Source organism: Primulina eburnea, chromosome 17 (genome assembly GCF_022965805.1).
Source record: "Primulina eburnea isolate SZY01 chromosome 17, ASM2296580v1, whole genome shotgun sequence".
Lineage (NCBI taxonomy): Eukaryota > Viridiplantae > Streptophyta > Magnoliopsida > Lamiales > Gesneriaceae > Primulina > Primulina eburnea.
This window is the reverse complement of record NC_133117.1, coordinates 3,835,816-3,904,523: the sequence shown is the minus strand read 5'-3', so window position 1 is coordinate 3,904,523 and position 68,708 is coordinate 3,835,816. Positions and strand designations below refer to the sequence as shown.

At 35.4% G+C, this 68,708-nt stretch overlaps 10 protein-coding genes and 2 long non-coding RNA genes across 22 annotated transcripts; 4 read left to right on the top strand and 8 right to left on the bottom strand.

The window, feature by feature from the left end:
- Positions 1–2,082: 2,082 nt before the first annotated feature.
- Positions 2,083–7,527, bottom strand: LOC140818151 (potassium channel AKT1-like). Of its 3 annotated transcripts, XM_073178018.1 has the most exons (12): positions 7,144–7,527; positions 6,277–6,385; positions 6,020–6,180; positions 5,875–5,932; positions 5,462–5,788; positions 5,131–5,376; positions 4,953–5,051; positions 4,759–4,791; positions 4,502–4,687; positions 4,198–4,392; positions 4,048–4,123; positions 2,083–3,084 (listed from the first exon to the last, which is right to left on the bottom strand). In XM_073178018.1, exons 1-12 carry the CDS (start codon positions 7,362–7,364, stop codon positions 2,210–2,212), a joined length of 2,586 nt encoding a protein of 861 aa, XP_073034119.1. In that variant the 5' UTR covers positions 7,365–7,527; the 3' UTR covers positions 2,083–2,209. The 3 variants fall into 3 exon arrangements, with proteins under 3 accessions (XP_073034119.1, XP_073034117.1, XP_073034120.1); XM_073178016.1 differs by having other exon boundaries at positions 2,084–3,084; positions 6,020–6,385; positions 7,144–7,526; XM_073178019.1 differs by lacking the exon at positions 6,277–6,385 and having other exon boundaries at positions 2,086–3,084; positions 7,144–7,281.
- An 11,697-nt stretch (positions 7,528–19,224) lies between these two features.
- Positions 19,225–20,565, bottom strand: LOC140818590 (cytidine deaminase 1-like). Its single transcript, XM_073178600.1, has one exon. The coding sequence runs from the start codon at positions 20,410–20,412 to the stop codon at positions 19,423–19,425; it is 990 nt and encodes a 329-aa protein (XP_073034701.1). The 5' UTR covers positions 20,413–20,565; the 3' UTR covers positions 19,225–19,422.
- Positions 20,566–33,840: 13,275 nt separating this feature from the next.
- LOC140818277 (uncharacterized) lies at positions 33,841–36,309 on the top strand. 3 transcript variants are annotated; one of them, XM_073178200.1, is made up of 9 exons: positions 33,841–33,918; positions 34,200–34,274; positions 34,506–34,573; positions 34,700–34,847; positions 34,930–35,010; positions 35,159–35,245; positions 35,545–35,630; positions 35,835–35,955; positions 36,138–36,309. In XM_073178200.1, the coding sequence occupies exons 1-9, from the start codon at positions 33,883–33,885 to the stop codon at positions 36,213–36,215; spliced, it is 780 nt and encodes a 259-aa protein (XP_073034301.1). In that variant the 5' UTR covers positions 33,841–33,882; the 3' UTR covers positions 36,216–36,309. The 3 variants fall into 3 exon arrangements, with proteins under 3 accessions (XP_073034301.1, XP_073034299.1, XP_073034300.1); XM_073178198.1 differs by lacking the exon at positions 33,841–33,918 and having other exon boundaries at positions 33,925–34,274; XM_073178199.1 differs by lacking the exons at positions 33,841–33,918; positions 35,159–35,245 and having other exon boundaries at positions 33,925–34,274.
- A 16-nt stretch (positions 36,310–36,325) lies between these two features.
- Positions 36,326–38,007, bottom strand: LOC140818279 (tetraspanin-2-like). Its single transcript, XM_073178201.1, has 2 exons — positions 37,373–38,007; positions 36,326–36,860 (listed from the first exon to the last, which is right to left on the bottom strand). Exons 1-2 carry the CDS (start codon positions 37,868–37,870, stop codon positions 36,549–36,551), a joined length of 810 nt encoding a protein of 269 aa, XP_073034302.1. The 5' UTR covers positions 37,871–38,007; the 3' UTR covers positions 36,326–36,548.
- Positions 38,008–39,647: 1,640 nt separating this feature from the next.
- On the top strand, positions 39,648–42,217 carry LOC140818058 (uncharacterized). 2 transcript variants are annotated; one of them, XR_012114898.1, is made up of 2 exons: positions 39,648–39,828; positions 41,562–42,217. It is a non-coding gene; the product is annotated as an uncharacterized lncRNA (long non-coding RNA). The 2 variants fall into 2 exon arrangements; XR_012114899.1 differs by having other exon boundaries at positions 41,557–42,217.
- On the top strand, positions 39,839–42,217 carry LOC140818114 (uncharacterized). The gene is given in 6 exon segments (XM_073177968.1): positions 39,839–40,286; positions 40,346–40,427; positions 40,546–40,783; positions 40,786–40,880; positions 40,882–40,947; positions 40,949–42,217. Coding segments are annotated over 6 exon segments (1,020 nt in total). The 5' UTR covers positions 39,839–39,951; the 3' UTR covers positions 41,153–42,217.
- LOC140818056 (1-aminocyclopropane-1-carboxylate oxidase 1-like) lies at positions 42,112–43,479 on the bottom strand. Its single transcript, XM_073177875.1, has 3 exons — positions 43,333–43,479; positions 43,030–43,253; positions 42,112–42,896 (listed from the first exon to the last, which is right to left on the bottom strand). Exons 1-3 carry the CDS (start codon positions 43,432–43,434, stop codon positions 42,293–42,295), a joined length of 930 nt encoding a protein of 309 aa, XP_073033976.1. The 5' UTR covers positions 43,435–43,479; the 3' UTR covers positions 42,112–42,292.
- Positions 42,399–44,250, top strand: LOC140818057 (uncharacterized). Of its 2 annotated transcripts, none has more exons than XR_012114897.1 (5): positions 42,399–42,523; positions 42,607–42,742; positions 42,824–43,095; positions 43,197–43,259; positions 43,818–44,250. It is a non-coding gene; the product is annotated as an uncharacterized lncRNA (long non-coding RNA). The 2 variants fall into 2 exon arrangements; XR_012114896.1 differs by having other exon boundaries at positions 43,787–44,250.
- A 110-nt stretch (positions 44,251–44,360) lies between these two features.
- LOC140818725 (uncharacterized) lies at positions 44,361–45,241 on the bottom strand. Its single transcript, XM_073178768.1, has 3 exons — positions 45,210–45,241; positions 45,008–45,128; positions 44,361–44,929 (listed from the first exon to the last, which is right to left on the bottom strand). Exons 1-3 carry the CDS (start codon positions 45,239–45,241, stop codon positions 44,417–44,419), a joined length of 666 nt encoding a protein of 221 aa, XP_073034869.1. The 3' UTR covers positions 44,361–44,416.
- A 202-nt stretch (positions 45,242–45,443) lies between these two features.
- Positions 45,444–47,046, bottom strand: LOC140818724 (replication protein A 70 kDa DNA-binding subunit B-like). The gene is made up of 6 exons (XM_073178767.1): positions 46,897–47,046; positions 46,366–46,633; positions 46,182–46,281; positions 45,987–46,111; positions 45,833–45,914; positions 45,444–45,603 (listed from the first exon to the last, which is right to left on the bottom strand). Exons 1-6 carry the CDS (start codon positions 47,044–47,046, stop codon positions 45,444–45,446), a joined length of 885 nt encoding a protein of 294 aa, XP_073034868.1.
- On the bottom strand, positions 47,045–56,229 carry LOC140818055 (uncharacterized). Of its 3 annotated transcripts, none has more exons than XM_073177874.1 (10): positions 56,219–56,229; positions 55,918–55,997; positions 54,595–54,656; positions 54,381–54,448; positions 54,096–54,290; positions 53,104–53,991; positions 49,482–52,799; positions 49,269–49,326; positions 48,036–48,178; positions 47,045–47,365 (listed from the first exon to the last, which is right to left on the bottom strand). In XM_073177874.1, exons 3-8 carry the CDS (start codon positions 54,627–54,629, stop codon positions 49,289–49,291), a joined length of 4,542 nt encoding a protein of 1,513 aa, XP_073033975.1. In that variant the 5' UTR covers positions 54,630–54,656; positions 55,918–55,997; positions 56,219–56,229; the 3' UTR covers positions 47,045–47,365; positions 48,036–48,178; positions 49,269–49,288. The 3 variants fall into 3 exon arrangements, with proteins under 3 accessions (XP_073033975.1, XP_073033973.1, XP_073033974.1); XM_073177872.1 differs by having other exon boundaries at positions 48,040–48,178; XM_073177873.1 differs by having other exon boundaries at positions 48,040–48,116.
- Positions 56,230–64,798: 8,569 nt separating this feature from the next.
- On the bottom strand, positions 64,799–66,050 carry LOC140818619 (transcription factor MYBS3-like). Of its 3 annotated transcripts, XM_073178646.1 has the most exons (4): positions 65,614–66,050; positions 65,326–65,522; positions 65,039–65,214; positions 64,799–64,972 (listed from the first exon to the last, which is right to left on the bottom strand). In XM_073178646.1, the coding sequence occupies exons 1-3, from the start codon at positions 65,921–65,923 to the stop codon at positions 65,071–65,073; spliced, it is 651 nt and encodes a 216-aa protein (XP_073034747.1). In that variant the 5' UTR covers positions 65,924–66,050; the 3' UTR covers positions 64,799–64,972; positions 65,039–65,070. The 3 variants fall into 3 exon arrangements, with proteins under 3 accessions (XP_073034747.1, XP_073034748.1, XP_073034746.1); XM_073178647.1 differs by having other exon boundaries at positions 64,799–65,230; XM_073178645.1 differs by having other exon boundaries at positions 64,799–65,214.
- Positions 66,051–68,708: the final 2,658 nt, after the last annotated feature.

The window sequence follows — 68,708 nt, the reverse complement described above, 5'->3', positions numbered from 1 at the left end:
CTTCACATCAGTAATTTCTAACGATTTACAGCCATCGATATCCAAATGGGTAAATTATAATCGACATATTCGAAACTAGATTCAGATTTAATGGCTTCCTGATCTAGATGGTGGGCAACTTCGCTTATCGTTCTCCGCAATATGAAGTAACAATAGAAACTCCGGACTTTGCAACATGCATGGTCTGGATTTCAGTTATAAGATTTTTCTTCCAAACGAAAATCCTCCACCGGTTGATTTATCGTACCTAAATAATTTTGAAATACTAAAACAGTAGGGAGGCGAAAGGAAACCATTTTTAAAAAAGAGTGTGTGTGTATCTTTTAAAATTACATCTCGTATAAGACGGTCTTATAAGTCTGTATCAACAGAATAATTGACCTGATACATACTTAAACTAAAAGATAATATTTTTGACATAAAAAAGTCGTGAGACGGTCCTAGAAGTTGTGCATAAGATTTTAGTGAACTTTTAATAGCAAATCAGTTGGGTAATGTAGTGGCTAAACCCATCATTCCAATTAGTGCCAACAAGTCTCTTTACTTTTTCAAGAAACGACGAAACCTAAATGAATTTGGGCCTCATGAGGTTGTTGGGCTTCACGAGAAAATTGTAAATCCAATATTATTTACAATTTGTAAAGCGGAAATGACATTATTCTTCGTATAATTAAAAAAAAAAAATCTTTTATGTTGTATTCAGATGGAAGAATTTGGAATTTGTGAGAGGATTTTAAATTAAAGATGAATTTCAAATGATTAAGTTGGAGAATGAATTTGAAATTGAAACAAAAATATATATTTGAGCAGTGTAATTTCAAATCCTTCGTCATAATGTTGATGGATATGAGATATTCTTCGATTCAAACACAACTTTGTAATTGATTCGCGCAATATCATAAATTTAAATTATACAAACTTATCAAGGAGGTTCGTTTTTCAACAAACTTTGGCTAGTCCACAAATACATCAGGTTATTCCCTAGATTTATGTATTTATGTGAATTACTCTATTGTAATTTTTCATCGAGCTCATGTCAGGATTTCGACTTATAAAATTCATTATAGACACAAACATAACATTTAGACCGCTCCTCTCAATAAAATCAGTTATTGTGGTAAGTTTAATGTGTGTTTATATTGAATGCAATCTTTTATGAGTTTAAATCTAAATGCCTTGTGATCACACAGCATGCATGCTCATATTTTATAAAATGATGTTACATGTACGTCAATATTTGTATATTAAATCTCACATCACGAAAAAAACAATAAAAAAATTTAATTTGTTATAATCTCATGACATATTGAATATATTTCTCATAATAATTATAACAAAATATCACGATATAATTATATAATATCGATGTAGGATATATATGATGTATGTTTGGCGTTATCCTATTTTATATTTGGGGGAGGGAAATGATGTATTTTATTATTGAAATTGTAATTTTTGAAATTATTTTTGGAAACAAGAACAAGAACGAGACTTTTGGATTCATAGAAAGACTTCAGAAAATAAATATATAATGAGTATGAGACGGTCTCACGAATCTTTATCTGTGAAACGAGTCAACCTTACCGATATTCACAATAAAAAGTAATACTCTTAGTATAAAAAGTAATACTTTTTCATGGATGACCCAAATAAGATATATCTCACAAAATACAACTCGTAAGACCGTCTCACACAAGTTTTTCAGTTTTTGTCAAATATAATTAACAATTGACATTGTTTTGGGGATATATATTAATTTTAATCTGCAAATTCTATTGAATTGCCCCATGCCAAACAATGAGGACAATTTTAATTATGCCAAACACTTATGTGAGACGATTTTACGGGTCGTATTTTGTGAGACAAATATCTTATTTGAGTCATTCATAAAAAAAAATTACTTTTTATCCTAAAGGTATTACTTTTTATTATGAATATCGGTAGGATTGACACGTCTCACATATAAAGATTCGTGAGACTGTCTCACAATAGACCTACTATTTAATTTTCGTGGATCCAAAGATTCGGACTCGATAATTATTATTATAGATTTGAAATATCTAACTTCAAATTCATTTATCCAAATAGAACCGAAAGATCAAATGCTAAACAGTGGCATTGAATTTATACACTGCCAGTTAAAAGAACTTTACGTAGAAAAGGCTACAAAATCTAACACTGTAAGTGACCCCTTTGGAGTCATTATTCATTACTCTGGCACATGATCCAATTTTCCACCACTCTCGAAAACTATATGATCCCCATCTCTTATCAGCTCTATATCTTCAATCGTCGCCCCATCTTGGGTCGAAACTTTAGACGGGGAAAAACCATACTTTTTCATGCAAATTTCGAGTAGTTCTTTGAAGCTCTGTGGTAGCAGCACGAGCTTACCCGAAAAATCTCCTTTTTCGGGGCAACTGATAGTCACTCTGGCTGAGTAGGCTACGGTAGTCACGGCATCTGCAGTATTCTCTGTAGATAAAAGCAAGTTATTCCCCCCAGCTTGTGCTGCTGACATGATCCCAAATAAAGAATTGTAGAAATTATTCATCCTTCGTCTGGGACGAGAGCTGCCCCAGGATCCATCATGTCCTGGAGACGTGCCACCATGAATTATTGGTAGAATAGTTGGCTCGCTTCTATGTCTTCCAACAAAACGAACCCCATGACGTCCTTCTGGAACCGAGGGGGTTGATTTGTCGTTGGATGATTTATAGGATTCAAAAAGTTGCTTAATATCATCATGACCTTGTTGATCAGCCAGATCCCTCGGTGACCACCCATTCTCGTCCTGTTTATCGATATCTGCACCATGTTCGAGCAGAAATTTGACTATTTCTACGTTGCCTTCACCAACAGAAACGTGGAGAGCCGTGTTTCCATTACTCCTTGGTCTAGTCACGTCCCCACCACAACGAATGATTTCCTTGATCAAGTCTAAATTATTTTGTTCGGCAGCTAAACATGAATATAGACCTATGTCACCAGATGTTAGTTTAGCACCATTATCTGAGAGTAGCTTAATAACCGGTTTGTGCATGCTGACCATGGCTTCCCATAGCGGTACAATTCCGTCGGAGTCTGCAAACGAGATATTACGACATGTCAATCTAATACCATCTCCACTGGGGGAAAAAGCACAAAATAAGTCAACTCACAAGTGAGACATGTTCAACAAATAAGTTAACACGTCCCTTTGAAGTGTGGGGTCAAATGATCTACAATTATGATACCATAGTTGTATATTTCTGCAAAGTGTCCATTTTAGGTAAAGTCGACGATAATAAAACTAATACAATTATTCGACAAAATGACAGATGATAATATTTAATCACAAAGCAGACTCCAGAAGTCAGCTTATTTGAAACCAAATGGAAAAAAATAATTGTGTTATACTATTCACTCCAACCATATATTAATGAAAAAACAAAATTATCTATGTGTATTTGTAGACGTGTGTATTAATAGAATAAGGAGGTTCATTGTCATGTATTCACCACATCAAGTCAGCTGATAATAATTCTGATCATGACATGAGGATAAGTATGGAAAGGTCAACCCAGAGATTTTAAGGAAATATAAACAAAAAAATAAAGTATGAAACTATTGGTAAGTGATTAAGTAAACTATTGCCCAATGTAGCATAATAAAAACCAAAACAGAGAAACTTTGTGGAATATGCATAAACGAAGGGGTGGTTCTTTTTAACGAAATACTAAAGTATCCGAATGATGTTCCTCGGAAAGGGTCAACCACGTGATTGATCACGTCTAAAAGTTATGAAATTTAGTTCGATGTTAAATGAACAAACAAATAATTGTGCACTAATGGTGGGGTAATTCGTAAAAGATCAGTAAGCCAAATGAATTTGATATAACAGGATTGACAATGATTTACTTCTAATTGTTGCAGTAGAAGGTGGCCTCAAATTAGCTATACCTGATGCTCAAGAACGAAAAGCCCCACATATGCTTGTATTGATTTATCTTGTAAGAGTAAGAAATTAAAGCTTGTTGTAATCATTAAAAAAACTTCGACAATTACCTCGGCAATTGGGATCGGCCCCAAAGTCTAGCAAAAGAAGCGCACAGTTTTCATTTCCTGTCGATGCTGCTATGTGCTGAACATACATACAATGCAAATTAATTAAGCAAATGTTCCAAGAGTTCTTAAGAAATATAAACTCATACTCACAAGTGCTGTTCTTCCATTATTATCTGATTCATTCGGATCTAGACCTCTCTTTAACAAGTGATGCAGCAGCAAGTCGTCTCCTCTAAGTGCAGCGAAACATAAAGTGAGAGGTAGGTCCATTCTTCCTCGAGCGAGCATGTTCTCAGTCTCTAGCAAAACCCCCTCCATCATGGGGTCCTTAAGTTCCTTCAAATGCTGATAAAAGAGAAAAATCAAATCTCATTGTGAATTTTTAACATCAAAATTTAATTTACCTGGTTTAATCTAAGCCACGACATAAAAAAAAGTCAAATTTGTCAGAAACCTGTAGAAGATTGTTCATAATAATGGTCCCATCTCCAACATTGGCTTGAATAATGTTTAAAAATGTGGTACGATTCAACCGCAATAGCTGGCTCAATCTTTTGGTTCGCACTGTGAAGAGTTGAGGCCTATAACACAGTACACCTATCTCTCCACAAAGATCGCCATTTTTTGCCTCCCCATAAGCCTGAAATAATTTGCTTCAATTTTAATATGATTTTTTTTTAGTAAAAACATAAACATCTTAGATTAACGAACCTGTTCAACTCCGTTTTTCTGAACCATTAGATCCTGCAAAACGATAGATAGGTAATAAAAAAACGCATTAAAAGGTTGGATCAAGAAGCTAGCCCAAATGATTTTTGCTAGCCACAGCCATTCAAGTTTGATTTCAAGAAAATGTGAGAAAGGGAAAAGCAAAAGAAAAAGAAAAAAACAAAACAAAACTTTACCACTGCCCCAGTGACGAGAATATAAAAGTCGGTAGGAGCTTCATTCTGCAGGATTACGTCCTCTTTGGGAGGGAAATATTCAGCTTTCATCTCAGAGACCTTTTAGTTCAAAGAAGTATAAGGAGTGGTATTGATAACATATGAATGCAAAAAGGGAATCTGAGTTATGGAAAATCACCAGCTGGAAGATTAGATCATTGGACACTCCACGAAACAAGTATACCTTGTCTACTAAAGAGTAGAATAGGAAATGGGAAATACTCGACCGAATCGCCTTTGGGAGCGAATCGAGAGTCTCTTGCTGCTGCAGGCCCTCCGAATCAGTTCGGAACTTTAAGCACAAATGTGAAAGCATCTGATCCTGGAGGCGAACCGGCAGATGATTCCTTTGTGCGAAACTTGAGGCAGCTTGAATGGTATCTCTCTACTTAAACAAACCAAATTATTAAAGAACCATACCACATTAATCGTGTGCCTGTTAAGAAATTAGAGTAGCAAAATTTACTTACAAATTGTCGAGTCTTACTGGTCCCATGGACAACCAAATTTGTCATGTTCCCAATCAAATATGCGGTAAGTCCCAAGTTAAAAAGCATGTAGAAAATGTCGAATATCATCTCCCTCATATTTTCGGCATGCAAGTCTCCATAGCCAACAGTAGTAAGAGTCGTGATGGACCAGTATATCGAAGTGACATAACGAATCCACAGGCTTTCTTGAAGGAAATTTTCCATCGCTGCTCCGATCCATGTTTTTCTCGGATCATGGTGACGAGCGTAATTAGAGGCTAGTAGATAATAGAAACAACCAGCACAATGAACTGCAAAAAGAGTAACCTACACCGAGAAATGATAAAAGTTCAACAATACGAATCTCCATTTCGTTCACCCAAAATTTCCAAATGCATCTTGTTTGTGCTTACGCATATAAGCTTCGCGCACCGGACCCAAAAGTAGTTGAAATGTCTATCCTTCTCCAATCTGTTTAGACATGAAAATTAAATAGCTACACATAAAAAAGACACCACAGTCATTAATTCTTCACAATAGAACATAAATATTTTTTACCGTTTAAACAAGGCACCAACTCTTCTGAGACGCCATAGTCGAAGCATGTTGAATAAGCCATACGCCCGTAAAGGTTTTGGGGAGATTTTTTGTGCAAGTTCGGAAGGGATTGTAGATATGACATCGAAAACCAACCAAGAAGTCGTGTACTTCCAAGCAATCTGTTTCCGGTCATCAACCAGGAGATACGTAGATTTATCAAGGTAAGCTACAAAGAATGTAAGCACGATATCTATAGCAAAGAATCCATTAACAACGTTATCAATGATGGAGAGCGGTGCACGTGGTTTATCAAGAAAACCAAATTCAAAGGGAGAGACCCAAGCAGTGTAGACAACCAGAATAACGAGATAGGTCTCCCATGCTCTGCAAAACAATTAAAACAAAAAGGCCCGCTTTTTAGGGAAAAATGGGAGTGGAGGAATTTAATCATAAAACACATTTTGAAATGGGAATATAATACAAAAAGATTATCATAGGGCCAAACCAGAGTTGCTCCCTGTTTTACCATCATTCATTATGGCGAAAAGTCAACTAAATAAAAGAATACAATCGGTGGAATATCCGTTAATGGGTGCAGTAAAATCTTGCAAGATTCACAAAGAAGTTAAAAAAGAAAATGGCAAGATATTCAACCATAGAAAAACTTTTAGAGTTCTGTATCTGGGAGCTTACTAATTGCATCCGCATGAATTAGGTGAAAAAGCTAACTTTTAACGATGCAACACACCACCTACATCTGCCAAAACAGCCTAACTTCAAGAATATTCAACCACTGACATAAACCAAGAGAGAAAAACAAGAATGTCACGGTCCAAAACGAAGACCATTGACCAGTAAAACACACGATACTAGAATCACAAAAAAAATACACTCACACGAAGAGGGAAAAAAAAGAATTGCGTCGCATGAAAGGCCATAGTGTCAAGAAAAGGCACACAACCCGAACAACAGAACACATCCAAATTCACACAGAAAGGACCAAAGAGAAGAGATCTCCACCGCGTGAGATATCATAGTCTCAAAGAATACATCAAAATACACACTCAAACACACATGTATCTGGGTATCTCAATAAGAGTGCACGAAAACAAAGAGGGTTCTCGAAAAAGACAAAGATAAACCTGTAATGGCGATCATATGGCGAAATAATGAAAGAACGAAGCTTTACTCTACGGTTGCTTCTAGCGCCAAGAGAAGGAAGAATCCCAGTTGAGATGCTGTAGTGGCTTCCTTCTCTCGACAACTGTTCGATCTCTTGTAATTCTGCACCACCGCCGCCGCACATTGAGACCCTAAACAATCCTCCTCCGGCTTCGCCCCGGTTGCCATAGACCTCCCCCATTAACTGTGGCAGAGATTTTGGAAGCTTTCCCTTGTAACTTCGGTTCAATCTTGGTTGTATCTATATATATAGCGCAGTTTGGGTACCAAGGAGCCCAAGAAAATATTCAAAGCTACAATCTTGGCTCGTGTCCCCACACAAATTCACTCCCTACAAAAGTCTTCGTTTGACACCCACACAGCTCTTGGCATTGTATTATTATTATTATTATTAATCATTATTAGAAGTAGCATGCACCAATCTGGTTACAATAATTGGTTTAAAAATATATTTCACTTATTTAATAATTTGTTCGTCGGTCGAATCGGTTCGATTTTATAAAATTTTATTTCAATTTTTGGTTTAAAATATATAATCCGATATCTAAATCATTTACTTCATTTCGATTCAGTTTCCTATTAAAAAAGTTTGGTTCTCTCGATTAGGCTTAGACATATAATTAAAATATATTTTAAAATATAAACATGTTTTTTTGGTTAATTTTTCTGCTAAAACTTGTACACTTAGGGTGTGTTTGGTTGGATGGATTAAATAAGGATAGATTAATAGTCCAATATTTATCGTTAAAATTTTAAGATGTTTTAATAATCATTTTGACCCGGTTTAAGATCCAATTTTATTAATCAAATAGTTATCCATAAAATTAGATCTTAAACCGGGTCAAAATGATTATTAAAACAACTTAAAATTTTAACGATAAATATTGGACTATTAATCTATCCTTATTTAATCCACACAACCAAACACACCCTTAAAGTCTAAATGAAGTAAACAAATAATAATCAACTAAAATATTCTTAATTCACTAAATATTACTTTATAAATATATAATATATAATATAAATATAAATAAATTTAATAATTTAATTAAATTTCAGTTTTAACATTTTTATCCAAAATAAAAAAAATCCAATTTATTTATTTATTTCCAAATTCTTTCGTTTTAAACAAAAATTTAAGAGTAGGTCTCATGTGAGACCGTCTCACGAATCACAATCTGTGATACGGGTCAACCCTACCCATATTCACAATAAAAAGTAATACTCTTAGCATAAAAAGTAATACTTTTTCATGGATGATCCAAATAAATATCCGTCTCACAAAATACGACCCGTAAGACCGTCTCACATAAGTTTTTGCCAAAATTTAAACATCCTATTCTAAATATATATATATATATATATATATATATATATATATATACCATTAATGTTTGGATTTTTTTAGTGAAAAAAATATTCATTTTGGGAAAAACTTGTGTGAGACGGCTCACGAATCGTATTTTGTGAGATAGATATCTTATTTGAGTTATCCATGAGAAATATGATGTTTTATATTAAGAGTATTACTTTTTATTGTGAATATCGATAGGGTTGATTCGTCTCACAGATTCTCATAAGAGATCTACTCATTTATTTTTAGTTTTAAAGAAATATTATTGCTGAAGGTCAGGAGACATGTTTTCTGATTTACTGAATTTTTAAAAATATTACTTCACAAAATTATTTCGTGTTAAAAATCCTATGTTGGAAGATAATTAATTATGTCTTCTCCATAAATATAAAGAGAATCTAATCAGCATAAATTATTTATCAGTATTGTATTAGGCAAAAACTTGTGTGAGACGATCTCACAAGTCGTATTTGTGAGACAGATCTCTTATTTGGATCACCCATGAAAATTTATTATTTTTTATGCTAAGAGTATTACTTTTTATTGTGAATATGAGATCTGTGAGACGGCCTCACATGAGATCTACTAATTGTATTATTAGGTATGAGATCTCTATTTTAATTAGTTTTGATCTCCAAAACACATTACCCTTTTAAAAAAAAAACCAAACATTATTTTCGAATTTGCTATCCAACTATGTTTCTCGAATTAGTATCAAATTTTATTGTGAAAGAAAGAAGTGAATTTTTTTAAAACCTAAAAAAGATTTTAATTCTAAAAAAAGTTGATAACTGATGAAGAAAGAGTGGGTTTAATCTATTTAATGAAATTATTGATTTATTTAATAATGGAAATAATTATTTTAAAGTATTCTTGCTTAGGGAAGTCAAAAGTAAGTAAAAGTAAACAAATCATTTAATTTTGCTAATAATATCTCTTTAATTATTAATGAGATGATATAAGGCCGGTAACAATAATTTATTATTTATCTGTTAAAAAGGTCAATATTTGACTTTTAATATTTATATTGCTATAATATATTATGTTATTATTAGATAAGTGATAAAATTTAAAATTAATATAAGGTGAAGTGGTTATACTTTTATCGGACAAAAAGGCAAATGTCCTTCGGAATACTAAGTGGGTATATTATGTTTTTCCGTACAAGTCGAATATCTTCGGAAAAAGAGTAAGTTTTTTGTGAGACGGTCTCACAAATCTTTATCTGTGATATGGATCAACTCTACCGATATTCACAACAAAAGTAATACTCTTAGCATAAAAAGTAATACTTTTTAATGGATGACCCAAATAAGATATTCGACCAATGAAATTGAACTGTGAGACCGTCTCACAAGAATTTTTGTGTCTTTTGAGATAATTCTGATATTGTTGAACGCTCATTATTAAAAAAAAAAAAACAACTTATTAATTCTATGTGATTCAAATATTGAACACACATCTTTGCTAATATGTTTTGTGACCCACACATTGATTATTAAGAATCGTCGTACTTTAAATTAACGAGTGTAATTATCTGAATGCCCTGAAATACCAGTATAGAGATGTCATCGTCCTCTTAATTTGATAAATTCTTATTTCTTGGCTTGAAACCATGTGTTGAAGCACCATGATTTGCAGAAAAACCAGAAGTTGCAAGTCACGAAGCTGAGCAATTTTGACTTTATGTAAACTAGTATTTACCCGTGCGATGCACGAGATGATATTATTAAAAATTAGTGAAAAATGAGAACAATAATTGTTTCATCAATATATTGTTTACAAGCAATTTTGTGATATGACACGTGTTCGACACATTTGAATGAGAACAATAATTGTTTCATCAATATATTTATCCAAATGGGTTGTGATTTTATTTACAAAATATCTTCATAATATACAAAACAACCTATTATTTCGAAAGAAAAATGAAACATGTAATCATAAGTAAATTATGTATAAATCAGAAAAGTTATTTTATTAACATTTACTATGTGTATTCCAAAACAATGTCGATAAATTTTATAATGTATCTTCTAATAAGATGTTTACTTTCTTTAGAATTGGTTTAATCATTTCCATTACGGGACATTTTATACTATCATATATACATGAACTTTATAATATAGAAGAAAATTATCACATTAGTAATACGTAATAATTAAAATTTTGTACAAATATAAGAATAATATTTTTTACTTCTCGATCATGAAAGATATATTTCAAACTTAATATCTGTTTTCTCGTTGTTTCCATATGTAGGTAGTTCATAACAACGAACAAATCTAAATTCAAATAAGACATCCCAAAAGACAAAAATTATACATTAGATGCTTTTGACAGAATTATGCCATACATTAACTCTTTCAAATTATGAAATCTCGAATGACATGCATTGGGTGTCAAATATTTCTGATTATTGAGGGTAATATACATGTTTATTGAGAGTGGTATACATGTTTATTGAGAGTAGTTTAATGTCAAACATTTTAGACACCTGAAGAGTTGGCTAAAAGCCCTTTCTCATCATTCTGCCCATCCTGAGCAGGAACAAGAGCAAGGGCGGGAAGATCAGGAGAAATAAAGGAGGGAGGAAGAGCGAGAGTCGAGTGTTGGTTCTAAATCTCCTATTGTGGTAGAAGAGTTAGAGGAGTTGAGAAGGAAAGTAAAAGTGTTGGAAGGACAAGTCGGTTCTAAGAGCAGCACTTGAGTTGCGGTCAAGGGTTGCCCATTCTTTGATATCATCATCTGGGAGCCACTTGTCGGGCACTTCAAGTCGACGAGGATTAAGGATTATGACGGGAGTTCTGACCCTGAAGAACCTCTCGCCAGATTCGAAAATATAGTCATGCTACATTGTTATGGAGACCAGATTAAGTGTAAATTGTTTCTAACAACCCTGGTCGACTCGTTCCAGAGATAGTTCGAGGGGTTGGCACCTCGAAGCATCCAATCTTTTGAAGATTTCCAAAAGATATTCTTGCACCAGTTCAGCAGCAACAAGAAATATAAAAAGACTGTTTTTAGTTTGTTTGAAGTGAAGCAGGGCCCGGAAGAGACCTTGAGAACGTAGATCAGATTCAGAAGGTTCAACCGAGTGGCTTTGGATAGACTTGTCAAATTGGGCCAGGCCCATCGGGGCGGCCCGCCCCCCTATAAAAATTGACCAGGTGGGGTTGATAAAATAACAGTTCGTTTGGAGGTGGGCCAAATGGGCGTCCGTTTGGATTGCAGGTCAAGACGGGTCGGGTCTAATGGGGCCCGCCAGATTAGCGTAAAATTTTATATTTTTAAGTTTTAATATTAAAATTATGCTATTTATATGTTAGTTTTTTTTATGTTTTTTATATCAATTTAAATCAGTCTAGAAATTATTTATATGCTAGTTAAGTACCAGTCATGTTCCCTTTACATACACATGCATCTTTACACATGATTTATTTTTCTATAATAAAAATAAAATAATAATAATTAAATCAATATGATATATTTTTCAAGTAATTTTTTGCAAATTGCGATTGCACATTAATTTTTTAAAACATAAATAAGTTGTTTCATGAAATATAATTTAATTGTTATAATAATAATAATTATTATTAATTTAGATTTAAAAAATATTTATTAAGATGTTGTGGATATTTCAACAGAACTTACACGTTTCTTCTCATAAAGATACTTCTTTTATATATTTTAAATATAATGATATACTAAATTTATTAGCATTTTTTCTTAAAAAAAATAAGCGGGTCGGCTCACTTAACCCGCGGCCCAAGGTGGGTTGACCATTTAGAGGCCCGCTCCGCCAGCCTGTTTTGACATGTCTAGCTTTGGATGTCCCTGTCTCTGCCCCCGAGACAAAAACTACCGCCTTCACACATGGGTTGTAGGAGGAGATTTCTTTCAATCTCTAACAAAGAAGTTGCCTGGGCCCCGGAGACTTTGAAGATATCTTATCCTGAGCAGAAAAATACATCAACATGGAAGAAGCCCAAAATCAGAAGAGAGAAGCTTTGAAGAGAGCCAGGAGAGACTAGGTTGTTCGGAGCATTTTTCTCAATACACATGCATTTTTATATTTTTAAGTCGTCTCCTCTAAGTGCAGCGAAACATAGACTGAGAAAAATGCTCCGAACCGCCCTTTCTCATATCCCCTTGAGAATTGTCCGGGATCGGGAAATTCAAGAGTGTAGCTCAGACATGGCCCAACACCCAAGTTCAATGGCGCGATTGCCAAGACCAGAGAAACTGCACTCTTCATAAAGAATGCTCTCACGACATTATTGAATGTCGAACTTTGAGGAAAGAGTCCAATCGGCGTTCTATGCCAGAATCTAACACACAACGGGATATGCCAAGACAACCACCCTGGTTAGCCCGGCATCCCGGCCTAGTACCATTAGAAGACCGACAAGTGCCCCGAGTGGGAGTAAGAGGGAAGAAGGAAGCTTGCGGGAAAAAAAGAAGTAAGCAACTAGAAAAGAAAGCCTCCTCCCAGATTCGAGGAGTAATAAAGATGATTTCAGGAGGATCCACGGATGATGATTCCAACCGGACCCGGAAGACAAGGGGCAGAAGAGAGTGTCTGGAAGTTGATGGGAGGAGGAAGAACGAGCCGGTCATAAGCTTCGGTCCGGAAGATCTTAGGGGAGTCAACCTATCCCATAACGATGCTCTTGTTATTCAATTCAGGGTTGCCAATTATGATGTATTGAGAATTTTCATCGATAATGATAGCTCTGTCAATGTCATTTTCAAAGAACCTTTAGTGCAGATGGATCTGCAGGAGTACCAGCTGGAGGCAGTTGAGACAGCTTTGTTTGGCTTCGCGGGCCATGCTGTTTACCCTGAAGGAGAAATAACACTGCCATTAACTTTGGGTATTGGATATTTACGAAAGACAGTCATGACAGTCTTTACAGTAGTAGACGCCCTGTCTTCATATAACATCATCCTCGGACGACCAGCTATGAAAGAAATGAGGGTTGTGGCTTCCACTTACCATCAGAAAATCAAATTCTCATTGCGAGCTCAGGTCGGGGAAGTCAGGGGAGATCAGCCTTCTTCTCGGAAGTGTCATGGGGAAACAGTCCGAGTAGATCAGAAGAAGGCAAGGAAGGAAGACAAGGGAAAGATGGTGATCCGAGCAGAGGAGGTGTCTGAGGAAAGGGAGGTGCATTTTGTTGCCGATGAGGAGCAGGAAATGGTAAAGATTGACCCAGGGAAGCATGTTCGGGTGGCCCGAGATCTTAATATGTCACATGGGTAAGTCTCTTGGCCTGTTTAAAAGCTAGCATATGTGTTTTCGTTTGGTCTCATGAGGAACTAGTTGGGATCTCACCTCAAGTGGCTGATCATAAATTGAATATTATCCCTTGATCTTGGCATGTAAAGCAAAAGAAAGACATTTTGGCCCTGAAATAGATAAAGTCATCGATGAACATGTGCGGGAGTTGTTGTGGGCCTGCCACATTAGAGAAGTACAATTCCCAACCTGGCTTTCAAATGTGGTTCTTGTCCCGTAAACTACGGGAAAATGGAGAATGTGTGTGGACTTCCAGGATTTGTACAAAGCTTGTCCCAAGGATTGCTATCTGCTTCCCCGGATTGATCAATTGGTAGATTTAACTTCTGGTTTCGAGTTGTTGAGCTTTATGGATGCTTATCAAAGATATCACCAGAGGCCATCCACATTCAGTTGAATTTCAAGAAACAAAGACTGCCTTATCACCTCCGAAGGACAAAGAGCCGCCACCAATCTCTTTGTATAGCCCTTTCTCGATTGGTGCTGCCTGGGGGGTGTAATCAGAAACTCAAACGGGAATGTTGAGGCTTGCTTCATTATCCAGTCTCCCCTTTCCGGTAGATGAGATCCTACCTATGTGGGCACTACCATCACTTCATTTCAACTGGTAAGATCTTGTCACACATACAATTTCAAAAAAAAAAAAATGGGTCCTATATATCATGGGCAAATCTTGGCCATCCATCCTATCATGGGAGCAATACCCACATGAGTACGATGAAATAAACACCCCCTTTCCACGCTAAATGTCAGGCTTTGGAAACTGGCCTACAAGTTGCCCATGAGAAAGGATTCAAAATTTCTAGGGTGGAAACAGACGCATTGTTCCTAGGCAGCCTAAACGAAGACACCTAAAATTTAATCCCATTTTCATGGATTTGGAAGCTGGCCCTGCATTTATTTTTCTTTTTCTCTAACAACCATCCTAAAATAGTATCCTTTTTCCTCTAGAAAACCAACCATCATTTAATACCTGCGCAGGGCCCGGTGTCTCTCCCATCTCCTTCCTCAAAAAGACCGAGCATATGGAAAGCTTAACGCACCGTCATTTTGCTTCTAACTCGTAAGACTCGAGAAAATTTCAAGCAACCTGCAGCTTTGATTTTTTTAAATAATTTTCTGATGCATGCACCATTAGGGGTGCAAACGAACCGAATCGAGCCGAATAATAGTAAAAAAGTCAGGCTCGAATTCGGCTCGAAATAGGTATATTCGAGTTCGAGCTCGATTCGAAGTTCGATAATTTCAAATATTTGGGCTCGAGCTCGGCTCGAAATGAAGTTCGAGTTCGAGTTCGGCTCGAAATATTCGAATATATTCGTGAACTATTCGAATTATTGCTCGGATATTAAGGTTTGAAAGCTCGAAATGCTCTAAATATTCGAAATGTATATATATATATATATATATATATATATATATATATATATAATTATATTATATTAATAAAATATTAAGGCTCGCGAACTATTCGCGAGCTATCGAACAAAATAATTTGGGCTCGAGTTCGGCTCGAAAAAAAGTTCGAACGTGTTCGAGTTCGGCTCAAATTCGATAAGTTCGAATACGAATCGAATATTTATCGAGCCGGCTCGAAAAATTCGCGAACATGTTCGGTTCGTTTGCAGCCCTAACCATAATACATTTCACAAGTTCATGTTTTTGAATTCTTTACATATGAATAATGCACACACAGACTGACACAGGCTGGATCGAGGACTCAAAATCAAAAGGAGGAACAAGTACTCGAAATTAATATTGTGTGTACCTCTTATTCTTCATTGGTATTGGTTACTTCCCGAAGTGTTTGTTATATATGATATTTATCATGTTGGTGTAATTAGCTGCCAACCAGGTCAGATCGTCTGTTTGTTAGCAAGGAAAAAATCAAGAAAATCAGGCCGCTTAAGAAATTTATAATCCCAGTGCAACCAGCGGTTTGATTCGGTTTCCTTTTCGCTTCCTGCGAGTTTTTATACATATTTAGCCACCCATTGCAGGGATGGATCGACGAAGCTTCGAGGATAAGGGCAACGTACGGTCATGGAAGATGAACATTAGGCGCAAAAACATCGGGTGATATCTACGAGCACGTCAAGTCCAAGGAAATATAGAGTAAATAAGTACTGTATAAGATCATATCTATTTATATATTTTACGATACTGTAATTCATGAAAATTTTGGTCTTAGTTCAGAAAATGATCATACTCTTTGCATGTTTAGCTCAAATTCTCAAACGTTTTGCCGTTGTCTAGTTTCAACCACCGGATAGCAATGGAAGAACCCAAAACATTCTCTTTGCATGTTTAGCTCAAATTCTCAACCGTTTTGCTCGAGTTCTAGTAATTTTCATTGAGTGAGTCTCATGTGAGACCGTCTCACAGATTAAGTCAACCATACCCATATTCACAATAAAAAATAATACTTTTTCATGGATAATCCAAATAAGAGATTCGTCTCACAAATATGACCCGTGAGACCGTCTCATACATGTTTTTGTCATTTTCATTTTATCCCTTCTATCCTAAATATCCCCCACTAGTATCACTATGTGTATATATAAATCAAATATTGAAAAGTTAAACCTGAGTAAAACTCAAAACAAAGCAAGTTACAAGATTCAAATTATAATTTTCTCACTTGGATTAGGATCATCCACCCAACAAAAAATTCATACAAACGAACAAATGAATTTGGAATTCATAGTTTCAAATACTTCCATCCAATCATCATTTTAAAATTTCCTACTACATTGTCCCCGATGGCCTCTGGAACGAATAAGGTCTCTGATTGGTACTGAGCTTGAACTAGATCGTTCGGATCGGTTAAATTCGGTTTTAGTTTTAAAAATTTTCATTTTTTTTGGCTCGGTTAATTGAACCGTACGGAAAACTGATTTTTATTTATTTTAAAATCATTATATTTATTTATATATTTTTATTAATAAATATAAATAAAGACACTGAGAAAATAGAAATTCAGTTAAACCGCAGAGTCAAAAACTTGTTTGAGACGGTTTCACGGGTCATATTTTGTGAGACGAATCTCTTATTTAGGTCATTCATGAAAATTATTACTTTTTATTGTGAATATCGGTAGTGTTGACCCGTCTCACAGATAAATATTCGTGAGATCGTTTTTCAAGAGACCTACTCAACCGCAAATATTTTGGCTTTTAACAAAACTAAACAGCAAAATTTGGTTCTGTTTTCGGTTCAGATTTTTGGTGAAATTATTTCCAGTCCGAATTAGGAAAGGCAACTTTCCCCCTGGGTTTGGGGCTCCGCGGGGAAAACCCGAAACGGGGATGGGGATCCCCGATTTTTTCGGGTTTGGGTTCGGGGATGGAGATTTTTTTAAATTCTCCCGCCCCGGAAATAATATCAATAATAAAATAATAGTATTATTAACATTAACAATATAATAATAATATTATTTTTTAAAATATTAATAATCTTATTATTATTAATATTGATATTAATATTAATATTATCTCTAATAATTATAGATAATAATAACTTTTGGTTTGAGAAAAAATCTCCGAATTCGTCATTGTCTTGTCATATTAATATTATTGAAACGGGGATGGAGAAGGGGATGTGAAGTTGATCCCCGAAGTTTCGGGTTTGGGGATTCCCCGAACCCGAAAAAGCGGGGATGGGGGCGGGGATGGGGGCGGGGATGGGGGTGGGGATGGAATTCGGAGATGGGGATTGTAATGACAAACCCGCCCCCGTCCCGGCCCATTGTCATCCCTAGTCCGAATTAACATCCCTAGCCTCAACTTGCTTCGTACGTAGTAGTATACCAGCAACAAATGAAAAATAAATCATGCGAGCATATTATAACATGATGTCTACAAAGAATAGTAACAACAATATGAAAAGACGGTTAATGAGATGCTACTCTTAGGGGATATGATAATGTCTTAAAAATATATTCGAAAATTTCGTTTATCAATATATGTGAGGTCCACTATTTTTGAGTGAGTCTCATGTGAGACAGTGAGAGCGTCTCACATATCTTAATTTGTGAGACGGGTCTACCCTACCCATATTCGCAATGAAAAGTAAAATTTTTAGCATAAAAAATAATACTTCTTCGTGGATGACCCAAATAAGAGATCTGTCTCACAAATACAACCCGTAAGACCGTCTCACACAAGTTTTTGCCACTATTTTTTCAATAGACGCTACATGTGGAAATAAGCGTTCACGTGGTACTATCCTTAACCTAATTGATATGTAGGGCACAACTTCAAAGGCCAGACCAAACCATGAACAAGGATCAGTTCAACTATTTCCATCATACGGTGGCTTTGACAAATATTTGATGTGCACCATCAAAAGATGTTTAAAAAAATTCCACTTTGTTTGGCCAATACCGAATCTTACAAACTGCGGGAAAAGAGATCTCCAATCCACTCGAAAACGACGACTTAAACTCATATTTTCATCATGTTTATGCATAAGATCGAATCGACATTACATATATGTAGACATTTGACTTTAAAACAGGGTGGAAATCCAACTCAGAAAGCTCAATCTCCACCAACAATAACAACAATAATTGAAGAATAATTACAGACAATGATGGTAACTCCTTTTTGAAATGTATCTGTCCAATAAGAAACAGCTGGATAGTGCAAGAGAAAAAATGAGATCAAGCATCGATCAACATCGAATGAATGGAAGCACACTTACAGTAGAAGAATTAAAGGATCTTTTTTAGAAGATGGATCATTCTTCGTGTTCAAGTCCGCACTGACCTTCATGGTTCGCAAGAATGGTCTCGGCAGCCTTTGCGAGGAGCATCAATACTTCCATTTCGTTAAGTGCTAGTCTTTTTCCCCCTTTCATTATAACAAAAGGATTGAAACTAATCGAATGCATGTAAAATTGATCTTTCCATGCCGGTCAATAAGGTGGCTCTATCCACGGCCAATCCCGGCACCACATACATCCCTTTATTCGAGGTCTAACCCCCATATTTCTAGCTATGTTGATATCTTCACGGCTTACAGGGAACCTGATCCAACGGGGATACATGGGGGCAATCGGCTACACTCAAGCGAAAAAATTTTGAAACTTAGAATATTTTCTTTTCAAAACTACTAGTTTTGTTTCCTCAGATGTATTGAGCCGCCCCCTCCGATCCCCTCTGCGGCTGCTCCACCACAAATTCACACTGCAAACCATCGGCCTCAACAACTTCTCGAGATAGCCCTTCATCCCCAGAACAAACAATCATTTTCAGCATGGCTAGAAAAGTTTCACCAGAACTCTTGGTTGATAAGAACAGTAGAATAAATGCACAATTGTAGAAAAAAAAAACTGGTACACAGATAGATACAAGTTGCAAAAGAAAAGTAAAGAAAACATGGATTCAAATAGGAGAAGTGTAATTATTCATTCATGAACTCATCATAGAGAAGTATTTGTACATATTCGTTCACAAATTTCACTTCATTCGTTAACTTAGCGTTGAGATCAATCATTTTGCAGGTTGAAATCTACAGTAGCAAAATCATAACCTCGAGTCACTAAAGATGAATTTGTTGGATAGCAAGGAATCTTTTTACATCAATTCTTGGCCGAGTGGCAATAGAATACCTTGAGCTCACACTTGGGCGAAATCGCCTTCAAGATCATTCTCGCGGTATCCTCCTGCCTCACTTTAGCCACCTCCTTCTCCACTAATACCGCCGCCACAATCCTCTCATAGCCACCGACACCTCCCGCCACATATGCCACCAATGCCGCCTGCACCGGACCTAGACTCGGATTATACGCTGCAGACTCGATGTAAGAACCCCTGTACACTTTCCCTTCACAATCCATCAGCGCCACCCCAGACGGGCAACCGCTGTAGGGAGCATATGCACTGTTAGCAGCTTCCAACGCCGATTTTCTCAACCGGGCTTCGTTAAGATCGTGTTTTTCACCATTGTCATTACTCAATTTTCCCACATTCGAATTCCCATCGCAACGATTTCTCGGGTTTGACGCATCATTTATTGTTGACAGATCCAACCGATTGTGATGGGATTCAAGGAGAAGAGGAGTTTCTTGATCCAGCAAATCATGCGGGCCGAACGGATTCGGTAGAATTTCTGGCAAGGGCTTGAAGGTGAGATCTTTAAGCCCACCGTTCAATTCAAGATTTTCTGTACAATCTTCCGGATCGGCGGTGATGTGGATTTTCAAGGAGGAGGAGAGGCGGAGCTCCTGCAAGAATTGCCGGCAGTGGCCACAGGGTGCCGCAGAGACGGCAAGCGAGAGGAGACGAGGGCAGCGGTGGACCGCAAGATTGGTGATAAGAAACTGCTCCGCGTGCACGGAGTGATGCAACGGCACCCCAGGAAATTCAAGATTGACGCCGAAGAACACACGGCCGTCGGAACCGAGTCCGACGGCGCCGACATGGAAGTTGGAGATGGGTGGGCGAGCTAATGACTGGGCAGAGTCGACGAGGTGGGGAAGAAGGTGCTGCACAGATGGAAGGCTCAAGGATTTGGCCATGGATTCTGCTTCAGAAGCATCTGTAACGAATTGGGATACCTTGGAATCCATGGACAATTGCTTGCAATGGTTTTCTGAATAAATTTTGGAGGATTCGGGGAGAAAGATTGGGTCTTGAAGAATTGTTGGAGTGGGGGAGTAGCCATGGTGTGAAGGTGGTGGTATTTATAGGATTTTCCATTTTCAGCTGGTGGAGTTCTTTTACAATTGGAATTGGTGTTCATACATCACGTAATTTGGTCCCCTTTAAAATTTTTATTTCATTATTATTTTTTTAGATTTCAAAATATCATTCATGAAATAATATTATTTTTTATGATAAATATAGATTTGATCGACATATCTCACGTATATATTTAGAAAGTTGGATGAAAAACATTATCTTGTTAAATAATTTTTGGCCTTCATTTTTATAGTAACTCTTCTCTGAAACAGTCTCATGGATCTATATTCGTGAGACATATTTACTTGATTCATAAAATTAATAATTTTGACATAAAAAATATTTTTTTATTGATAGAAAATATGTCTCATAAAACCAAACCGTAAGATAATTTTATAAGAGTTCTTATATTATTTGTAATAGACTATCAATTTAAACTCAATTTGTAAGTACTTCGATTTCTTTTATTATCGATATAAAATTCTAATAACTTGATATTATTGCTATTAATTACAATAGAAAATTGTAATTTGGGTTCTTCATATTAGTCTCTTTACTATTACTATTATGTTGTTAAATTTCAGTTTTAACTCCTAATTTTTTTTTTTTTTTTTTTTTTTTTTTTGTAATTTTGATATTTTTATGACTTGGTGTGGTGTAGAGCCTAGGTGAAGTTAATTTGATACAAACGTAATAATGGAGTGTATAGTATCACGTTAGTATTTTAAATTTAAGAAAAGTTAAAATTGTCAAAAATTGAATATATGTGATCAAAACTCAAATTCGATAACATAGAAAACAAAAATTATGAAGACATAAATTTATATGAGATGTAAAGTAAAATTTTGAAATATTTTTAAATATCAAAAGCGAAAATATAGTTACATCTGAAATTTGAGAAAAAGTAAATCATACAAGCTCTTACGATAGTGTTTCATGGGTGAATTTTGTGAGATAAATCTCTCACTCGAGTCGGTTCATTAAAAGGATTATTTTATATTCCAAAAATATTACTTTTATATGTATATATGAACCAAGTCACCGTCTCACAGATATAAAATCCTTGAGACCGTCTAACAGATATAAATCTTTGAGATCGTTTCACATGAACTTTACTCAAAAAATATTATACAAACTTATTTGTGCCAAATTTATATCTCATTCATAACAATCATATCTGAATACAATATTTTTTTGTTCTTATTTATACTTTTGATATTTGTAATGATCATCTCACTTGTAATATAAATAATTTATTATAAAAACTAGTTTTAATTTTTAATATAATATCTATATTTTTTTGAAAAAAATTATTCTACATAAAAAAATTTATCCAAAAACTCATGTGACTCGGTTTCACATGTCAATTTTATTAAATATATCTTTAACCCGACCAAATTTATGAAAAATATTATTTTTATACTAAAATTATTATTTTTCACTTTAAGTATGAATCAAATTTACCTATCTCACGGAAATAAATCTGTGAGACTGTTTCACAAAAACATTCTCAAACATTTGTTTTACACACACATATAGATATTTTTTTTGAGTTATATTAAATATGTTTAATCCAAAATAAAACCAAACCAACGGGAGTGTAGCAAAATTAATTCCTTGATATTGTGTCATTTCTCATGAAAATAATATTATATTTCATTAAAACATGTACAGAAATAGTAAATTTCGTAAGAAATTACACTCAATATATCATGAATTTTTAAATTTGTTTATGATAGCAAACAACATTGACTATCCAAGTTCCTTTGTCGGATTACCTCTAACTAACTTTTATATCATTTTCAATAATAGAATGTTTTATCTGATTTTCTTTAAATATTTTAATGAGTTAGGAAGATTCTTAGTAATGAAAGCTAGCTTTATGATATTTATTTATTATTTTTATTTTCTATCTTGTTTAGTTTTTCCCAATAAACAATGATGTCAAAAACTTGTGTGAGACGGTCTCACGGGTCGATTTGTGAGACGTGTCTCTTATTTGGGTCATTCATGAAAAAATATTATTTTTTATGCTAAGGGTATTACTTTCATTGTGAATATCGATAGGGTTAACTCGATAGGGTTAACTCGTATCACAGATTTAGATCCGTGATACGGTCTCACATGAGACCTACTCAACAATGATAATATGAGTAAGATTTTTGTAAGATGATATACATATCTTTATTCATAATACGGGTTAATTAGGTCTATATTTAGAGTGAAATATAATTTTTTTCATAAAAAATAATATTTTTTTAATTAATCAAATTGGATAGGATATCTGTATCACGAAATTGAATCGTTATATGATTAGTTTTATGTGTAAAAATATTTGATGTTTGTGACATATAATTCGTTTATTTGAACTAAATTCAAATGTGGATTCATAGTATAGGAAATATGTTTAACTCTATGTTTGGGGATCCAAATTTGTGAATGAATCGAACCAAATTATGTGTTTTTGTTGGGTGCAATAATTGTCTTTGCTTGGTAGAGCGATCAAACCATGATGATTGAGCTGTTGTACGGTTTAAAATATTTGAGTTGCACAATTACCATTAACTATAGTTTTTGGTAGAACGATAAATACTCGGTCCTACAGTTTTGTATATTTGATTTCAAGTTCGAATGTTACTAAATTTTCAATTAGGACAACTTAGAGAAAATGGCATTCATAATTTTTTTCCAGAAGGGAAACTTTGGTCAACAAATGGCAAGAAATAAAAAAATATATTTAAAACTTGTTAAATTACAAAATTTGGTTCCTTTTCATATTATTATTATTATTATTATTATTATTATTATTATTATTATTATTATTATTATTATTATTATTATTTATGTAATAATAAAAAATAAATTATTATAAAATAAAAACTTCAAAAATATTTAATACATATAATAACAAAATAGAAAATTAAAACAAAAAATAATTGAATAAAAGATATAAAATGGAATAACACAGGAGATAAGCTTCCACGTCACGGGAAACCTTTATTTATTGTCAATAAGATGCGTATTGGCAACATAAAAACAAGCAATTAAATTCTAGGGAACTATGCTATTGCAAATGAAATATATTTATAATTTAAATAAATATTTATTGAATTATAAAATATTAAAATCATACATATTACGTATGGAAAATTAGGAAAATCGCCCGAGTACAAACTCGATCTCAATACAAAAATTGGTTTTTTTGCTGATTTAATCCGATTTTCTCTGTAACGCCGATATGTTGCTAGATTTTTTACACTAAGGTGTAATTTTGAATGAACAGATCATAATCATAATCATAATCATAATCACAATCCTAATCTTATTTAGCTAATTTATTTGACGATTTTTTTAAAATGTCCTAGTATATAGTATGAAATTCTTATACGATTTTATGTAATTATGTAAAAAAAATGTATGAAATTTATGTGGCTTATTACATCCCAATAATTGATTGATGTTGACGAGCTATGTTGTAATTATTCCAGATATAATTGAAGCAAGCTTGCAAGCTTTAGCAAAGAACTGATTCTTTTTAGTGGTTATCATCAATATGCAATTATATACACTTGTGTTGGATTAAATTTAATATATTTAAGTTCATTACAGGATGTCCGAGTCAGCAAAATTGGTGAGAGTTTAATCAATGATCAGATTAACAAGGAACTGATTCTTTTTCGAGGTTATTAACAATATGCAATCAGAGACACTTGTGTTGAATTAAATTTAATATAATTAAGTTCATGATAGGATGTCCGAGTCAGTGAAATTGGTGAGCATTTAATCAATTATCAGATTAGTAAAGAACTGATTTTTTTTAGAGGTTATTATCAATATGCAATCAGAGAAACTTGTGTTGAATTAAATTTAATATATTTAAGTTCATGAAAAGATGTCCAAATCAATGAAGTTGGTGAGGGTTTAATCAACGATCTCTTACCGGTATTTTCTCGAGTCACCATGTTGCATGGAGTTTGCTTTGTACGGTTTATCTGACTAACATGATTTACATTCTACAAACTTTTGTTCACAAATTTATCAGTACACATTGAAAAATAACGATTTTTGGTTCCATGATCATAACTTATATTTTTATAGCATTTGCTTTGCCTTGTAAAACTCAATTAGAAAAAGACTTCTAGTGGAACCCTCGCTTTACCTGCCCTAAATTAGGTGTTGAATAGTTGGATTTTGTTCAAATTCCATTTGAGTACAATTTGTGGGTCACTTCTTCAAATTTACTTGACACGTACACGTGATTCTCTCACCTAACGGGGTTATTGATAAATACGTGAAATATGTTGGAGGATCGACTTCTTGTTACTCTCGATCCAATGTTAATAATAATAATACAACTCAAAACTTTTAAATTTAAAAATTGATCGAACATTAAGCAACATGTATGCTTCACAAATTTATAAACGTAGTTATCAAACATGAGTAGGTATTTTGTGAGAGGGATCAACTCTGCTTATGAGTGACCTAAATAGAATCTCCGTCTCACAAAATTGATCTGTAAAACCGTTTCACATGAGTTTTGTGTTCAAATATAGTAGCGCACGCGCACACACACATATATAATAGTGACACGCAGAGACGAATGTATTCTAGGGCTGTACTGGGCTGTAGCCTAGCCCAATTTTTTTTTATTTTTTAATAATTTAGCGACGGTTTTTCAACAAACGTCGCTAATATTTGTGACGGTTTTATGTAGATCGACGACGGTTTTAATTACACCATCGCTACTAGCGACGGTTTATTCAAACAGTCGCTAATAACAGCCGCTATTAGTACAACTAATAACAGTCGCTATCATTACCACTTTGATGTTTTTAATGCAACAATAGATTTCATTTTGATGGAGTTAAATACTCGGTTCAATGAGTAATCGGTGGAATTTCTTTCTCTTAGTACAACTTTAGATCCTAAAAATTCATTTGACTCATTTAACAGTGATGATATTTGCAAGCTTGCGAAGAAGTTTTATCCTGGAGATTTCACAGATCAAGAAATTGTTGCTTTGGAGTATGAATTGATACATTATAAACTTGATGTGATTCATAATTTAAATGTTTCTACACTTGTTGAGTTGTGTCAGCAATTGACCGAGAGTGTTTATGTTATGTTGACTAGATTGATTCATCTTGTTTTGACATTACCTGTGTCTACTGCCACTACTGAGCGGGCTTTTTCAGCAATGAAGCATGTGAAGACGACATTTCGCAATAAAATGGAGGATGACTTTCTTGCCGATTGTTTGACACTCTATATTGAACGAGATTTAGCTAAACATATTGATGTAAATTCTATTATTGATGAATTTTATGTTTTAAAATCTCGTAGGGCACAACTTCGTTGAACGATATAATGTAATTTTTTTTAATAATATATATGTCACGCCCCGAGTCCGGGTCCGCGGCTGCGTGACTGCACAATGAGCCCCTATAGCAACTACTTCGTATTCGTCCTCGCTTTACGAAAATGATTAACCCAAGTTGCTATAGAAGTCCATTGTAGCCCTTTATAAACTCATTTTAAATCTTTAATTTTTCAGATGTGGGACAAGGATATCACAATCACCCCTCTTTCAGAACGCGACGTCCCCGTCGCGGCCTGGCCACTCGATCCACCAGCACCGAGAATCTAGAGGTGGCTCCTACAGGTTCAAGAGGTGGCTCCCGTCATGTAGCACTTTGCCCCGCAGGTTCAAGAGGTGGCTCACATGCACGTAGCACTTTGCCCCGCATAGCACTTATTTCTCGGTGTTCCATGCCGGTGACCGGCTCTGATACCATTCTGTCAAGCCCCGAGTCCGGGTCTGCGGCTGCGTGACTGCACAATGAGCCCCTATAGCAACTACTTCGTATTCGTCCTCGCTTTACGAAAATGATTAACCCAAGTTGCTATAGAAGTCCATTGTAGCCCTTTATAAACTCATTTTAAATCTTTAATTTTTCAGATGTGGGACAAGGATATCACAATATAACTTATTATATTGAGTTCAAGCCCCCCCAACTTTTATTCCTGGATCCGTCCCTGGTGACACGGATGCATATATTAATACAATTTTTCTAAGAAATTGATACTCACGGGAAATTTAGGGTCCAATCCCAACGAGCGTCACTAGTTCAGACGTGGGCTTTAATATGACCCTGAGCCTGAAATCAAGAAAAAGACCGTTAAGAAGGGGCCAGGAGGGTGTCCTGGCGTAGCCCATCCGATACTCAAGTCAGTGACTGAGGATATATGGGGAGAGCAGCTAAGGGCGCTGCTGAAAACAATATAGTGAATTGAATGCCTGAACTGAACACTCAAACCTGGTATTTATAGGAGAATACCTGGGCCCTTGATGGGCTTGTCTTTCATTTGGGCTTGGGATGGGCCAGGGGTAGCGGGCCCATCCATGGGATATCACCAGTCTCCCCCTCCCGAGTCGAACTGAATCGCAGGTTTGAAGTTCGATTAGTCGTGCTGTCCTCGGGTTACCGGGTGCGAGTTTTGCATTATCTTCTACCCGTTCGTCAGTCCCCAAAAATTTGGAAACAAATCAAATCGCAATCCTAGCACCGCGTCAATTTATTCACAAGCTCTTTCCCGTCTACGCTCTACCTGCGCACCAACCCTAGCACTACTCCACCATCACCGCACCACCATCCGCGACCCTCACGCGTTCCCCTCCACATCGCAGCGCCGTGCCACACCCCTGCCCTGCGCGCGCCTCACCATGGTCCGAGCAGATGAGCTCGCCGGCCGAGCCCATCGCCTCGCGCCGCGCCACGCCCTCACCGAGCGTCCCGCTCGCCCATCACCTGCTACGCTCGCCCGGCGCGCCTCGCCATCTGTCGCACCGCATGCTCGCCCTCTGCCAAGCGCCCTGCCGAGCTCGCCCCAACGCAACACATACACGCTCGCCCACAGCGGGCAGCTCGCCCCTCGTCGAACGTCTCACCATCTGCCGCGCTACACGCTCGCCCTCTGCTGAGCGCCCTGCCGAGCTCGCCCCATCGCTGCGCATACACGCTCTCCCAACGCGCCTCGCCTTCTGCCGCGCTGCACGCTCGCCCTCTGCCGAGCGCCCTGCCGAGCTCCCGTGCTCGCCCCTGCCGAGCTCGCCCCTCGCCGTGCTCGCCCCTCACCGTGCTCGCCCCTCCCGTGCTCGCCCCTGCCGAGCTCGCCCCGCACCAGCCCATCGCCTCGTGCCGCACGCTCGCCCGAGCGCTCGTCCAGTACGTGGAGAATTTTGATACATTGCCTTGCGAATGGTTGTGTGATTTCTGATAAAATTTTATGGGGGCGTTGCCCCCACACCCCAACGACCTGACCGGGCAAGTTGATCCCCGTAAACTCTGCTCCCCAACATCTTTCGTTATCGACTAACCAAATAAATTTTTTTCCTCCCGAACTCTGCTCCTCTTCTAGGCGATGCCTTAGCAGAAAAAATTAATTCTCCTCCTCCACTCTGCTCCTCTGCTAGGCGATGCCACAGCAGGAAAATAACAATTCACCACCTCCACCCTCTAACTCCTCTGCTAAGCCGGGTCTTAGCAGGAAAATAAAAACTCAACATCTCCACCCTCTAACTCCTCTGCTAGGCGATGCCTTAGCAGGAGAATAAAATTCAACTCCTCCATCTAACTCCTCTGCTAGGTGATACCTTAGCAGGAAAATAAAAATTCAACACCTCCACCCTCTAACTTCTCTGCTAGGCCGGGCCCTAGCAGGAAATAAAATCAACACCCCCACCCTCTAACTCCTCTACCAAGCCGGGCCTTAGCAGGAAAATAAAATTCAACGCGCCCACCCTCTAACTCCTCTGTTAGGCGATGCCTTAGCAGGAAAATAAAATCAACACCTCCACTCTCTAACTCCTCTGCTAAGCCGGGCCTTAGCAGAAAAATAAAATTCAACGCGCCCACCCTCTAACTCCTCTGCTAGGCTATGCCTTAGCAGGAAAAAAAATCAACACCTCCACCCTCTAACTCCTCTGCTAAGCCGGGCCTTAGCAGGAAAATAAAAATTCAACATCCTCACCCTCTTACTCCTCTGCTAGGTGACGCCTTAGCAGGAAAATAGAAATTCAACATCTCCACCCTCTAACTCCTCTGCTAGGTGATACCTTAGCAGGAAAATAGAAATTCAACACCTCTACTCGCTAACTCCTCTGCTAGGTGATACCTTAACAGGAAAATATAATTTCTCTTGCACCTCAACTCTCCTCCTCTGCTAGGCGATGCCTTAGCAGGAAAATAAAGATTCTCCACCATCACCCCCTAACTCCTCTGCTAGGCAGCACCTTAGCAGGAAAATAAAGATTCTCCACCCTCACTCTCTAACTCCTCTGCTAGGCGACGCCTTAGCAGGAAAATAAAAATTCTCCACCCTGACCCTCTAACTCCTCTGCTAGGTGATACCTTAGCAGGAAAATAAAAACTCAACACTCCCACCCTTTAACTCCTCTGCTAGGTAATACCTTAGCAGGAAAATAAAAATTCAACACTCCCTCCATCTAATTCCTCTGCTAGGTGATGTCTTAGCAGGAAAATTTAATTTTTCATGCTGCTCCTCTACTAGGCGATGCCTTAGTAGGAAAATAAAATATCTCCGCGCCCCAACTCTGCTCCTCTACTAGGCGATGCCTTAGTAGGAAAATAAAATTTCTCCCCGCCCTCTAACTCTGCTCCTCTACTAGGCGATGCCTTAGTAGGAAAATAAAATTTTTCTCTTCTTCCAAACTCTGCTCCTCTACTAGGCGATGCCTTAGTAGGAAAATAAAATTTTTCCCCACCCCAACTCTGCTCCTCTACTAGGCCATGCCTTAGCAGGAAAATAAAATCTTTTTTCCACCCCAACTCTGCTCCTCTGCTAGGCAATGCCTTAGCAGAAAAATAAAATTTTTGCTCCTCTCCCCACTGCTCCTCTGCTAGACGATGTCTTAGCAGGAAAATAAAATTTATTTCATCCTCACAATACAACAACATCCATGAACTTAATATAAGAACTTATTTTTATTGAATTCCAACTGATTACATAGGAAAATGCAAAGATGAAATACATTAACAATAAATTCAAGAGTAATATTTTCTGAGGTGGTAAGCATTTCAGGGTCCCTTTGAAGCCTTGCCCTGCGCTTTCTCCAACTTTTATGCTCCTCTTATACCTCCCTGGACAAAGTCACTCACTTCTTCCTCTCTTAATCATGTGAACATCTGCACGCGCTCTTTTCCCCTCCTCCCTCACTACCCCCTCATAACATCGACGCGCGGCTTTTTGGTCCCCACACAAGACTCCAACTCCTTTTCCCACAGAAAACTTAAGCTTCTGATGATAAGTGGAAGCTACGGCTCTGAAATCCTTCAGGGATGGCCGCCCTATGATTCCATTATATGTTGACGGGATATCTACCACAGTGAAGGCTATCATCTTTGTTACCCGCCGAGGATCAGTCCCCAAGGATAAGGGAAGAACAATCTGACCCAAAAGGCGGGATGGCGTGTCCTGCAAACCCATACAGCGGGGTGGATACCGGCTCAAACTCAAATCCTTACATCTTCATTTGATCCAACGTGCTCTTGAACAAGACGTTCACGGAGCTTCCATTATCAATAAATATTCTCGCCACATCGTAATTGGAAATGGTGGCCGTTACCACCAAGGCATCGTTATGTGGAGCCACAACGCCTCGAAGGTCTTCCGGCCCAAAGTTGATGACAGGGTCTTGTGGTAAGTCTGCACCCCTAGATATCTCAAAGTTCTCCAACCTTCTCCCATGTGCCTTCCGAGCTCGCCCCGAGTCTCCATAAGTAGAACCCCCCGAGGTCATATGAATCATTCCTCTCGTAGGGTGGTTATCCTCATTCATTCCTCTCCTCGGTTCGACGGGCTTCTGAGGGACATCTTGACCTTCCCCTCTCTGCTCCCTGATCCTCTGACTTGTCCATGGAGGACCTTGACCACGCCTATGGGACGAGCGAGACATCTGTCGGCTCTTGGATGAGGATCCTTCTCGTATATCCCGCGAAGGTAATCTAGCACTGCACTCAACCCTTTGCGACTTCTCCCACCTCCCCTCGGACTCCCTCACTTCCATCACCTTGTCCCGACTCCCATCCATAGGAACATGAGATGAGAATTGTCCTCTGCCCCTAGCCTTATCATCCTCCCTCTCGCCCGCGCCTCTCTTCCTACTTCCTCTTTCCGCTCCCTCAACTCTACTTCCCCCAAGTTGCTGCTCCATTCTCTTATGCCGTTGAGCATCTTCGAGATTTACATATTTTTCCGCTCGAGATAACAGATCATCATAACTTGATGGAGGTTTCTTCACTAACGATTTAAAGAACTCTCCTCCTCTAAGTCCCTGGGTAAAGGCACTTATCATGATGTCAGTAGTGGCCGCTGGTATCTCTAACGCTGCGTTGTTGAAACGCTGAACAAACTCTCGCAAAGTTTCAGCTTCTTGTTGTTTCACCACAAACAGGCTCAAATAGTTTTTTTTGTGTGTTTTGCTGCTAGAAAATCTGTGCAAGAAAGCAGCAGAAAAATCCTCGAAAGATCGTATAGAGTTGGGATGCAAGGTGTTAAACCATTGCTGAGCTGACCTCACCAACGTGCCCAGAAAAACCCTGCACCTGACCCCATCTGAATATTGGTGCAACAGAGCCGCATTCTCAAATCTCCCCAAGTGTTCTTCGGGGTCCGTATGTCCATCATACTCTCCCACATTCGACTGTCGAAAATTTGGAGGAAGTCCTTCTACTAAAATGGCTAGTGAAAAGGGACTTCCTCTCTTGGGTGTCGGCGCTCTGCTGCCTCAACATCTGTATTTCCTTCCACATTTCTCTCATCTCCCCAATCTCTCCACTTTGGTGGGGCTGTGTCTCTTCAACCCTGCTCTGGTGGCCCTCAGCATTTTCCTCTTGCTCTTGACGAGTGGCTTGCTCTTCAGCAAACATAAATTCTTGGTTCCTCTTCATAGCCTCATCCACTGTCCGAGTGATAAAGTGGCCCAATTGCTCCAGGGTCAAGTTCCCCACATTTTCATTAGGACGAGGTTGCTCGACCCTGTTCTCTTGACGAGGTTGTTCTGTTCTCGTCTCCTGATGGGGTTGTTCCTGCCTTGCCTCAGCATGAGACTGTTCAGGTCCCCTCTGAGGATGCGATGTTGCTGAGGTAGCTCTTCTACTCCCTCTCTTCCCTACCATCTCTACGTCTCAACTCAAATGTTCCCACAGACGGCGCCAAGTGATACTCATGGGAAATTTAGGGTCCGATCCCAACGAGCGTCACTAGTTCAGACGTGGGCTTTAAGATGACCCTGAGCCTGAAATCAAGAAAAAGACCGTTAAGAGGGGGCCAGGAGGGTGTTCTGGCGTAGCCCCTCCGACACTCAAGTCAGTGACTGAGGATATATGGGGGGAGCAGCTAAGGGCGCTGCTGAAAACAATATAGTGAATTGAATGCCTGAACTGAACACTCAAACCTGGTATTTATAGGAGAATACATGTGCCTTTGATGGGCTTGTCTTTCATTTGGGCTTGGGATGGTCCAGGGGTAGCGGGCCCATCCATGGGGTATCAGAAATATTTTAATTTTTTTTAAATGAGAAAATTTTAATTTTATGCAAGAAAAATTTTGGGCTTAACCTTGTGATTCGGAGGTGGATAGGGGAGATGGGGGCTATTATCGTCTAATTCAGGAGTTGAATTTTTTTTAAAGAAAAAATAGTTCTCTAAATTTCAAATATTTTTTTCCCTAAAATTGTTTAGTGGTTTTTTTTTTTAAAATCATACTTGCTTACTGAATGGGCTCTTAAATGAGAGGCAACTGAAATTGGTTAAGTCGACGCTACATGTGCGGGGTTTGGATGGACAAGATTCATACACATATATGATTTTAAAAAAGAGTGAGTCTCATGTGAGACGTCTCACGGATACTAATCTGTGAGACGGGTCAACCCTACCCATATTCACAATAAAAAGTAATACTCTAAGCATAAAAAATTATACTTTTACATGGATGACCCAAATAAGAGATCCGTCTCACAAATTCGACCCGTTAGACCGTCTCACACAAGTTTTTATCTTTAAAAAAATTAGTGGACCCCATATATGTTTGGTTAAATTTGGACCCTTGATTCTATCATGGAGTAGTGCCCCACATGTAGGATGGAATGAACCAATGAAATTGGAGACCAACTATCCACTTGTTAGCAAAAACAATATTGGTTATTTCGGTAAAATCGGTTCGGTTTCGGTTTCGGATTATCGGTTATACAGAATTATGTTTTTATTTTAATTTTTTGTAAAAAATAATTTTAGGGCCTGAATTATAAAATTTGTTTGGGCCTTGCCTTTATATTTTGGTATGATCCAGATTTAATAAGGAAAATATCACATTCATATGTTATATTTGTCAATAAATAGTATATATTATATAATAAAAAAAATTAGAAATCTTGATTTAAAAAACAATAACTTGGAAAGCAAAATATTTTTTTTACCCAAAAAACCGGTTATTTCAGTTACCGATCGAGATAACCGTTTTTTTTACGTTTTCGTTTGTTCAATTTCAAGAGTGAAAATCGACCTATTTGGTGGAGCGGAAGATTTTTTTCTCACCCTTGTTTATTCACTGAAACTCGGAAGAAATGAACTGACATGAATATTTAAGGTGGTGGTATACCATCCCAATTTGAGTTGAAATTTTTAAATTTTTTTCCTTACAATTTCATTTAAATTCGAACTTGAAATGTTCATTGGATTAGTTTATTGTGGATTTTTTTTTATAAATATAAAAAATAGAGTATAAATAAAGATATTATGTATTGTATTTTGAAGAGATGCTTTGTGGTTATCTACATTGAAGCGATATGGTAGATTTCGATCTGGAAATGATAGTCAACATATATTTAAATGTTGGTAAAAACTTATGTGAGACGGTCTCACGTTTTGTATTTTGTGAGACGAATCTCTTATTTGAGTCATTCATGGAAAAATATTAATTTTTATGCTACGAGTATTACTTCTTATTATAAATATCGGTAGAGTTGACCCGTCTCAGAAATAAAGATTAATGAGATCGTCTCACAATATACTTACTCTTAAATATTTTGATCCGATATAACGTTGATATGATACAATGTTGTATGAACATTCTCATTTAAAATTATCAAAAACTGAAAAGAAAAATATAATCGTTATGACAACACATATTAAATTTCCCAACTAAATATTAAATGTAGGATTTTAAACTTTGTAATATTTCAAAAATTTAATAAATGAAAGGAAGATGGCCACGTAAACAGCATTCTTACCACCAAAAAAGACCCGAAAAATTCCCAAAATCACATGTAAAAAACGAAGATGATGGGTATTTTACGTTCCCATGTGTTGTTTCAGGTAATCGCAAGTCTTATCCACAGACTTCACCGAGAAGATGAAGCGTGGGCTTTAATTTGCATGTGACTATAATAATAATGATAATACTGTAGTAAAACAGAGAGATGGCTAGTATGTTGGGCATCAGACTGCAGTATAGGCCAAGAAATTTAGCGGGCGTTAATTTTTCTTGCCTACCCGCATTTACTTTCATCTCTGTGCCTCAATTTTCAGCGAGAATTAATGGATTTAAAGCATCTCGTAGGGTTTTGATTAGAGCTGGATTGCCATTTTTTTCGCAGTTAATGAACATGGCTGGGAATCTTGCCTCTAAATCTTTCATTGCTTCGGCCAGGCAGAAGGGTGCTATCGAAAAGGTCAGATTTTTTAAAACAATTTCTTTAGATTTCGAAGTCTTTCGTGGTTTAAGAAGTTGGGTTTTTCTTGAATTGGGTTTCTCATTTGTTTGGTTTTTGAGTTATTGAGTCTTGATTTTTCTTTGCATTTTGTGCGAAGATGCTGGTTGAGATGTTCCCTTTTCTAATTCAGTGGTGATGGCTTCATGTTTGTGAATATTGATCATGGTGTATCGCTTTCTTCCAACTTAGGTGTTGGAGAATGTGGAATGGCCAGAGAAATTTCCCTTCAAGGAAGAGGATTTTCTGCGTTTTGATGAGTAAAGTCTCGAGGAATCCGTTTGTTTTCTTGTGTCACACTTCGAACACCATTTCGGGTTCATATGCTCTGTTTTATTTTACATGATTCGTACAAATATTTGATGAAGAAAATTTGTGTTTTCCAGGTCACCAGATACTGTGTTCTATGATAATCCACGTTTTGTGACTCATATTGACGATCCGGCCATTGCTGCTCTCACCAAGTACTACTCGACGAATTTTCCGCCAAGTGATACTCCGGGAGTAGCTGTTCTTGACATGTGCAGCAGTTGGGTGAGTCTTATCTTGCCTTAAACTTCATTCTCTTTGCTAAAACCATTGCACCACCGTAACACGATTCTTATATTTAATCTAGGTCAGTCATTATCCTAAAGGATATAAGCAATCCAGGATAGTGGGAATGGGATTGAATGAACAAGAGCTAAAGAAAAATCCAGTGAGCTCCATATCATAGATTCTTGCAGTTGAATTTATACTGTTCATCTAATTATATACTGATTACACGCATCTTCGCTTGATCTGTTTCATACCAAACGCTTGCCATTAATCAAAGAATTCATTTGCTTCCATCGGTATCTCTGTAGGTCTTGACAGAGTATGTTGTGCAAGATTTAAATGTCAATCCTAAACTCCCCTTTGAAGACAACGCCTTCGATGTTATTACGAATGTGGTATGTTTCATCAACAGATTAACCGGATATGGCAACATGATTCGATCCATTTTACATCGGAAGAAACAGTGTTTTAGAGTTTAATCATTGGATGTATCATGCATCCATATGTGTGTGAGTAGAGCGAGTACTTTATGAAACATACATGGTACCTATACCTTTAAGGTTACTTACTCTACATAAAGTGATTCGTGTAGTATGGCATACAAAGCTCATTCCATTCATTTTTTTTTATATTGCAAGCTTTTTTGATAGCTTTTGATTTACAGTAACGTTTAGGATGTCAATTTGTGTCACAGGTTAGTGTCGACTACCTTACGAAGCCTCTCGACGTTTTCAAGGAGATGTCCCGGATCCTTAAACCAGGCGGACTTGCCATTATGAGGTGAGAGTAAATTGATTTATGAAAGTATAAACTGCACCAGAACGTAAGTAGCAAGAAATTCTTGATGATATTAAGCTCCGAGCTTTATAGTGCTGTTATTGTTTGTGGTTGTTTAAATGTGTCTTATAATTTCAAATACATTTAGCTTGCAACCTTCTCTTTGTAGATTTCATCTAAGTTTGTGTATTATTCTTGCACCATAAGCTTCTCGAATCGCTGTTTCTGGACAAAGGCAATCTCAATATGGACATCAACTGGAGATGCTGATCATGCAATGATAGTTGGTGCTTATTTCCATTATGCCGGAGGTTTTGAGCCACCTAAGGTAATGTTCCATTGATTTCTGGTCTCACTGATTCAAGAATACATCAATTTCCGGTGATTTTTAGGATTTAACGCTATAGTCTATATTCAGGACATTATGATATCTTTACCACTGACATGGTTTCGACGGTCATTATGTTCAGGTAAACAATGATAACATCATTTTAATGTAATTCTTTTCAGGCTGTGGATATATCTCCAAACCCTGGTCGAACTGATCCAATGTACGTCGTGTACTCAAGAAAACTAGCAATCGCCTGACGTTGTAAACCAAATAAGTTTTGAGTAAGCTGGCTGGTGAGTATATGTAAACATCTTACACATAAAATTGCAATAAGAAGATCATTTTTCGACTTCGATTGTAGCCATGGAGTAGTTACTGCAACAACTTTTATAGAATATGAACATGTGATGGAGGCTCCACCTTTACATTTTACTTTTCCTTTTATGGTTTCCATTAAAGTTTTATACTTCACAGCACAAAACAAACCACAAAGAATACATACAATGCCCATAAAGAAAAAAAGGTACTGAAAAGCTACTAAAAAACACAAGTTCTAAAGAGCGGAAATCTTAGTTTGGACACACCTTTTATTAAGCCCAGCCCTGTTTGTATCGGCGAAAAAGTTCTTCGGTTTGAGCATTCTTGTATGCGCTGCAAGCTATGAGATAAACCCATATCAGAACCACCACTGTGATAATTAGTATAATGTTCACTTTCCTCCATGTATGTCTCAAGCTCCCTAGTAAACCAGCTTTGCAAGAATCGCAGTTGTAGCACAATTGGCTGGGATCATTGTTCCAAATAGTGCAGTCAGCTGCTGCTGCAGCATTCGATGGCCCGATCCACGTTATGGGGTTCGAGTATTGGAATCCGCAAACCATTGGAGGCTTGCAGCACCCTGACTGTAGTAAGAAAGAAAATGCACAAGTTATGTGTGTGGATCTACTTCTCTTGTTCGTGGTAATTAAAGTGAAATCAAGAAATATGATGTCGGATTTACATCATTAGCGCATATGGGACACCTTTTTATGTAAAATGCAGACTATTTTACGTCATTTCTTATTAACAAATTGCACTTATAGCCCAACATTTGTCAGTCGCTAATCAGAAATGGAAATAAGATTAGTGTCGTAGATGGCAGTATTAACTGAACTAAAAAATGACGAAAAACAAACAAGATTACAGGCTGGAATTCGATCCCATAATCAAACTCCAATCAAACTAAGGGGGGACAGGAAAAAGGGATTCCACTAAGAGAATGTGACCCCCAAAAAACAGAGTAAATACAGACAATTATGGAATACTTGAACAGCCTAAATTTCAATTTTCTTCTCGTGTAATCCTTAAAAAGTTAATATTTTACAGATTTTGCATTTGAATAAACTCCAAGAAAAATCAAGAACTTTTTTTTCACCTGAATAGGAGAGAGATGAGCAGCAAAGAAATCAGCAGCAGAAACATACTCCTGGGCTAGCTTAGGGCATGTTTGGGTATCCTGCAAACAAGCCCTTATCTTCCCCCAGCTATCACTCCCCGTAACATGATCCCTCAGCCAAGACGAGAAGCCCTCCAGCCTGTACTCCCGGAACCCCACCCCAGGCACGGAATACGCGCCATCGGGGCGCGTGACGATGAAAGCAAGCACAATCAGCACGAGAAGCCCCACGATAAGTATAGCCATGCACACCAAGTACACGCCCAGAAGCCCCTCCTTCTTCCAGTACGCCCCCACGAACCCAGTAAGGGACACCAGCAAGAACGCGATCCCGATGAAGATCAGCGGCCACCGGAGCCAGTGGATGCACTCGTTGTCCGTCTTGGAAGCCAACCATATGCCGGAGGCCATTATCGGGATCGAGCACATCAAGGCCACGAAGTTCAGGATTGCTGTAATGTTGTTGCTCAATGCCATGATTTTCTTGGCGCTGAGTGTGAGGGAAAGTGAGCTTGGATTGCTTCGGATTTACTGTCGAAAAGATGAAAATCTTTCTTGTTTCGGGAGATTCTGATGTTCCCGACAAAGGTCGGCGAGTGGCAGGTTCAGAATACGCACTCTTAAGTGTGAGAGTTTTCGAGAAAGATATTTCGTGTACTGAAAGTCAAATATATTAATTTATTCGTTTCTTTCGTCATAATTATATATACGAATTTTTTTTTTCGACTCGAATATAATATATATATATATATTATCGATAGATCTGTAATTTTATTGACTGGAATAGTTTATTACAAAACTTGTCAAAACTCATCATTCATCCACACAAAAAATGAACGGGAAATTTGAGTTCAGTCTTCAGCCGTCATTTTTTTTTGTGTTCAGTCCCTAGGTACTTTTTTAGTACCATATTTTCACATGAAGTATACCACATTTCCACATGAAGTGTATCACATTTTGTATGACATAGTACCACAATTTTGTGGGTAGGGAGTGAAGCCAAAAAAATTTTTGGATTGGGGATTTTTCACCAACTTCCCCAAAAATGAACGTCAAGGAAAAATAACATGTGCTACAAAATGAGCTACGTTATTAGTTAATCTATGTTCACGAACATCTGTAATTATTGAAGTCTTCAAACAATCTTGAATTTCTGATGCACACACTCCAAGTATCTAAAATTTTGATGATGGACCGTGACCGCATGTATTGTCAATAAAGAATATGATGAAACTTAGATAAATTTCTTTTATTTTTTTTAGTATGTCTTTATTTAATTTGAAAATTTTAATTAACAAAACATTAAAGATAACAAATTATTTATATAAATATTTATAATGTAAAATTAGAAAGTTATTTATATAATTTTTTATTTTTTAAAAAGATTGTTTGATATATTTTTCATCAATTTATATTAGATAAATGATAAAGATGATGATATATCATTGATTTTGAGTTAAAATCTTATATAGAGAAATTAAATATGAAAATAGAAAAGAAAAGTTAGATATTTAGGTGGAAAAAAAAACCGCCTAAGCATCATCTAGCCAGTCTTCTAAGCACTAGATGGCTGGTGGCCGCCAGATTACCGCTTACCGCTTTTCAGAAAACTGAAATTTAGAGATATTTAATAACACATCATGAAAGAAGAAACATTATTATTTTGAGTTTTGATACTGCTATTTGACGAGGTCTTAAGTGAAACAAATTTAGCCTTGCAAAATCGAAAAATGGGAAAAGTCTGAAATTTTGATATATTTATTTGCAATTATATTGTGTTTAAAAAAATAATGGTTGAATACTAAAACATTAAAATTTCAACTTCTTTTATCACTGAAGAAACACGAGATGTAGTTATAAAGTAGGTGTTGAGATGGTCTAATGGATTTTTATCTGTAAGACGGGTCAACCCTAACGATATTCACAATAAAAAGTAATACTCTTAGCATAAAAAATAATATTTTTTCATTGATGATCTAAATAAGAGTTCCGTATCACGAAATTGATCCATGAGACCGTCTCACGAAAGTTTTTGTGATACTTATATCATAATGAGATAAGGTAATCAATTTCATCACATTATTGTACATGCTCTTAAGCCTCGACTATTATTTGGTTTTGTGCAAATTCAAAGTGATTCTTGTACTATCCAAGCACACACATCACACACATGTGGTTGCCACAAAACAAAAACACAAATTTTCAATTTTAGTGATTTTATTCAAAATTAAATATTCCATCCAAACAAAATTAATTGCGAGAGAATGTGCTCCACTCGCGGTAGGTAATACCTTTTTGATAAGTGGATCCTATTATGAAAACATGTAGGGGCCACGTTGATCCAACGGATGTGTTTGAGTAAATCTCCAGGTGTGTTACTTCAGGCCAACAGGAACTAATTTTTCTGTTTCTTCTACTCCAAATCAAGAGAAAAGGTAAGCCAGATGGGTTTTTTTTTTACCGTTTTCTGTGGATGCTGCGTTTAGATTTTGTGAAGTTTTGCATTTTCTTTAGTGCGTGTGTGTGTGTTTGTTGAAAGTGTTGATTTTTATTGGTTCATGAGCATGGTTATGTTGATACAAACACTGCTTGATTTAGTTCAGGCCCGAATCTTGTCATTTCTTGCGTGTGATTATCAGAGGTTCTGCAGTAAGGACTTGTGTAGAATTGTCAGAATTATGTTGGACGAGGGAAAAGATCTTGATTTTTGAGTGAAGAAAGCTGCAGAAAAGCTTCTTGACTTGGTGTCTGTGTCTAATTATCGATGGATTTCTCATTTGAATTTGGATTCTGAAGAAGAACATGTGGAGGACGAGTTTCAAACGGTGCCGGATTGGCTTAGGGATGTTGCTAGAGACAATAATCCATTGTTTTCTTGGCTTATTAAATCTTGAAACACCCTCTAGCGTGTGAGGTGGTCGTGAAGATGAATCATACTTTGGTCTGAACGAGGAGAAGAAAGAGGGATTTGGATGAAGTGGCAGAAGAATATGATGCGGAGGGAATGGCCATTGATGAGCCTTTAGATGCTAATGTTGAGATTTAAAAATGTGGCAAAATCTCTTGAACACCGACTTTTATATGTGGATTCTGCTACAAACGCTGTGGAATTGGCCAAGGAAATAAGTGAACTTTGCATCAGAAATGAATGAAACTCTTTGGCAGTTCTAAATTTGATTGCACCATGGAATACAGATGATGAGACTTCTTCAGTTTTAATCTCCCATTTGTCTTATGGAAATGAAGGAGATCTACTTAATTGGCCGACTCAAATTTTCTGCTCTGTTATTCTTCATAAGTTTCTTGCTCTCTATGAACCTTTGGCTCGTGTGCTAATGGATTCCACAATAGAATACTGCTAGGTGCATCAGAGATCTGCTGAGTATTCCCTTTATTTCCATTGATTCCATGTAACGATTGAGTCAAGAATCTTATTTGTGATGTAATTACTAGGATAGTTAAGGAATCCCTGCGCCCTTCTCGTATTTTCCTCATTGTGACAAAAATTGCTTTGCAGATATAAAGGAGCCTTGAAGTTAATATGCCTTCCCAAATCCCAATCACCGATGCCTAATTAAAGATGAACTGGTGTGGACGGAATTTTTGTTTTGCTTATTTCAGAACATCTTGAATCTTAATGTTAAGTTGACTCTAGATTCAGTCGATTTTCGAATATGTGAATTTGCAGAGAAGTATTCAAAGTTTTTGAAATTTGGCAATTTCCTTTTATGCTTTGTCAAGAAATGTGCTCCCTTGTAGGGGCCTCCCAAGCTTTTGGTAACTGCAGTTGTCGCGAATATTAGTACCCTCGTAACCAAATCTGTATTATCAAAATTGTCTGGCATGTAGCCTTTCTTGGCATTACTAAAATTTTCTGCATGTGCTTTGTCATCCCATCATGCTTATGTGGAGAGCTCTAGGTTGAGTTCTGTATGGTCCAACATGTTTATCTTGCTGAACTTTTGTGATGAATACCCTCCTGTAAGGTTTGTTTTTGAGAGGCCATATTTCTCCTCTTAAGATGTATCTTGACCTAGAAATCTATGGCTGTAATGATTAGGCTTTATGGAAAATAATATAGGATTGATATTATGATTGAAATAAATAGCAGTTTTGATTCCATGCGCGAAATGAAACAATGAAGAGTATGATTTCTGTTGCAGTACAGGCTTCATGAATTGCCATCAGCATTATTTCTACACACTCAAAGTAAGAGACTAATGTATTATGATCCCATGAACATGGGATTAAAGTGTGTACATGTTGAATAAGTGAAAACCGTTGAGAGTGGGCTGCCATGAACATCGGTTTCTGAAGGAGTGTCCAATATTATAAATTACATCTTCTAAGTTTGGAAGGCTCTCCCACTTGATTAAAAGGCTACTCTTTGGGTTTGGACTCTGGTCTAATAAAATCTCTCTTCAGTTTCATGTACACCATACCTGGACTTTTACTCTTATCAGCTAAGATATGTGGAATACATACGGGAATTGGAAATCATTATTTAAGCGCAGTGCTGTTAGTTCATGTTGAAATGACTCTGGCGACGTTTTTCAGTGTTCCACAGAATTGGTTTACAAATATTTGCCTCTGACGCCTCAAGGAGAAAAACGTTTAACAGTTCTGGAGACACTTGGATAAAAAAATTAAGCATTGAATGCTGTTAAACGAAGATCTTAAGACACTTAAAGAGTTCAAACATGCTCATACTTTACACCTTAAACACCCAAACATTTACTTTATTAAGGTTAAAGTTAAGGAAGCAGAGTACAGCAGCTTCACTTGAACTTTGAGCCACAAAAGAGAAAAAAGAAAAAAAAAAGAGGTAACTGAGAGAAAGAGTGACACAGCACACACGGGGTGACATGACAATTACATAGATGGACAGAAGAAATTTTATCAGTCTTCTGTGGTAAGAATGCTTTGATGTCCATTGACCGAATCCTTCAGGGACTGAAACCGAAGACCCTTGTCTCCAAACTTGGTTTTCATATAAAGATTCAGATAATCTTGGAAGCAGATGTCATTGGGAAGTAATAGCTTTGGTGCCGGAGATATTATCGCATCTCCTGCAGGGTTGTAGAAGGTGGCAATGGAGAGCCGGTTACCATCCTTCATGGCCATAACTCGGTGTGTAACACTCTTGTATACTCCATTGCTTAATATTTCGATCTGATCACCAATATTAACAAATATCTTGTTCTGCTTGGAAGGCGGGATTCTTACCCATTTCCCATCTTTGAAGAACTCGAGACCCGGGACTTGGTCATCTTGGAGCAAGAGAATTATACCCCCAGCATCTGTATGCTCTCGAAGGCCTCTAATAAGTTCGGGGTGTGGGCATTGAGGGTATATTGCCACTTTTGTTCCCACATAATTTCCCTGACTTCCTGAAAATGCCTTCATAATGTGATTCTTCTCTATTCCCAGGTTCTCACACATCAACTCTGAAAGCTTTTCCGCCAGCTTAATTAGCTGATCGATGTATTCTTCCATTGTTTTTCTGCATATAAATTGCAATAATTTTCCAGATGACACTCGAGATGGTAGTAAAATTTCAATAAAGTTAGATGTTATCTATCTTGTTTGTTCTTTGAGAGAATCTTGAATGTTCATTTGCTAATTTAATGACTCACATGAGGTCTATCGAGAGGCCGGTAAGCTCATGGATGTTAGAACTCGGGCGATGCTTTATGAAGAAGGTGCTTTCCCAATCTTTTTCCTTGATAAATCCATTGCTTTCCAATCTCTTTGCCATTTCTGAGCTCTCAAACTCATCTTTCATATTGTTTTTATAACGCAGATTCATCAAGTGCTTCACTCTCTCCATGAGATCTTTCTCAACTCCATGGTTATCAACCTGCAGGTAGCAAACACCTCAAGTTTGAAAGAAATGCATGAATACTCAATGAAGATAATATGTAAATCATTTTCATTACCATAAAGAAACCCCATTTCTCACAAGCCTCGTGTAGAAGTGCCATCATTTCACTTCTCTTCTCACCGTCGAGGCCGTTGAGGTCAATCACAGGGATATCCATCTCCTTTCTTCTTCTTTTTTTAAAATCAGAGAAAGGATGTCTTATTTTAACTGTGATTCTGAATGAGTTAGATGTTCTAACTTGGAGGAATATATATAGGGCATCGACAAAGGAGTAGTAGGCATTTTTTTGTAGGTCGATATCTAAAGGTAATCTATGTAATCAGTGTACATATCTCGATGTAATGGAGAAAGAAACCATTTTTATATTAGAACAGTTGATTCTAAGGAATGGTAGTTAAAACCTTGTTGAAAGGAGAGTTATTTGTTGCATTGGGAAGATCAAAACATTTGGTTTTAGTTGATTTTCAATTATTTGACTTGCAAACAAACCTATCGTGTGCCTGCCATAGATCTTTGCTTGTGGGATGTCTTTGCTTTCAGAAGTGGCGAACAGCAAGTCCGGACGGCATGAAGTACAAGTGCAAAATCTTATTATTCGAAAAACATAAGTTCCATCTTCTAGGATACGCAGCGCATGAGTCAGGGTAGCAGTATAACTTGCTTGGACAAAAAAATATACAGAGTTTCAAGTTTTTCTCCATACGCCCCCGATGCATAATAACTGTGGGATGGCTTCGAAATACATGGGATCGATCCAACGACGAAGACCACTCAGTCATAATCTTACTGGATGTACTCCTGTGATTATCTACTCAAGTCATATTGTTTGATTGGATTCTACCTTTGACCTTATCACTCATGTGATTCCTTCCCACCCGGCATATTTTTACATGTAAACTGGGATTAATATATGCTTTCTGTTGAGTATTATTTACTGTAGTTGATGGCTTCTTGCATTTTAATTCACTAGGAAGTTGCACGTGCGTTGCACGTGATATCCCGATGATTATTGTCCAAATTTTGTGTGTGCAAACTTTAAGTTAAATTATACAATTAAAAACTATCTATAAAAGAATATGATGATATATAATCACTTAATGAAAATAAAATTTATGTAAAAATGTAAACACAAATATTTATTAATAGGGAAATTGAAATATAAGACCAAAAATAAAAAACAATAAAAAAGCATAATGCACTAAGTTTTGATGGAATCGAATTTTTTCTTGCTTGATCTTCATAGATGCCACAGTTTGTGTGACATTTTTAGTTTTGACTTGTCTCTTTCGCTTTGTGGAGGAAGAAAGCTTGTCATCATCTTCAATCAGGATGTGGGCACTTCTTTTAGCATCATCAGCTAATTTTTTGTTGTTTTGTTGGCTTCGTGTCTTGGACATAGAACTATGTTTGATGGTTTTTCTCTTTATAAAAGTTGCAATTTTTTCATCATCTTCAATTTGAATTTCAGCAGTTGCATTGACATCTTTGAATTTTCCTGATTCTTGCTTTTGCAGGGGCTTTTGAAATCCTTCAACTGTAATAGAATAAGTTGCATTATTGGTCGGAGTTTTTTCAGCAAATTTGAAAAGAAAGATGTATTCTTCTTTTTCTGGCATTTCAAGGGCCATATAATATGGCGAAGCACTTGCATCCTACACAAAAGCAAACACAAGTTAGTTATAGAGTTTTAAAGTTACGGTGTTATTTGTAGTAATGTGGGTTAAACTAACCTCAGCGACTGATTTGATGTAGTCTTTCACTGAACAACCAATAAAAGCAGTAGCTACGTCTTCAAATATTGTAATTCTTACATTGTCATTATCTTTTTTGACATTTATTGTAACTCGATACCTGTGCATATGGTAGTATGATAAAAAATATAAATGTATGCTATTATTTCATGAATAAAAAACAAATATAATGGATTTATACCTTGGCACTGCTTCTACGTGTATATTAACCATTTGGTACAAGATGTCGCATCATTTGTTTTAATAATTGCCCTCGAACAATTGTTACAAGCTTCGTACCAAGGGTTCAATCTGTTTTCAACTTCAAGTACATATCTTTTGAAAAAGTAGTATGTGTTCTAGTTCATTAGAACATAAGATCGATGCATTCGATAAACCAAATAAAATTAGTGTATTGGATAAATGGGAGAAACAATTATTGCAATAAAAGGAAAAAATGGTGAACTTTGTCTCTTACCTCGGTTAAATTTTTGCGTTCATTGAGCAATTGATTGATGGTGATTTCTTTAGAAGATTTCAGTTTAGTAGCCAGCCACAAATCATTAAGATTGTGGTCATTAAAACCCGAGTTCAGCCTGTTTGTCAAAAACAACAAGAAGTATTAGTAAAAAAAAATGTGATTATAAGATGTTACAACAAAAGTGAATTTTCGACTTGTTATTACGTAATCAATATTTTTTTTTGATAGAGTAAATTATACAATAATCTTATTAACTTGGTTCATTTGAAATTGCAATTATCATAGGCATGCGTACAAAATAAAAAATTGATGCTCGGGGAAATAATAGAATTCAGTTTGCTTACCATATATTTAAGTTACTTGATTCGGTGCATGGTGGGTTTAGAAATATCGTAGTAGTATATGTGGATTTCAATTGAACTGTGTCTGTGGAAAAAAAACAGAGAAGTGAGTAATTTAAATTATTGATCAATAAATTTATAATATAAGTGACAATACCTTGGTAAGGTTGTATTTTCATATTTGAGAAAGCAATTATGGGCTTCTCATTCACCATTTCCTCTAACCATTGGCCTTCATTGAAAGCGAGATCGTCCCACAAATTTATTGTAACAGTATCATGTCTGAGAAAATTTATGACAATATAACATAAACTTTGAAAGAATTGAAATGCAATAAAATGGTTGTACTCACAGAAGGTTCATCAAAATGACTTCTCTCCGGCAGCCTGTGCTATTGTCATCCCTACGAAACTGGATCGATTGCTTGACTTTCATGATGACACCTATGACATCTAATAAATAACGGATAGTAATTAGTTATACTAATAAAAAAAATGATTGATATATTTACAAATCAAATGATTGTTGAGAACTACCGAGTGGATGAGCATCTTGTGAAGATTTCTTAATGTCCCCAAACTCACAAAAACTGAAAGTGTTGTTAGAGAAACTGATAATATTATCTGTTTCTGTGATTGTTGTATTCGTTTGTAGGACCAGCTCAATTTTCGGATTGATGTTCGGGAAATTTTTGTTAATTTCCCTTATGTCTGGATTAAATATGTTGTAACTTCTGTTGAACTTGAGTTGTTCATGAAAGTATTGCATGGCATTAGCAAAAACAATCCCATATATCATAGTACCCTGCAACAAATAAGGGAGGTCAAAATTTAAAAAAACAACCAAAAAAATGCGAGATCAGTCAATTTAGAAGACAAAATATACACCTCCAATTTAGCACTTTAAATTTTAATGAATATTCTGCTAGTGTTTATATAATGTAATCTATTTAAAAGATAAATCAATGAACTGTTTATGATGGGGAAAAAAACCACGTAAATATACTTCACATATATAGTGCTAGAAGCACATAAATTAGAAGTTTTCATAAAAATATTTAATAATACCTCTTCATCCAAAAATATTATCTTCCGGATTGGTTTCGAATTTGCCTTTGAAAATAGGCTGCTTCCTTGTCGAAGAACCTTAAGCACGAGCGTAGTAGCCTTTTGATTTGGTTGCAGAGAAGTAATAGAAGAAAAATCTGAAGAAGCCATTGAAACGAAGTTGTTTAATCCGAAGACAAGAAAGAAGAAAAGTTATAAGCTTTTGAATTTGGAGAATAACGTGTCTTTATAAATGAGTAATCTCACTTAAAACACATTAATTACGTATAATTTTTTCCAAAATACAATTAAGTAATGTATAACCAAGAATCTGCCGTTTTCAATTTTGAAAATTTGAAATGTGACCAATAGAATTTATTATTGATGGGGGAAAAATAAATAAAATATTTGGACTTATCTTCTCTTTTGAACCAAGTGGTGGACGAGGATGATATTGTGGAAACAGCTGTCCCAATTTTCCACAGACATCCTAGAGAGCAAATCATGAAATGTATTAAGAAATTGATTATAATGTAACTGAAAAGCTGTGAATGTTAGATAAGTTCAAACAGCAATTAGAAATTGAATTATATATACATATATGTATAATTGTTGTCATTGATTTAATTTATTTTATATTCTAAATAGGAGGAAAAAAACCATGTAAAAAAAAAAATTACATTAACTAAATAAATTCATATTTGGTCGGGTGAAAACAATGCTTGATATGTAAAGATGAGCCTACAATGAAAAATAAATATTTGAACATTTAAAATAAACATCAAACTGCGCAATCTGCTGGGCGTGAATCTTGATTTCAAAATAAACATCAAACAGGAGCATCGTCTTTGACTCTTTGCCAGTCACATAGGCATCAAATGTCTATTTGATCGAATCGCCAATAAGGAGGCCAAAAAACAGAAATTTAAAAACCGACCCAAGAAAATTTTGAAGCCCAAAACGCAACCATTAAATAATCGACTGAATATCAAACATATATCTACAAAAAAATCATCAACGAAAATTCTTTGATCTTTGATCGATCAAACCCATCAGCCTCCAAGATACCAAAACCCCAACATTCTCCGTTCACTCATAAAGAAACCCAGATAAATTAATTAAAAATCACACTACACTGATAACACAAGCAGGAAGCATACTTACGATGTTGTCTCTCTGAATCTGAACTTTCTTGAATGGTGAAGACGCGGCTCAGTCAGAAGCCATTGCACGAAAAGGAACTGGAGAAAGCGAAAATAAATTCAAGTTGTTCCCCCAATAGAGAGATGCGGGAGAAGAGCAGCTGATATTGAAGTTGAAAATAATAAATACATATGAGAAAATTAAAAAAAAATTCAAAAATATATGAAATGCTTTTATTTAATATTAATTTATTTAAAATGTTATTTTGATTTATATTGTTTGGGCCTTTGGCCAAATACCCCAAATTCAATGTACTACATCTCAGTAACCCAAAATCGAATAAAAACCATAAAGTTCGTGGAAATGGATAAAGAAACATTTCATTCCCTTCACATATTAAATACAATTAATTTTATTTACGTATTGCGGAGAATTTGGAGTCTGCCCTCATAAACGAATTAAAAATCAATGAAAAATAGCAATATAAAAAAGTAGGCAATAAATTAATGATTGAAATATAATAAATAACCAATGAATGCAAAATAAAAAAAAATAGTTGTGCAGAATAATAAGACTCCAATCCAGTAGGGGTGTGTTTGGTTGAGTGGATTAAATAAGGATAGATTAATAGTCCAATATTTATCGTTAAAATTTTAAGTTGTTTTAATAATCATTTTGACCCGTTTTAAGATCCAATTTTATGGATAACTATTTGATTAATAAAATTGAATCTTAAACCGAGTCAAAATGATTATTAAAACATCTTAAAATTTTAACGATAAATATTGGACTATTAATCTATCCTTATTTAATCCACTCAACCAAACACACCCTAGGAGTAAATAGAATGAATTAAAGTACAAGTTATAATCATTATTTACCCAGGATAAGGTTGTTTGTTTTTGCAAAGATAATGTATTGAAAAAAGGAAAATTTAAACTTGTAAATAACTTAAAATTTTAGAGCATTTACAATGCTTTTTTGAGCATATGGGAAATAATATTTTTTGAAAGTTTAGTGAAATAATATCATTTGTAATTTAGAGCATTTACAATGAATTTTTGAGCAAATGGGAAATAATATTTTTTGAAAGTTAAGTGAAATAATATCATTTGTAGTTTGGGAAGATATTATATATTTGTAATTTAAAAACACTTTGTTGATAAGTCATGATGGAAAGGAAATAAATATTCCTTTTTTTTTTTGTATATGTGAAATGAAATAATAACAAAATAAGTTCATATTTTTACTTTCTTGGGTTTGCTGAAGTTCATGATGACACATAATCCTGATAGTTGTCCTCTGTTTCTGCACATCGAAAGCAAAAAACATTTGGGTATGCAGTTCAGTTGTAATCAAATAAATTCTTATAAATGATTACAATATTCCCTATATTAGAAATCATCACGTGAAAAAAGAAATGTAGATTTTCATAATTTATTGGAAAAGCATAAAGTAAATACCTCGAGCAAGAACTTCATGGTACACAACATTTCTCGTCCATGTATCACCAATGCTTGTGTTTGTGCTTGGCTTAATTAAGACTTTTGTATTTGCCATTGAAGTACCTCGAGATAGTGCAACATATAATTGTCCATGTGAAAATACAGGTTGCGGTAAATATACGCCAACGAATGGAATAGTTTGTCCTTGTGCTTTGTTAATCGTCATTGCGAAACACAATCGAATTGGAAATTGCTTTCTTCTAAATTGGAAAGGGTAGCCTTCATTTTCTGCAGGAGATAAAGGTATTCTCGGAATGAAAACATGTTTTCCGGTATGATGGCCAACTGTGATTTCTGCGTGGATGACATTATCTTGGAATCCTCGACATACCATTCTCGTCCCATTGCACAAACCATCTGATGGATCGAGATTCCTCAACAACATAACTGTACAATTCTTTTTCAAAACCAAACGATGAGGAGGCATGCCATTTGGAGTTAATGAGTTAAGAAATTCCGGTGGATAAAAATTTTGAGTGTCATCAACTGCTTCATCAAAACTTGTGAAAGTTCTTGTCTCACCAGGGAATGATTGAATTATTTTATCATTCAACTTGTCAACATACTCATTCTTTGATGCAAGTATAGCTCTATTTGTCATGTAATCAGTTGAATGGAAATTTTTCTCTAGATTTGGGAAAATATGATCAATAAGCTTTTGTTCAGAGGAATCTTCATCATCATAATCACCATCATATTTTATAATCATATCATCTGGAATTTTGATATTGCCATCCGCATCTGAACGTTCAGTACCGTAGCCCACACGTAGCAAGAAATCACTAAACAAAGGATCTGATCTTGCTCGCATATTTTCTGAAAGAGTTAGATGATAAATTTGTTCGTATAAATATGATTTCACCAAACTTGCATTAATAGTTTCTTGAACAGATGCTTTAGGAACAACTGGTAGAACTTGCATAAAATCACCTCCAAGAACGACCACTTTTCCACCGAATGGTTTCTGGATTCCTGTTAAGTCTCGTAAACTTCTGTCAACTGCTTCAATTGCTAACCGTTTTGCCATCGGTGCCTCATCCCATATGATTAAATGGGTTTTTCTACATAACTCTGCAAGTCCGCTTTGTTTCGATATTGTACAAAAACTTTTATCATGCAAGTCAATGGGAATTTTAAATCGTGAATGGGCTGTCCGACCACCAGGCAATATAGATGCCGCAACTCCTGAAGTTGCTGTAGCAAGTGCTATCATTTTTCTTGATCTTACATTGGCCAATAAAGCACGGTATAAATAAGTTTTCCCTGTTCCTCCAGGTCCATCGACAAAGAATAATCCATTTTTTTGTGCATCTAGACAATCAATTATTGTAGAGAATGCATGTCGTTGAGCTGTATTCAGGTTGGATTGAGCTAAGTAATCTTCATCTGGAATGTGAACGGACAACTCATCGAGAATTTCTCGAGGGATTTCTTCACTTGGTTCATCTATTGGAGTTGTTGCTTTTGGCAGGTCATAAAGTCCAATATCTTTGCCCATGCTTTCTAGAAGCATGCTGAGACTTTGTAATGTTTTTGCCGTCAATAATCCCCTGCATATAGAGAATTTAATTTTGAAGTCTTCGGACATTGCTTCAAAATAAGTCTCCCATAGTTTTCTAACATCTGTTGGCTCACAATATACCAAAATCGTTGCAAACAATCTTCGTAATGCGTGTGGCATTTGGAAGCTAACAGCCTCATTTAAACACTCAAAAATGCTTCTATCTGATTCAAGAAGACCTCTTCTTTGTGCAGCCTCTTTGAAAGTAAAGCAAATATTTCCGTCGATTGTTAACAGATTGTCAAATGATGTTGGACCTCTAACATGATTAAGCAACAGTCTTAAATAATATCTTTCACCTTCCACGGGATTAGCTCCATTTACACGACCAATTACCTTCCCTTTTTTCCTCTCTTGCCAAAACTTGTTCTTTTTATCCCACACATAATATTCTGGAAATTCACTATATAAAAGAGCTTTCGCTCTATCATTTGTTGCGCACATCTGAAAAAATTCTGTTAGCATTGTTTTGGAGACATGCTCCCACTGTAGAACATTTTTGAGACTTTGATTCTTCCAAAAGGTGACACATTGTTTATTTGGCAAGTGCAGTGGCAAATTAATCACTGCTGGGGATATCTCATTGAGGTCAAACCCAAATATCCTCCAAACAACTTCTTGTGCTGACACCCATCTTGCATCTTGGAAGTTTTTAATCTCATCTATTACGTTTTCTCCATCATCATGAGCAATATGCACTGCCACTTTATCATGTCCTTTATAAATATATTTGTATAGGTATTTCACAGCTGTCAACCCAGAGCAAACTTCCACATTAATGTGACAATCATACCTTAACAGGAGGTAAGGATTATGAGGAACCACCCATTGGGTATTAAGCTTTGCTCTTCTCACATCTATTGTTTGGCCATTGTTTCTTCTTCTATATATTGGATATCCATCTTTTCCTTGTGTTGTAGTTTGACAAAATACCCTTGGATAATGACTTTTACATTGTCCATTAACCATGCAAGAATTTTTTTTATTCATATCTCCACAAGGACCATGTATCATATGTTTTACAACCAAATCATATAGCTGAGGATGTGTATCTTTGTTAGGAAGTTCCGCAGATACATAATAATCAAACTGATCAGGAGTATTTATTTTGAAGGTAGGTTTTAGTATGACCAACATGTGAACATGTGGTAATCCCCTTTTTTGGAACTCAATTACATAGACATATGCAGCGACTTTTCCAAATATTTCTTTTTTGATTATCTGAGTTTTCAAATCATGTAATTTTGCTCGAAACACCCTTGATGTTAAGTCTGGCCGGTCCTGAGCCTTTTGTCCTTCTTTAAGATTATCCTTTATCTCTTTCCATTCTGGATTACAAGTCATTGTAATGAAGAGATCTGGTTTACCAAATGTTCTCACTAATGCCATCGCATCAAGATATCTACGTCGCATATCCCTTGGACCTCCGATGAAAGATGCTGGTAGTACAATTCTTTGGCCAACTTCACTGCCTCTAGTTTCTCCTCTAATAATGCTGTCTACTATACCTTGATAAAACTCAGCTCTCATCTCAGCCTGATTTCTTCGATAATAGTCCAACCTAGTCGTTTCAAGCTTTATATACATATCTACTATGTACTGTTGGAACAATCTACCCGCATATAGAAGAACCGATGTCAAATGATCTCTCATTTGTAACTTATAACAATAATATTCTCGACATGACACCATTTTATTGCTTTCTTTACTGATACCTATGATAATATGAAGAAAAAAAAATCATTAATAAAAAAGCTAAATTATTTATATCAAATGGTTAATTGCGCAAGCAACACATGCAATGTTGGTGTAAACATTTAAATTCAAATTCAACATCAGTACTTTTTAATTTAAATTAATAATAGTGAAAATGATTATTTGCACAAATAACATATTAGTAATTTTTTTGGTTTAATCAGTTTTAATTGTAGATTGGTGCACAAACGTATATTAATGGTATCAATAAGCTTAGAAAATATAGATTACACATAGTAATGAAGAAAAAATAAATAAAAGTACCTTGTTGTTCTTGGTTAAGCATATCTTCAATGGACGAAAAATTAGTTTCTCGTGTGGAAGTCTGTTTGTTGCCACATATACTTGAACCAGTCGTGTATTTCGGAATATTTTGGTGCCAACCATTTTCTCCTAGTGGAAAAAGAAGTGGATATTGTAATGGATCAAAACATCCGAAATAATGTTTAATTCTATGATATTCATCATTATGTCCATGGATAACAATATCTCTATCATATGGTATATCAGGATTGTTTCCTTCAATCCAAATTGCAGCAACTTGGTCAGCTGTTGGTGAATTGTAACAACGTTGATCGAGCCCCACATTTTGACGTATATGAAGATTTATTTTGTCGATACAAGGAATATCATTTATCCTCCGCAACAATTCCGCATAAGGGTTATTTCCCATAACTTTCATCAAGACTTTCATAGTATCTTCATTAATCTGGGTGTTTTCCATTATATTCATTCTATTATGTAGCTCATTGTCAATATCCCAGAAATATAATTGAAAATGAGAAGGTCCACCTTCATTAGGCACTAAAGACGGAAGGTTGTGAAATATTTGGCCTAAGGCTCTAAAAGTGTAAACCCCTCGGCTCGAAGATGCTAGTTCTTTATCAATCTTAACCCCCAATGAAGTGAATGAGAAGATACTATTGTAAGCTCGCACATTTTTCCGAAATTGTATAGCTTCTGTTGATTCATAGTCAGTGAATAAATTGAGCATATCAGGTGGTACTTCTGTGGCTGCGAGCTTTATCTTGCCATTATCGCAACAAAAAGTTGGAGGCTCAAATTGAAATTTCTTAGCACCACAATAACAACATATATGCATCGGATGTAGCTCATGTGGCTGAAGCAATGTTGACTCATGTGTTGATCCATCTAACCACAATAATAAAATAAAAATATAAAATATAAGTGTTAAATAACAAATATATTTTTAAGTTATTATTGATATCAATTTGACATTTGACGTTGATAGATACCTAGATTTTGTAAAGCCTTGAGCAACCCATCACAATTTTGTTTGTGCGCTTTTTGAGATGTGGTAGGATGGAAATCAACAGCTTTTCTTTTCTTCCGATTTTCCAAAACGTTATCAATATATTGTTGACGCTCATGAGCTGAGAAGGTCTTATATTTTTTCCGTGAACTCGCTGAGCTATTCTTTTTCACCTCATCTTTAAATTGTATGAAGTTTAGGTAATTAGCATAGGATATAAGAATATATTGTATCGATAAACCAAATAAACTTTTCAAAGACGTTTCACCTTCATAGCGCACATTATGGTGAAGAAGTTGTTGTGTTTCTAATCCAGCCGTCACGCCAAACAACATACTGTTTGGAAAAAGATGGATGAAGATTGATGGTAAGAACTTTCAATAATATACTCTATCATATTAAGTATAAATGAATTAAACTGAATAACACATATAGAATGACATAAAAGGATTTGAACTAAGCAATCAAGATATAAGAAATACCTTTTGGAATAAGATGTTGATGTTTTTCTACCCATTACATCAACAAACTGATAAATATGATCCTGAAATTGAAAATAAGTCATATTCAATATCCAAATCTGTGGGACTCGTTTTTAATATTTTGCTAAAAAAATATTTTAAATTATTTTACACATATATTTATGCAGTTATGGATGGTTCTTAGCCTAAAATTGATGTCATATAAATTGACTTCAAAGAATTGTCGTGAGTTGACATGGACACGGACATGCTCTACTTCTTCATTTGCTAATGTTAAGATGCAGTTTTTTGCCTTAATTGTTCAGTAGAATGGTAATTAAATGTGCCTTGGTTCCTATTTGATTTGCCATTTTTCTCGTCTCCATTTTCTGAACATATTTGCATTTGCATGAAAATCTTATTCTTTAATTAATAATTTACTTTCTTTCACTTTAATTTGTATGTTATCCATTATTCTGCAGGCGCATTAATTGGTAGTATGAGAATGAGGACGGGATCGTGACTCATAAATAGTTTTAATCGATTTTAGTTTCAAATATATTGGTTTCAAACGCAAAAATTTGTAACTTTAATAATTTAATTTATTTACTATGAAAATTTGCTTCATTGAATATAGTTAAATATTTAACAACTTGACCTATTAATTCACATTGAATTATCGATAATATAAGAAAAAAATTGAGCATGAAATTCAACAAATACTGACCCCTGTATTCAAATGCAAAAATTTGTAACTTTAATAATTTAATTTATTTACTATGAAAATTTGCTTGATTGAATATAGTTAAATATTTAACAACTTAACCTATTAATTCACATTGAATTGTCGATAATATAAGGAAAAATTTAAGTTTGAAAATCAACAAATACTGACCCGTGTATTCAAGTGCAAAAATTTGTAACTTTAATAATTTAATTTATTTACTATGAACATTTGCGTTATTGAATATAGTTAAATATTTAACAACTTGACCTATTAATTCACATTGAACTGTCGATAATGTAAGGAAAAAATTGAGTTTGAAAATCAACAAATACTGACCCCTGTACAAGCTTTAGACATTAGATTAAACTAACAATTACCAAAAGGCCACAAGGAGATTTCCATTCTCTTAACGTGAAAAAGTTGAACAGCAACAAATGAGAATGCATGCTGTTACCTTGTAAAGTCGGAGAAAATTTTATAGTGAGAAACTTGATAATGGTGAGAAGCTGTAAATTTATTAAATCCTCTTCAAATGTTTTTCTCCATACTTGTAGAGTTCATCAAGGAACAAGTTCTATCACAGTGTATGTATGGTGTGTTACAAAGTTCGGACCAACCTGGTATGCCCAATATTCTGACGATAGGTCAATGGTTGAACCGTTGCCTAAACCTTTCACCTAAACTGGATCTGTAATTCCTGCTCCCGAGAAATCAAATAAAGCTCCATAGTTCTGAAGTTGGAAAAGAATTGCATGTACAAGGAAATAATTCTCGATGCATGAATTTGCTAAAAGAAAGTATGCATAGCAAAACATTGGTCAGATGATGAGGAAACGGTGGTGAAGTTTCGGACCAATTAATCCAGCATTGAATAATTTGGAAGTATGCTTTTAAATAAAGCAAGAAGAAGCAATTTACATGGCTTGGTGGAATATGTTTGCCACTGAGAAGATCAAGCAATAAGGTGCCAAAACTGTAAATTACACTTTCTGGAGTGACTCTACCTGCCAAATTATAACAATGAAGTTAGGCAAACTTTATTTTCCATTCATTTAAGTGAACCAACAAAATGTTCACCAGAAATTACAAATAAATAAATAAACTCGCGAATTTTTGTGTTCATTATGTCACTCTGTATACATGGTTAAGCTTGTATACATGGTTAAGCTTGTAAACTCAATCACACATTATATAAAATGTTTGTAGGTATTTGAACAAACTTAGAAGGTGCATTAAAGTGTTTAATATATCACTTTGAAAATAATTTCTTTACCTTCCAAAGTAAAACATCTGGTCTTTTAAGCCCTTTTATGTCCTGAGGTTAACACTTCTTATTTTCAAATATGTAAAAATATTTGTTGCATGAATGAAAAGTTTGCATTAAAAACATATTCCAAGTTCAGGGAGTAAATGGTATCATACAACTCAAAACTTATTTACGAAGCGGCAGGGAAAATCTTATGAGATTCAATAGCGTATAAGACCTTATAAGATATTTAAGATAAGATTATCTGACTAACTCTTTAGCTATATCTATAATTTACATTCATGGAAGAGCCATATAATCAAAAGTTACTAAGTGAGAAAAGCTTCAAGAAAGAATCAATTACCTGTTCTTAAATATTCAGGAGGGGTGAATGATAAATTTGTACTGAAACTCTTTCCATCCCTGCTGTTCTTCATCAATCCAAAGCATGATAGCTTGGGATTACCATTCTTGAGCATAACAAAGTCAGACCAGGAAAAAAAAAGGAAAAGTAAAAGAAAGTCAGAATCATAACAATACATCCATTTTTAATCTTAACAGAACAGCATTATCAGAACACATTGGATGAAAGAGCGCACTTGATCGAACAAAACTCTGTAAGCATTAAGATCATGATACAGTGCCCGCCCTTTGCCACTGCAGTAGTCTACAGCTTGTGCTATGCATAAGGCCACTCTCAATCTCATTGCCCATTTCAGCGGTTTATTTTCCCCTGTATTTAGTTAAATAACTAAGTAAAGAATAAGTTCAAAGCTTTAAAATAAGAACTTCATCCATTCATGACTCGCCAAAAATAACTCTAAGAAATCAACACAGCTGACATTTGACCTGAGAAATCTCCAAAATGAAAGTGAAAGGATCGCAGTCAACAAAGAGTAAGTAGCACAAACCAAGATTAGAAGGGGTCCCAGTTTGAAGGTTAGATTAAGATATAATATTCTGCAGTTATTCTACTTAAATTATACTATTCCAAGCACTCAACGATTGAAATCAATAGTTTTAGATAGTGATTTTCCAAATCAAAGTTCCATGTTTGTGTATGAAAATCACCGAGTATTGCATGAAAATGATTGATATATAGGGCCATTATCAATTATTCCCCATAAAATTGATGTCTTCAAAAAATCCTCCCAGCTCTATAAGCAAATAAGTTGCAAGATTGACAAGAACTCACAACAAAATAAATGTTTTGAAAGAGTTTCATGAGGCATATATTCGGCGACGAGCAACCTTTCATCCCCTTCGCAACAACATCCTAACAAATTCGCCAACCTCGGGCTCCGAAGGTTACCAACTTCCCTTGCTTCCTCCTAAAAATTCCAGTCAATCATTGCCATCCACAATCAATTTGCCTAAACCTTTCACCTAAACTGGATCTGTAATTCCTGCCCCCGAGAAAACAAATAAAGCTCCAAAGTTCTGAAGGAGGAAGAGAATTGCATGTACAAGGAAATAATTCTCGATGCATGAATTTGCTAAAAGAAAGTATGCATAGCAAAACATTGGTCAGATGATGAGGAAACGATGGTGAAGTTGATAAATTGCAATTAGGAAAGTAAATAGGAGTAATGATGAGGAAACGGTCACTGGAAACGGCCACTTTTATTGCCAATGAATGGGAAAACAATGCCAATTGAAGTTTGAAATTATGCATAGCAAAACATTGGTCAGATGATGAGGAAACGGTGAGGAAACGGTCACTTTTATTGCCAATGAATGGGAAAACAATGCAAACAATGTCAAGAATCCACACTTTTATAGGTATATAGAATAGATATAGATATAGATATAGATATATAGATATAGATAGATAGATATAGATATAGATATAGATATAGAATATAGATATGTTTCGGATAAACTAGGTGCAGTGTGCCATTGAATGAGGTGCAACAGCTAAGGGGAAATGAATCCAAGTTGTTTTTCCAATGGGCGCTTGGGGATTGAATTTAAGAATAATGTCGTTTATTTCCCCATACATCGAGAAATGTATGTGACTGTAGGACCTCGCATAAGACATAATATGGAGCATGATAGGTTTGGAATCCTGAAGCACCACCACGAACGCAACCGCCCGTCTGTCTGTGGTGTGGTAAGGCACCACCATCTTGTTCCTGCAGCCAACTCCGACTTGTCAGCTTAGTTATTTTAAGGAAAATCCATAAATCACATAAATTACTGGCCACTCCGTTCAACTCCTCTAATTACACATAAAATTGACTGCTCTATATATTCATTCTAATATTACAGAGCCCGTAGCCTATTAATACCCTTCATCGTGTGGGCTTTATAATTTATATTTTCTCTCTCAAATAGAAAATCAAAACCCAAAAATTATCATAAATTATATTACGAATATTTATTTAATAAAAAGCACCAAAATAACAATTTATACTTCAAATACGAAAGGGCATTTTAGACAACTTAGTCAATACTTTTTTTCTTTAATATTTAATTCACATCTTGGCCATTAAAAAATTAAAAATCCAAACATATATAATATATTAAATCAACCTCGAATCATTAATAAATTATGTCTAATTTTTATCATGATTTAACATTAAAAAATTGTAATGATAATTAATAAGGTTCTGAACACTGAATACTTATGGACAGTGTTCTAAAAAGCCCGCTTAAGATTGAAGCTCGACAAAAACGTCCCGTTTCGGAGAAAAGCGGTTAAACTATAGTTTGATTGAATTAAGTGTAATTAAAGCGTTTAATTAAGTGTGCTTAAACACAATTAATCGCATATATTTTTTTTTACATTTTTTTTACTTATTTTAATATAATAAATTAGATTTATAATTTAGATGTTTATTTTTTTAATTTTAATTATGATTAAGCATGTATGATAATGATTTGACAAATATTTAGTATTTTTTAATGTGGTCTAGTTGTAAAAACAAATAAAGATTGTAATTTTGAGATTTTTATGCTTCTATAAATATGATAATTAATGCATCAGACTTAAATTTATCCTATTTATGTATTATTTTATCTATTTATTGGTTTGAGATAATTACAATTATTCTAAAGATAAAAAACGTTTTTTTCACGAAAAAGCCAGTGCTAATCTCGCTTAAACTTGAAAAGCTTGGAGCTTCATATCCGCTTTTTGGGATGCTTCACACTTTTTAAAACCTTGTTTATGGACCTTTTACTAATTTTTAATAAAGGAGAAATAATAATACATAAAATACAAAACATAGAATAGACAAGAGAAAGAAGAATATGTGGATATAATTTAAAATGAAGGATATAAATTAATTTAATTTATAAGATAAAAATATCAAACATAGAGTGGCCCATAAGAAGATTGCAACTTGTTTTCTTCCGCAATAAATAAATTTTAATATTTTTGTTTCTTTTTATCATTAAATGAAAGGAACAATATATGATGAAATTTATGGGGGGTGTGTCACCACACAAACCACACCAAATCATATTTTTGTACAATTCTGATTACTTTTTAAATAATTTTCTTTAGTTAGAGAGAAATTTGTTATAATTGAGTTTCGAATCTGAAACTTTGTCATAAATTTGAGACTTTCACATCAAATGAGATACAAATTAAACAATCGGCCATCTCTATGGATTTGAAATGATAATAAATTGAAAATTTATACACGATGAAACTTCATCTCACGGGAACAAATTCATCTTTATCAAAATTTTTGAAATCTTTCATAATCCTAAGATAGATATTTTTCGCGAATATTAATATCACGAGTCAGGAAAAATAAACAAGTACAAAAAAAAAATCCTAAAACTAAAAAAAAAATCACCATAAATTCTTGATTACAACCACTAGGTTGTTTCCTCTATATTACTCATAGTTCATAATTATATTTTAAAAAGAAAACCAATATTCATGGGATGATATATGCAATATTAATAATTGTGGGGATATCAATTATAATAAGGTGGTTGGTTGAGGAGGGGTGAAACTGAGATTTTCTTTATACTGAAGAGTCGCTGTATCTCAAAAAGTTGCTATTAATATTAATAATAATATATTAAGAAAAGTGCACATAAAATTTGGAAACATGGACCATTTTTTTAAAAAATTAAATCCCAATTATTGGATTTTTTTTTTAAATGGTATCAAATATAATAAAATGGTAAAACGAATTTTAATGTCTTACAATAAAATGTTGTAATGTTAATAAAATTATAAAAAAATAATTTAAAACAAAACTCTAATTATAAGAAATTTCTTACTCAACTCATGTGGGAAAGAACAAACAAAAACTTAACAAGGTTTATTAAAATTTTAACTTTTCATGTTTTTGAAAAGATTTAAATATTTCTTATATTAAAAGTTTAAATCGTAAATGACTACCCAATATGATTAAATAAAATTAAAAGAAGCTATTTCAAAACATATTTAAAACAAACATATTCACTTTACATATTCAAATTTTTCTTAAATTGAACGAAGAAATTTTTATAATTGAATTTCAAACGTGAGACCTCGTTAAACTTGAAAGTCAGGTAAGTCATAGCCTACAAATCAATAGTATATATAAATAATTTTTCGATTTAGATTCGATGTTGTGCACAACACATCTGTTAGATCAAGTAGATCTCATGTGAGATCTATATGATCTAACGACTGTACAGTACACAACATCACAACACATCTGTTAGATCAAGTAGATCTCATGTGAGATCTATATGATCTAACGACTGTACAGTACACAACATCATGCTAATCACTGTAAAAAAAAAACATGGAGTAGGTCTCATGTGAGACCGTCTCACGGATCTTAATTTGTGAGACGAGTCAAACCTACCGATATTTACAATAAAAAGTAATACTTTTAGCATAAAAAAATAATATTTTTTCATGGATAACCTAAATAAAATATCTGTATCACAAATATGACCCGTAAGAACGTCTCACACAAGTTTTTGCCAAAAACATGTTACAATATCATGTTGTGCACTATACATTATCCAAATCGTTAATTTTTAGGGTAGCCTTGATGTCCAAAGAATGGCCAAGTGCATGAACATCCATTAGATGACAAAATTAACGCCCTTTTTTTGTAATTTTTTTTTTTTGTACTGTCCATTTCTTTAAAAGCCACCAATTAATGAGATCTTCTAGTTTCACCAGTGGTCCTATTTTTTTGGTGGTCCAACTTTCAAATTGGCCAGAACGAATGTCCTTTATATGTCATATGAAAACAAATCCTTGACCAATATCCAATAATCTTATTCATGAGGGAATTACATTTTTGTATGGTAACATTCTAGTTTTCGTTTTTAGACTTATTATAGATACATTCACAATTTTAGTCTACTAACTTAGATTTTTATTTTCCTTCCAATTTTTACGCTTTTTGAAATAGAGATCTCTATTTCAAAAAGCGTAAAAATTGGAACATCAGAGACCATCAGGGCTTCTATAATAGGCCTATTAAGATTTAGGAACTTAGTATCATTAACTTTAAATTTTCAATCTGATTGTTTTCTTTTCTTTCTCGTCACTCACCAGTCGACGTTTTCTTTTCTTTTCAGTATATATTTCTTTAATTTTTTTGGAAGATGATTGGTGTTTCATTCGAGCTGGTTGACACCTTGTTATCATTCATATTATTGAATATGCAGTTGGTCGGTTTGGTTATTCGGTTTTTTGGATGATTAAAACCGAAAACCAAACCGAAAAAGCCAATTTCATAAATCTTAAAACCATAATCGACCGAAAAATCGATAAAACCTAACCATGTAAACCGATTATTCGGTTCGGTCGATTTTTTCGATTTTTCGGGTTTTATGCACACCCCTACTTGAGTGGAAATGAGATAACATCACCATTGATTTTGTAACTGGATTTTCATCACATCCAAGAGGCCATAACATCATTTGGGTAATAATAGACCGTTTTACCAAATCAGCACATTTTATACATGTCCATAAAAATATAGAGTAGAAAAGTTTGTTAGTAATTCCAATCGTCATTCCGTCATTTTCTAGTTCCAAAACAAGACTCTGATGAAAAAAAAATACTAAGATCGAAAAAGTTCAAATTAATTTACTAATATTATAAATTGACTATCGTGACAAAAAATAAAAAAAAAAACATACAAACTATATGATGACAAATATAATTTTTTATATATTTTTTATGCGGAATATTTTCACCCATTTTCACAATCAATATTGTTACAAAAACCCAATTTTTTTGAAAAGGTAAAAATCCCATTTCCATAATCGACATTGTCATAAAAATGAACTTTTATTTTATTTCACATATGGAATCTAAATTTTTTGACACTTTATTATTATTATTTTGTCATATGTGTGACTTGTCGGGAGAAAATATTTAGTCTGCCACTTTTTCAGAAAAAGAAAATAAAAACGTTACTGCAAATACTTATTGAGATTTATTACATGCACATGTGTGCAATAATTAATTTTACAAAATATCGTACGAGTTCACATGCCCAATCCTAGATCTTGCCGTCAATCAATATATATGGATTTCAAATTGTAACACACTTGGTATAAAAATTTAAAATTTAAAATGAGTTTATATTGATATATGAATGATTTTTATAACAATTTGAATTAACAATTTTTTGTAAAATGAGGACAAACACAAAATAGTTGATATAAAAGTCCATCGTTCAGTTGCTTTACATTGGTTTGGGATCGAGACGTGACACAAATACCAAATAGTAAAGAAAATAATTTTTTCAATAATTAAAATTTGAGACATATATTATTCTATGAAATTGGGGTTTATTTGTTCACATTTACATATAAAATATTCCAAACATGATGTAAAAATTTATCCATTCTAATAATTTGAAATCTAAGTTTTAACACAAAACTTGCATGTGACCGTCTCACAAATCAATTCTGTCAGACAAATCTTCAACCCGACACAGTACATAAAGAAATATTATTTTTTTATTATAGATATAGACATAGTCAATCCATCTCACGAATCTCTCATAAAACCTACTCAAGTTTTAAATTTAAAATATCGACTCAAAAACAATATAAGGTGTCCCCGTCTATGACATTATAAGCAATACTATACCATGATGATAATAGACTTACGCAAGACAATTAAATTCATCGATCAATAAAATCTATACATATGATTCATTGTATCTAGACCGTGGTCCATATTTTGTTTGTCGTTTCATCGAAAATTATGGCATATGCAAGACCGGTCTTGTTGCTCAGTTAGTTTCATCCGTCGTCCCTTATCTCTATACTAGGGTTCGAATTTTTTCGGGCATGATTGAACTTGGTGTTTTGTAGTCGTGGCTAATTAAGACAAAAATCCCGCAGCCCCTCTAAGCTGGTGGCATGCAATTTTGCACATCAATTTGTGTGATCCTTATATGGCCTACGTTAGTTATCATATATTATGGATTATATTTAGCCAGTCATTAGAAAATCTCCTAACTTTTTTAGGGTGTATTTACATGACCATGGAGATGATTTTTTTAGAATTAGACGCAGACAATATAACTGTCTTCGACTAGATTCATCCTATCGATCGAACAATTAAGTCATAATTCATTGGTTGATTGTATCATTAACGATTTCTTTTGTTGGTACGAGGAACTTATTATGAATCCATGATTTCTGCTACTTCCGTTATTGCTGGTGGATTAGCCGTAGGGCTTGCTTCTATCGGACCTGGAGTTGGTCAAGGACTGCTGCTGGTCACTACTGGTCACTAAGAAAAAAAATTAAATTTCGACGTAATTATCTTCAGATATTATCATTTTTCTTGTTGAAAGGTGGTCAGAGTTCAAATCACTTGGCAGAAATTAAAGTTTGGACGTATTTATCTTTTGATACTGTTATTTTCTTGTTTAAAGAGTTGAGTTTCCGGAGCAAGATTAACCTGGAGGAACCCTATATGCTATCCGAGTAAATGATCGTCAACAAGAACGTTATAGTGCGTCGTAGATTCTTATCCAAAACTCGTATCATTTGAATTTTGATGATGCCATGTGAAATGCCAGAGCTCAAATGACTTGAGCCCGAGCTCGAGTGGCTCAGACAACAAAAAAAATAGTACTCGAACTCCATGGAGTGTGATTTTCTGGGGTTGAATGGTAAATTTTATTCAGAAAGAAGCTCTCAAATGTTTCGAATTTGAAAGCAAATTTATATGGATAAAATGTATTCCATAAACTGCTTGAATGGTCAAGGCTCAAAGTTCATTAAACTGAAAAGCCAAAAAAAGCAAGTACTTGTCATGGCAGTAAAGCATATATATTTTCCATTTTTTGGAAAATTATTCCTCCATTGATCATGCTGTAACATCATGAACTTTCAAATAAGAAATCAGATAACCCGAATAGATTCCATTAAAAGCGAAGAAGGCGGAGATCCATTCTGCCCCATTGAAGTAGTTGGAGCTGTGCCTGAAAGTGAAAGATCCAATTCAAGATGATCAGTTGCATCTGGAGAGTTCGAACTTTTCGACATACCCGAAAGCTCATCGGAGTTGAAGTTCATAGATTCACAAGCCCAAATGACATTTTTCTGGGAAGCATTGTGAAATGGATTCATGCAGTCCTCGTGAAATCCTCGACTCAATTTGGAGGAAGTTGCCTCCAAACCGGGCATCATGTTCAGTCTGATGCACTAAACTGATATCTCCGACCTACATCAATGTTGTACTAAAATGCAACATTAGAACTAATAATAATGACAGAAGATGTAGAACAAAAAGAAGTCGTATGTGTACGGGCTGTTAATTTTGAGCTCGTTTTACCATATCGAAAAGGCTAGAGCGTCGTTTTTTCTGGTTGATGCTGCCCTGTCGGAGAAAATACTTCTGAGCATGGCTAGCAACTTGAGTTGGAGTCCTGGAAGTCACAAAGTTTCTTGAAATCCCCCTCCAATCTCCTTTCCCGAGCTTCTCGAGTCCGAGTAGGAACATGCGATGTTCCTCTTCTGTCCATGGAACTCCTGACAAACCAAAATCAACAACCAAACATCAATGAAACATTAAAAAAGTCGAAAATTACCATACAATGTGATTTGAACCATCACTACGTACCTTTCTTTCTTTCGGGTGCTCGATCTAACGGGCCATCGGATTGGTAGCCAGTGGATGTCTTATCAGAATTCTCACTGATGGAAAACATCGACGAAGATAAGGAGGTTGAAGGAGATAAGGGCGATATAGAGGATAAGCAATCCAAACTAAGGCTTTTCTTGATACGAGTTGAAGAGACGGAGGAGATGTCAATTTGCACACCAAAAAGCCTAACTCCACCATTAGGCTCTTTGGAAGAGTTGTTGCAAGTTCTTGAATTGTGGCCAATATTCCCACAATGTGAGCATTTTCTGCCCATTTTCACCCGCATAACTTCAAAACTTTCGCTGTCGAAACACCGAAAACACTCGTAGAATGCACCCTAGGTGTTTATTTTGTGAGATAGAGAAGGAGGGAGGAAGGATACTACACTAGCTAGTGTGTGTGTGTGTGTGTATATATATATATAAGTTTACATGATTGGATAGATATTGTTTTATATTGGATATTTTTTTTTACCCAACTTGGATCCCACAATTTATAGCAACTAGAACCAAATCTCATCTCACTCTTTTATTGGTAAAAAAAGGTGTTGTATTCTTGCAAGGAAAAAAAATCATCTTTGACCTCGCATGTGATATAGTATTGGGTCATGTAGGTCATCAATGTTTAGTTGTAATCGAATAAAATCGGAGTATAAACATGACATCGATAATATCGATATTTTTTTTATGACGTGTGTCGACATCATCTAACGTAAGGCCAGCAATGACAAGTGCCAATATCATCAATGTTTGATACCTCAACGAAGAAAAGACGATGATGAAAAGAAAAACACATTTATTGGGCTAAGATTAAATTTAATTTTGACGAATTACATTAGCCATTAACAAAAATAGACAAAATTAATTACTAAGTGAATATTCAATTTTCACAATGTAAAATTCATCAAATAAATTAATGTGGATATCGATAGTCGAATGAGATTTTTAAGGTGTGGTTAGTTATCCAGGTGCTGGTTCAAATATAAGAATGTAAGACAAATTAAAACATTAGAAAATTCTCACGTGATATGTTGTTCTCTCATCGTGTTCACTTTTGTGCCCATGACACACACACACAAATATAATATATATATATATATATATATATATATATATATATATATATATATATATATATATATATATATATATATATATATATATTGTTCTCTCATCGTGTCCACTTTTGGAGAGTGGATGTTCGAGACACATGATTGGAGACGCAGAGTTAATATCATATCTGATCAAGTATTCAGGTCCCAAAATCAGTTTTGAAGACGCTTCACAAGGTAGAACCGTGAGTAAGGCTAAACTTATCATTGATAACATTATTATTGATGATATTCTACTTGTTGATAACCTGAAATATAATCTAATTAGCACCAGTCAGTTATTTGATCATAATTATTCGGTTGAGTTTAACAAACATATAGTTTTGATATATTGCTATCTCATTATATCCACTTCTGTGCTTACTAATGAGACGATACTTATCTATTGAATGTACAATTTTACATTCGATAGGCTATATATGATCAAACACTTAATGAAGTAATGAAAAATGCTGCAAAAATCCAAATACAGCTTGTTCAGTTGACGTAAAATTAAATATCTTATGATGTTAAAAGATTGGATACAAAATAGAGGTCAAAATTAAATATTTTATAATGTCTACGTTTTGATGATTAGTAAGTAAATGATAAAGAAAATGATTGTTGTAGGAATGTAATATATGATGTTATGTTTGGTATGATTTTTAATTGTAGGACAATTTTGAATTTTTTTATGAAAGGACAAAATTGCCTTTTCTTTTTTTTTTCTTCTTCCACTCCGACAGCGGCGGCAGCGACGGCGACGTTCCGGCAACGTCGGTGCGGCCAGCAATCAGCGGAGTCGACGGCTACCGGCCGGCCGGAAGTTATCGGTCGGTGGTCCGGCGTCGGCTGGTTCTCGGCGGCTGCCGGTGGCGGTCGGCCAGCGACGGTCGTGGCGGGAAGTGGTGGTGAGTTTGGATATAGGAGAAGGTTAAAATTGGAAAAATAGGAAGGATTAAGAGCTGGATAAATAATCCTAAGGGGTGAGGAGGTATTATTTTTATAAAGGCCCTAAAACTTCTTGCTTGAAAATTTGCGGAAATTTAAAAATTTTCTTTTTAAAAGAACTTAAATGGCCTTTCTCATAAAACCAATCGATGAATCAAGTTCAATGTTTAAAAATATAGCAGCGGAATAAAATAATTGTTTTCCAACAACAACAATTTAAAAAAATGTTTGACGACTGAATAAAATTAGTTTGCGGAATAAAATAAACACTGCTGTACTGAGGTCCTCGGGTGCCACTACTGCCGACCCAAGCTAGCTCACTGTTCCCCGCCCTCGGCCCTGGCCTCATCAGTACCTACAACAATCAAGTCTAGTGAGTCTAAAGACTCAGCATGCATATATCGCAGGTAACGAGTAAAATCTGAAGTAAAATATGCATGGGATAAAATATCATGCCATGAGACATGCTGAAAATAATCTGTACTGAGCAATTATAATACGTGCATGCTGAACTGATAATCACAGTAAAAATAATTGCTCCTTGGAGCCTGCACTGAAATAACTGATAAAACTTTTCTGTTGAGATTATGTTTTACGCCTGTGGCCACTGCACTAAGCTGAACTGATCGGTAACTGACTACCGGGGAGCCTGAAACTGAGCTGGCGGTCACTGAAGACCCGATGGTACCAACCTGAACTGAGCGGTCACTGAAGACCCGATGGTACCAACCTGAACTGAGCGGTCACTGGCGACCGTATAAATAATGCTCCCACATAGTGAATGAACCACAAGCCATATCGCATAAATCTCAAAAATAATCATTTTCTATTTTCATGCACGTAAAATAATTAACTGACGATAATGAAAATATCCTGAAATTTTACCAACTGGAATGGATCGTCCCCAGGCTCGCTGCAACCTAAAAATGCCATGAAAATATGCAATGGTTTTTCTTAGGCAAATTTATGCAATTAAATTTCTAAAATGCGACAACTACGTCTAACGACCTCGTATTTAATCATGACTTTA

Bases quoted from the DNA above. Each gene is read 5' to 3' on its own strand.
- LOC140818151 (XM_073178016.1), bottom strand. From the start codon at position 7,364: ATGGGGGAGGTCTATGGCAACCGGGGCGAAGCCGGAGGAGGATTGTTT. The intron at 5,052-5,130 runs GTGATTTTCCAT...TTGAACTAAAAG, and splicing joins ATGATCTAATCTTCCAGCTG to GTCTCTGAGATGAAAGCTGA. The intron at 4,792-4,952 runs GTAAAGTTTTGT...ATCGTTTTGCAG, and splicing joins TTCTCGTCACTGGGGCAGTG to GATCTAATGGTTCAGAAAAA.
- LOC140818590 (XM_073178600.1), bottom strand. From the start codon at position 20,412: ATGGATTCCAAGGTATCCCAATTCGTTACAGATGCTTCTGAAGCAGAA.
- LOC140818277 (XM_073178198.1), top strand. From the start codon at position 34,023: ATGGCTAGTATGTTGGGCATCAGACTGCAGTATAGGCCAAGAAATTTA. The intron at 34,574-34,699 runs GTAAAGTCTCGA...TGTGTTTTCCAG, and splicing joins GATTTTCTGCGTTTTGATGA to GTCACCAGATACTGTGTTCT. The intron at 35,246-35,544 runs GTATGTTTCATC...TTTGTGTCACAG, and splicing joins TCGATGTTATTACGAATGTG to GTTAGTGTCGACTACCTTAC.
- LOC140818279 (XM_073178201.1), bottom strand. From the start codon at position 37,870: ATGGCATTGAGCAACAACATTACAGCAATCCTGAACTTCGTGGCCTTG. The intron at 36,861-37,372 runs GTGAAAAAAAAG...TTCTTACTACAG, and splicing joins CTCATCTCTCTCCTATTCAG to TCAGGGTGCTGCAAGCCTCC.
- LOC140818056 (XM_073177875.1), bottom strand. From the start codon at position 43,434: ATGGATATCCCTGTGATTGACCTCAACGGCCTCGACGGTGAGAAGAGA. The intron at 43,254-43,332 runs GTAATGAAAATG...TGCTACCTGCAG, and splicing joins AGAAATGGGGTTTCTTTATG to GTTGATAACCATGGAGTTGA. The intron at 42,897-43,029 runs GTGAGTCATTAA...ATTTATATGCAG, and splicing joins GGCCTCTCGATAGACCTCAT to AAAAACAATGGAAGAATACA.
- LOC140818725 (XM_073178768.1), bottom strand. From the start codon at position 45,241: ATGGTTAATATACACGTAGAAGCAGTGCCAAG. The intron at 45,129-45,209 runs GTATAAATCCAT...CCATATGCACAG, and splicing joins CACGTAGAAGCAGTGCCAAG to GTATCGAGTTACAATAAATG. The intron at 44,930-45,007 runs GTTAGTTTAACC...GCTTTTGTGTAG, and splicing joins ACATCAAATCAGTCGCTGAG to GATGCAAGTGCTTCGCCATA.
- LOC140818724 (XM_073178767.1), bottom strand. From the start codon at position 47,046: ATGGCTTCTTCAGATTTTTCTTCTATTACTTCTCTGCAACCAAATCAA. The intron at 45,915-45,986 runs GTATTGTCACTT...TTTTTTCCACAG, and splicing joins GAAAATACAACCTTACCAAG to ACACAGTTCAATTGAAATCC. The intron at 45,604-45,832 runs GTAAGCAAACTG...TTTGACAAACAG, and splicing joins TCAAGTAACTTAAATATATG to GCTGAACTCGGGTTTTAATG.
- LOC140818055 (XM_073177874.1), bottom strand. From the start codon at position 54,629: ATGGGTAGAAAAACATCAACATCTTATTCCAAAAG. The intron at 53,992-54,095 runs GTATCTATCAAC...TATTGTGGTTAG, and splicing joins CAAGGCTTTACAAAATCTAG to ATGGATCAACACATGAGTCA. The intron at 52,800-53,103 runs GTACTTTTATTT...ATATTATCATAG, and splicing joins GCTTAACCAAGAACAACAAG to GTATCAGTAAAGAAAGCAAT.
- LOC140818619 (XM_073178645.1), bottom strand. From the start codon at position 65,923: ATGCGGGTGAAAATGGGCAGAAAATGCTCACATTGTGGGAATATTGGC. The intron at 65,523-65,613 runs GTACGTAGTGAT...TTGGTTTGTCAG, and splicing joins AGCACCCGAAAGAAAGAAAG to GAGTTCCATGGACAGAAGAG. The intron at 65,215-65,325 runs GTAAAACGAGCT...ACATTGATGTAG, and splicing joins GCTCTAGCCTTTTCGATATG to GTCGGAGATATCAGTTTAGT.